The sequence below is a fragment of the Kogia breviceps genome, chromosome 10 (assembly GCF_026419965.1).
Source record: "Kogia breviceps isolate mKogBre1 chromosome 10, mKogBre1 haplotype 1, whole genome shotgun sequence".
Classification (NCBI taxonomy): Eukaryota; Metazoa; Chordata; class Mammalia; order Artiodactyla; family Physeteridae; genus Kogia; species Kogia breviceps.
In genome coordinates this window covers 60,621,593-60,693,681 of record NC_081319.1, presented here as the reverse complement: position 1 = coordinate 60,693,681, position 72,089 = coordinate 60,621,593, and the positions used below count along the sequence as shown (strand labels likewise).

At 46.7% G+C, this 72,089-nt stretch overlaps 1 protein-coding gene across 1 annotated transcript; it reads right to left on the bottom strand.

Moving 5' to 3' along the window:
• Positions 1-13,396: 13,396 nt before the first annotated feature.
• LOC131764153 (death-inducer obliterator 1-like) lies at positions 13,397-43,412 on the bottom strand. The gene is made up of 13 exons (XM_059077149.2): positions 42,903-43,412; positions 32,914-33,189; positions 31,925-32,120; positions 25,375-25,852; positions 24,968-25,127; positions 24,334-24,449; positions 24,071-24,176; positions 23,690-23,825; positions 22,937-23,465; positions 22,346-22,499; positions 21,527-21,616; positions 20,517-20,712; positions 13,397-14,827 (listed from the first exon to the last, which is right to left on the bottom strand). The coding sequence occupies exons 1-13, from the start codon at positions 43,410-43,412 to the stop codon at positions 13,410-13,412; spliced, it is 4,365 nt and encodes a 1,454-aa protein (XP_058933132.1). The 3' UTR covers positions 13,397-13,409.
• Positions 43,413-72,089: the final 28,677 nt, after the last annotated feature.

Here is a 72,089-nt window from a genome sequence, read left to right as displayed (position 1 = left end):
CTAGCAGTCCTCAGCATATATTTCTACTCGCAGCTAACATACTCCACATCACAACACAAAAACAAAACAATTTGAACGTTCAAAGAAATAACCTTCCTATCATTACCAAACATAATACCCAGACCATTACTACACGTAACACCCACTCTATCGGTGCTGGACTAGAAATTTAGGTTAGGTCACAGCAAGAACTTTCAAAACCCTAAACAAGTAAAATTTACTTAATTCCTAAAAATAAGGATTGGAAGACTTTATCCTACATCAATTGAATGTAAAGCAAACATTCTAATTAAGCCAAATCCTTATGAGACTGGTGAGTCTTAACCCCAGGAAACTTTAGTTAACAGACAAATCCTCTAGTCAACTGGCTTCAGTTTAGGTCTCCTTCATTTGAGAAAGAAAACAAGAAATAAAAGCCAGGAAAATCACCGGCAGCATTGAAGCTGCTTCTCTGAACTTACAATTCAATGTGTTGATTTACCACAGGGTTTGCAAGAAAGAGGGCTCAATCTCTGTCTTTAGATTTACAGTCGAATGCTAGCTCGGTCATTTTACCTCTGCTCATACGCTGCTGATTATTTTCAACAAATCACAAAGATATCAGCATTTTATAGTTACTATTTGGTGATTGAGCGGGAGTAGCACGCAGTACCCTAAGTATATTAATCCAGGCTGAGCTATGCTAACCTGGAGCGCTACTTGGAAATGCCCAAATCTGTAACGTGCTCATTAACAGTCCCTGCACTTGTAATCATTTTCTTTATACTTGTACCCATTATATTGCAGGGTTTGAAAACTCACTTGGGCCAATAAGAACTCAGACACCTCAGGTAGCATTTCCCTGAATAAATCATGTCAACTTTTGACTACTTCCCCCATCGTTCTTACTCCTACTCATATCACCAATAGTAGAAGCTGGTTCTGGTACCAGTGGACCGTGTATTCAGATCTAGCCTGCAATCTGACCCACGCAGGAGCCTCTGTCGACCTAACCATTTACTCCTTACATTTAGCAGGTGCCTCTTCTCTACTTGGTGCTATTACTTTTATTAGTACAGTCTTTCATACAAAACCAGCAGTCATATCCCAATACCAAACACCATTATTTGTTTAATCTTCCCCAACTATAGCCATATTACTATAATTACCACTCTGAGTCTGAGCAGCCAGAATTGCCATACTGTTAAGAGATAGAAATCTCAACACTACTTTCTTTGACACTGCAGGAGGAGACTGTATCCTATACCAACAACTACTGTGATTCTTTGGTCACCCAGAAGTCTGTATTCATGGCCTACCGGGGTTTCTTATAAACTCACATATCATCACATACTATTTCGGACAAAAAGTGCCTTTCAGCTATTTGGGAATAGTATGAGTCATGCCCCCTGGCTTTTTAGGATTTCTCTTGTGGGCCCATCAGATTTTTACCATAGGGATAGCTGTCCACTCAGGAGCATACTTTGCAAAAGCTACCGTAACTGCTTCTATCCCTACAGAAGCCTGCTTTCTCTGGTTGCAGGCAGCGGCAGCTACTCTTCATTGCGGGGCACGGCCTTTTCACTGCAAAGGCTGACTTTGTTGCAGAGCACAGCCTCTAGGTGCGTGGGCTTCAGTAGTTGTGGTTTGCAGCCTCTGGAGGGCAGGCTCAGTAGTTGTGGCACACGGGCTTTTTGCTCCACGGCAAGCGGAATCTTCCCAGACGAGGGCTCGAACCCATGTCCCCTGAATCGGCAGGCAAATTCTTAACCACTGCACCAACACGGAAGTCCCTGGTTAGCAACTCTTCACAGAGGTAGTATTATATGACGTCCAATATATTATGAGTTTTAGGCTTCAGTTTTTCTTTTTACAGTAGTAGGTTTGACAGGAATCACCTTAGCCAACTCATCCCCGGACACTGTCCTCCAGGATACATACGGGGTAGTAGCACACTTCCATGACCTAATGTCCGTGGGAGCAGTCTTCACCATTATAGGAGGCTTCCTACACGGATTCCCACTATTCTCAGGTTATACAGTTAACTCAGCATGAGCAAAAATTCACTTCACAAGTATATTTGTAGTAGTAAATATGACTTCCAGCAGCAGCACTTTCTGGCCTCTCAGGGATGTCATGACATTCGTCTCAGTACTCTGAGGCAGCACACACAACATGAAATATTTTGTCTTTCGGCTCACTCATCTCAGTAGCAGCAGGAATGATAATAATAATCTTCATACTTTGAAAAGCATTTGCCTCCGAACAAGAAGTCTTAGCACTGGAAACGGCTACTCCTAACCTAGAATGGTGACACGAATGCCCTCCGCCATATCCTATGTTTCAAGATCCTACCTATGTAAATGTAAAATAAGGAAGGTCTCAAGTCCTTTTCAACCACTTCCAAGCCAACACCATAACAATTATGTCTTTCTCAAGAAAAGAGATAAAAGTCAAAGTGAAGTAGCTTTGTCAACGTTAAATCATAGGCTAAAATCCTGTATGTCACTAACGCATATCAATTTCATCTAGGCTCTCAAGATACAACATCACCGATGATGGAGGAACATTTACATTTTCATCATGTCACATTAATAGTGATTTTTAAAATAAGTTCTCTGGTCCTCTATATTATTTCACTAATATTCACAACTAAACTAACTCATATACATACAATAGATGCACGGGTAGAGAAAATGTGAACAATTTACCATCCATCATTGTCATCTTAATTGCCCTATCATCATGGTGAATCCTTTACATGATACAGGAAATCAATAACTCTTCCCAAACCATGAAAACGATGGGTCACTAATGATACTGAAGCTACAAATACACAGATGATGAAGATTTAAATGTTGACTCCTCTGTAATCCCCACATCAGAGCTCACACCAGGAGAATAATGACTAATAGAAGTCAACAACTGCGGAGTTAGAGATAGTCAATGAATATTAGTTTCATCTGAAATTGTTGTACACTCCTGAGCTGTTGTAAAGCACAAACTAATACAGTGTGAGAAAGCAATTATACTCCAATAAGCATGTATTAAAAGAACCCACAACATTGTAAATTGACGACAGTAGAGCACGTGACGACACAGAGCTGGAGGCATCACGCACCTTGACTTCAGATTAGACTGCAACGTGAAAGGAATCAAAGAGAATCGTACCGGAGCAAAAACAGACACAAAGATCACTGAAATAGAAGAGATATCCCAGAAATAAGCCCACACACTTATACTTAATTCATTTATGACAAAGCAGGCAATATGGAGAAAAAACTGTCTCTTCAATAAGTGATACTGGGAAAACTGGTCAGCTACATGGAAAAGAATAAAATTAGATTATTGTAGCACACCATATATAAAATAAATGCAAAACTGAATAAAGACCTAAATGTAGGACCAGAAACCATAAAACCCCTAGAGGAAACTGTACAACATTCTTGAACATAAAGGACAGCAACAGTTTTACGTTCAGTCAACTAAGGCAAGTGAAACTAAAGCAAAAAGAAACAAATGGGACTTCACTAAACTTAAAAGATTTTGCACAGCAAAGGAAACCAAAGACAAAATGAAAAGACAACCTGCTGAACTAGTGACAGTATTTGCACATGATAAAACGTTAACATCAAAAAGATGACCGAGCAAGGGTTCATGTTTAATCTACAGAAACAGCACATACAACTCAATAGCAAAAAAAATCCCAAAATCTTTTTTTTAATGAGAAGACCTAAATAGACATTTTCCAAGGACAAAACACAGAGAGACAGCCAGAACTCACAAAGATGCTAAACATAGCTAATCGGCAGTGAAATGCAAATCCAAACTATGAGATATATCACCTCAGTCTTGTCAGAATGGCTGTCATCAAAAAGATCACAAATAACAAAGGTTAGTGAGGATGTGGACAAAGGGAAACACTTGTACACTCTTGATGTGAAGGGGAAGTAGTGCAGCTACTCTGGAAAGCAGAATGGAGGTTCCACAGAAAATGAAAAATAGAACTACCATCATATCCAGCAATTTCACTCTTGCCTATATCAGAAGAAAACAAAAACACTATTCCAAAAAATAACTGCACACTGATATTCATAACTGTGTTGTTTGCCATAGCCAAGATATAGAGTCAAACTAAGTGTTCATCAATAGGTTAGGGGATAAAAAAGATTTTTTATGATGGCTTCAGGAAAAAATGAAATTTTGCCATTTGCAAGTACATGGATGGACTGGGAGGGTATTATGCTCAGTAAAATAAGCCGTAGAGAAAAGAAGCATGGTAGGTTATCACTTACACGTGGCATCTAAAAAATTGAATACAACGACACAACAACAAAAAAAACAGACTCACAGATTAAAGAACAGACTAGTGGTTACCAGCAGGGAGAGATAGGGTGGAGGAGAAAAATAGTGGTAGGAGATTTTGAGGTATAAATCACTATGTATAAAACCAATAATCTACAGTGATGTACTGTATAGCATGGGGAATATAGCCCCTCTTTTATAATAAGTATAAATGGAGAAGAACCTAAACATTTATGAATCACTATGTTGTACCTCTGAAACTACTATAATAATATAAATTAACTATAGATCAATAAAATCTAAACTAAGAAACAATAAAGGGGAGACACAGCTTATTAGATAGAAATCAATTAAATAAACACAAGTTTTGAAAATCAAGGAATTAAAAAACAACATGTAAGACACAACATTGGCATTTGAAGTGTACAATCTATTTATTTAAAAGAAATCATTTAAGTGGTGAAAAATGGTACCCATTCTCACACTTTTCTATAGCTAGGGTAAATTATTATCTACAAAAATATGTTACAAATATTCACTCAAAAAGAAAGAGAAAATTTGGATTAATCCATTTTAGTATACAAATTTAATATCAAAGTCTCCATGTCAAATTGATCTGAATAAGTTCTCTTAGCCACTTCTAGTTTCTTTGTGATGTAAAATCTTTTAAAGCAGAAAAATCAGCCTTTCTGCATTATTCCATTAGACATACATAGAAGTTAAAAGAAAGCAGAAGACAGAACAATCAACCAGGAAGGTGAATTCACTGACAAACAGCCATTCGTTCTCCCTCCTCCTTTTCTTTTCCTCCTTTTCCAGTTCTCTTTGGGTTCCAATCAAGAGAAGTCTTGAGAGTTCTGAGAAAATTTCTTTGAGGGCTTCAAATCACCATACCTACATCCTCTGCCACAACTACACACACAGACACAAAAATAAACCTCTGCTACCTACTCATGGAGGAGGGATTCATGCAAAATAAACTCCTACATGGAGACCAACAGGTGAGTTTTCTACCTGTTCTTTATAATGTCCTCCCATTACAGTAAATCCTGCACAGTTTGAGGCAGAAGCAGTTATGTGAGCTTTTCCTTTAAGTCAAAAGAACTTGCATTCATTTCAAGTGCCTGGTGATCATAGGGCACGGCCAGGGAAAGTGCCAGCACCCCCTGTGGGTGGGGGGTAGGGGGCTGGGTGGCGGTGAATGGGCTCCCACAACCATGCACCTCCTGATGTACACATTCTGGAGAAACAAAGGGCGGTCACACCGCAGTCAGCTTGTCAGGCTGTCGGGCCGCTGGGCGATCCGACCAGCCTGGAAGTGGCCCATCAGTTGCTGAAAGCAAAACTCTGTCCCCCCTGTGAAGCCAGGCAAGTTTGGCCACAGACTCAGAGCACACTGGTAATCAACTCCTCCTCTCTGCTCACCTCCTTGGGGTTACAGCAACCCCATCTCCAAACCCAAATCTGACCCTGGAGTGCCAAACTGGAAGTGGCAGGTGTGCTCGGAAGATCTTTTAGTCAATACACCTTAACAGTGAGAAGTTGCTTTCAAGAATGAACCTGATACACTATATTGTTCTCCTGATGATTGCAAGGAGAGGCAGCTCAAGTTTTCGAAATCATAAGAGAAACCAAGGTAAATATGATATTCTGAGCCAGAGATGAAAAAGCAGTTTTTCGCACCCTCTCCTCATGTCATAGGACTGGGATTTAAATCAATCAACTGCCACTGGTTTTTAAATCACATGACCCAACTTTAAATCAATCAGCTGCTTCCCTGTAACTCAGGTGCCTTGGCTTTGAATAGTAAGAAATGTAGAGGTAAGAAATGACGTTCTGAACAATAAATGGAGAAACAATATTCAGAAAGTTTTTTTTTCTTTTCGAATGGTCCATTCATTAAGTACAGAATAAAGGATTCTCTGGTGGATTTCTTGAACTCTAGCATATACAATGTCTCCCTTGGCTTGACTGACTTAGTTTTTTTGGGTTTTGTTGTTGTTGTTGTTAACATCCATATTGGAGTACAACTGCTTTACCATGTTGTGTTAGCTTCTGCTGTATAACAAAGTGAATCAGCTATTCCTATACATATGTCCCCATAGCCCCGCCCTCTTGTGTCTCCCTCCCACCCTCCCTATCCCACCTCTCTAGGTGGTCACAGAGCACCCAGCTGATCTCCCTGTGCTCTATGCAGCTGCTTCCCACTAGCTATCTACTTCACCTTTGCTAGTGTATATATGTCCATGCCACTCTCTCACCTCATCCCAGCTTACCCTTCCCCCTCCCTGTGTCCTCAAGTCCGTTCTCTACATCTTTATTCCCCTGCAGCGACTCCTGCTAGGGATGGATACTTCCCTTTATGCTCCAGAGTATCCGCTAGTTGCAATATGATTTGAGTTTGATCCTGTGAAACCATCAGAACTTCCCACCAGAGATAAACGGGGAGGTTCTGGCCTTTATTAGTATGCACGGTGAACACGGGTGTCCTGGCTGTACTTGCCAACCCTCCTATTCTACCCACCTAGTTTTATCCACCTTCCTCCCTGTGAGTACCTTTGACCAACCCTGAGCTCAGACTCCTGACCTAGTACAGTGACTTTGTCAGTCTTTCCTTAAAAATGGACAGGAAAGAAAATGAATTAACCTAGAAGCAGCAGCTCAGGAAGGGAAATCAAATCACCACAAGTTATCTAATCACAGCTACAGCCATCCAGGGCTCTGTCTTACCTGCTGGGTCATAAGAATGGGACCTTCCTAAACTTGAAGGGCATCCAATCTAATAAGTAAAGGTGTTGCTCACCTCTGCCTCTTGGAGGGATTGCTAGGCAGTCTACCGAGTGTATACTAACTGCAAAACACTTTGATGGTTTGAAACACCTATGTTCCAGGAAAGCTTTTGGCGGTGCATGGGGAAGGTTTCTTTCTGACATCAAGCAAAACATAAATCACCAAGCTCTTTAAGCACAGGGGTTTTTAAGAGGGCAGTAGAAGGAAGGAATGGGCAGAAAAGACAATCTCCTCTGAAGTGAAGGTTCGTTTTCCAAAAGAGTAGGAGTTAGTCTTAGTTTAAGGAAAACACTTTCAAAGAGCTGGGGCAGCTCCAAACTGCAGTTTAGGGAACGAGTGCTTCAGAACAACAGTGCTTCAAAAGTCCTGGCAAGGCAGCAAGAGGATGAAGAGTTGGTTTTGCATAGTTTTGAACACAGGAGTAAAGAAACAGAGGCATCTCTGACTAAAGGGCCCTGAGATCCTATGGCCTCAGTGGGTCAGTTGCAGGGGGCAGGGGGTGTGGGGGGCGGCAATCCTCTCTCAATGTCTCCCAGGGCAGCCATCCCTCCCTACCCCACCCCCCTACTCCCTCCACCCTTCCTGCCTCCACTGTTCGGTCCCCAGGGACAGCACTTCTTAAGCTGGAGCACTCAGCCACCATCTCTGCAGTCTGGATTCTTCCTGGAGACTGGCACGTTCTGGGACCGGAAGGCAGGTCTGCAAGGCCCCTGGGGTGCAGTCGGCCCTGGAGGCTTGGAGGGGAACTGGAGCCCTGAAGCCCACCCACGTCCTTGAAGCCGGGAGAGGAACACATCCTCCTAACAGTACTTCTCAGGGCTCAGCGGGATCCCCACCCGACGGTGATCCATTCTCATTTGAGGCAGCAAGGACTGCCTCTAACTGGCCTCCTCGATTCCGCCTTAAGGGTCCTCGCACATGTGTGATAGCACAGGCCCCCAGATCTATGTACTCGGCTGAGGCCAGTGCTTCCGGGGTCCCTCCAGTCCCATCCCCAGGCCCCTCCCTCTGGGTCTGTATCTAATAGAATAGAAGAAAGATCACAGAGGAACTGGCTGAATCAAGGGGCCTGGCAGCCTGGGTGTGAGTGAGTTTGAAGACCGAGAACTTAATGTGAAATTACATACTATTGGAGACTCTTGTGGGCTGTATGTGTGTGGGGGGCAGGTTAGGAGGCTGAGAGGCTGAGTCGACCTGGTGAGTCCAGCCCCAGGACACCACACAGCCCCTCCCCCCTTTCCCTGCCATCAGAAAACGGGTGCCCCAACTCCAGCCCCAGGACTCTGCACTTCCCCCTCCCTGATTCTCCTCCAGAAGAGCAGGTGGACTCCCTCTGAGGGTACTGGCAAAACAAGGGACCAATTCCCCCCACACGAGGGCGCTACTGGAAGCTGTTCCTGAACAGCAGTGCTGGCTTGGAGCAAACCGGTGCACCTCCAAAGTCGGTCTCGTCCTGCAGCGGAGGGATGCAGGCAGGCTTTAAGTCAGCTGCCCTGGCTTTAAATCAGTCAGCTCCCCCCCCCCCGCTTTAAGTCAGGTGGCCCGACTTTAAATCACTGTGTGCCCCTCAAGCCTGCAACTTCAAAAGTTGGGAACTTCACTTTGATCCCAGCACCTAACATAGCTGAATGCACACTGTAGTCACCCCCAAGCCTGGCTTAGAGGCAGGATATAAGGTAAGGGGATGGGTGTGCACACACGGTATGAGGGTGTACTTCATGTACACGAAGGGTCTAGGTACTCTGGTGTACAGCAAGCAGTGCAGGACGCAGCAGCTCCCTGGCAAAGCTGGTGATGAACAGGGAGAGCAGACACACCCAGGCATGCAGAGGTTCCAGGATGGGAGCTGGGGCACAGCCAGCCGGGAGGCTGTGAAAGCACAGGATCTGAGGCTTGAAGACTCAGTTACTGTGCCCGCTAGGTGGCAACCCCGTGCGGGGCAGGGCGGGGGCGATGTCTACCGGGACACGGTCTGGGCTCCGCAACCAGTGGTGCTCTCGCTCCAGGTTTGCTGGATCTGGAATCAAGGGGTGCGAATGGGGTGGCCCCTCTCCCTATTACCTCTCCTGATGCCCCACAGAATCTGTTCTGCTTCCTGTTCTGTGACTCTCAGTTCTAGAGGGCTCAGTCCCAAGGGGAAGAGAGCTTCCTCATGGGGACGCAGTGAGGCTTCCGGGGGGCCTTCGGTGGAGGCTGTGGCCTGGCCACTTGGGACTCTTCAGGCCCAGAGCAGGAGTGGCAGGGCCCGACTCTCACGGGTGAGGAGCTGGAGAACGCAGGTCCTCTTCGTCCTCCAAGCCGGTGGACAGCCACAGCGATGTCCTCGGGCCCGACAGCTGCGGCTCAGACCCGGCAGGAGCAAAGGTCTGGATCACCCACCAGGCCACGAAGCCCCAGCAGCTGCTCGAGGGTCCAGGGAGCATTGACAGTGTCATGGAGGGGGTCGTTGTCAGTACCAGCGCCACGGCTGCCACCAGGAGTGACGGCTGTGACAGCCGTGCCCCGTCCTGCTTTTGAGGGAAACGTGCCTGCGTGTTTATCCACCGCACGCTTTTCTTTTCTCCTCCTTGCTCGTCCCTGCTCGCGGAGGATGTGACGAGAATGGCCGGCCTTACTCCCATAGTCTGCAGGACCGGGAAGCCGGCCCAGAAGTGACCGGAGGTCCGGTACCCTCTCCTGGGGCAGGGGACAGTGGCGATGGGGCCGTCGTGTTGGGTGGGAGGTGAGTTTGTGCCTGTCTTGCTTTGGGAATTTGGCTCAAAGGGCGGCTGTAAGCAAGGCTTGGAGGTGCGCGGGGGGCCGAGATGATGGGCGGGGGGCGGCTAGCCGGGCCCCTTTTCTTGGAAGCCTCTATGCTGTATGTTCGCGGTTGAGGGGATCAGCTGAGACAGTTCTGCACGAGATCTGAGACCAGAAGAGGCGCAACAGCCGCACCGATTTTTCAACTCGGAGGGTCGATCTGGGGTCACACGCGTGGCGGTCGCCTTGTTGGGGGCAGTGTCCCCACTGGCCACGCCTCCTCCTGGGGATCCGCTCAGCCTCCCTCCGGCCAGGTGTGCCTCTAACATTTATGACAAAGTGCGCCAGCTTCTCTGGCCGGATGTCCGCACCGCCCATGCTTGAGGTAGAGAGAAACACATGGGAGAGGCTAGTCCATCCTCATGGGGCCCGGCCTGGCCTCACCTCGCCCTCCACACCCTCCGCTCTGCCCGTCCTTCCCGTCCAGCTCTGGCCGCAGCAGCTCCCACGGCCGGGACTCAGCCTGCAGACCAAGCCCCACCCCTGTCTCCCTCTGACCCAGATAACGAAGAGACAGTGAAACCCATGGCACCGGCGTCTGTAAACCATTTCCTGCGCATCTTGTTATTGCTGTGATTTGTGAGTTTTGTTCACTCCTCAAGGAGTAAAAGAATCAGAGAAACCTTTGTTAGAGATGTGAATTCAATCAGCGGCTTAGGAGAATTCGATTAAATACCTTTGTGACCGATTTGTACATATTTGGAAAAGTTGTTAAGTATTTAATTTGGTGTTTAAGTGTTTGATATTGTTTAAATCTCTCTAAAACTATTGTTTAATGGATTTATAGGACTGAGAAATAGGACATTGAACAAAATACGAGTTTCCTTCTGCTTGCTCAAAAGGAAACCCCTGGCAGAAGGACCGAGGTTGCTCCACGGGCTCCTCTCCCTCCTCGGACCCTTCTCCTCCCTCCCCACTCCTTGTTTTCTAAACAAAAGGAAAGTGTTCCTTTACTACTTGAGTACACGGGTGGGGATCTTCTCTGAAAACCAAGAGCGTGCCACCACATATGAAAGGATGCACATCGTTCAAGGAGAGATGCGTGACCACGGCCGGTGCGCCTTCCAGACTGGAGCTGCTTTCTTTTCGTTCCTGACACATGTGTGCGTATCCGTGTGCATATGTGCACGCGGGAGCTGGGGCTTATCCCTGGGAGCTGCCAGCTCAGCACTTGGTCTCCCTGTGTGTCTGGGTGTGACTCACGGTCAAAGTCACAGGTGCAAACAGCGGTGCCTGCAGCGCTGCCATCGGACAGGACGCCCCCGCCCCCCAGATGCCTCCCTCGTGCTGCCCCTTAGAGGCCCCCCACCCCACCATGTCTGCACCCTGCCCCCTCCAGCATGCCTCTCAGGGGGTCCTGTGGCCAGTGGCCTTGGTCTGGGGCCTCTCTCACTGGATGCACTTCCCTCCTCCCCGTGGCTGGGCCACGATCCACCTCCCTGTTGACTGAAGGGCACCTGGGTGGTTTCCTGCTTTAGGCAAATGTGAACAAATCACTATATGTACCTGAGTTCTCATCCCCTTGGGGTGACATTGCCCTCACTGGTGCTGTGTGCTTTGGGGTGAATGTCTAGCGGTGGGTGGCCGGCTTGTGTGGAATTTAATGACAAGTCACTGATTGGAAACCCGCAGCTCTTCTCCAGGACGGTGCCACCCTGGAGAAAGGGACACCCTGGGGTGGCATCCACAGTGGCTGATTTCTTCTTCTTTTTCTCTGGCAGACCATGATACCCCGATTTGCTGCCTTGCAGCCAGAGGTGGCCGCGTGCCAACCTGGCCAATGAGGTCCAACCATTTAACAGGGGAATAGAGGCTCTGTCGCTCCTGCTGGCTTCCTCCTAGAACAGTGAGGTGATGACGTGATGGCTGCAGGGGCAGCCTTCTTGCAAACACGAGCACAAGAGTCATGAGCTGAGGACGGCAGAGCACGGGGGACCCTCAGTGACTTGGCAAGCCACTCCAGCCACCAGGGCTGCCTGCCCCACCCTCGTGTGAAGCTCGAAGATGGAAAAAGTCTCTGTGCTTCCTTGGTGACCCCCCCACCTGAACACCAGCAACATGGGTGCAGGAAAAGTGGGCCAGAAACACCAGTAAGAACACTTGTCTCCAGATGGCGGCATTTGGGAGGTCTTGATTTTCTTGGTACACCTCTTTCATTTCCCACATTCTGGGAACACACACGACCCCACAAATCTCCAGGGAGCCCACATTCTCTGGAAAGCAGAAGTTAGAAACTTTTAAACAATGTGAAAAATGTAAATGATGCTTTTTTCTAAAATAAATATATTTATATTTTTTAATTTTTGGCTGCGTTGGGGCTTCATTGATGCGCGCAGGCTTTCTCTAGTTGTGGTGAGTGGGGGCTGCTCTTCGTTGCGGTGCACGGGCTTCTCATTGCGGTGGCTTCTCTTGTTGCAGAGCACGGGCTCCAGGGCTCTAGAGCGCAGGCTCAGTATTTGTGGCACGCGGACTTTGTTGCTCCACGGCATGTGGGTTCTTCCCGGACCAGGGCTCGAACCCGTATTCCCTGCATTGGCAGGCAGATTCTCAACCACTGAACCACCAGGGAAATTCTACATGATGCTTTTGATGAGTACTTGATACCTTAGGGAATTGCCCAGGTTATAAGTAGTGAAGAAAAGATACAAGAATGTACAGAATCCCAACTTTGTAAAAGAAAAAGAGAGGGAAAGAAAGATTAAGACGGCTGCCCATGGTGACCGCTGGGTAGATAGTGTGGGTGGTGTTGGAGGGCCTCCGCTTTCCTAAATGTCTGATGGGAAGCAGGCGTCAGAGCCATCCCAAGCCAGCAGCTCCCATCCCCGCCCTGAGGGGCCTGGGTCAGAGGCTGGGGCTCGTACCCTGGGGCACCTGCCTCCCCAACCCTTGCTCAGGCCCCTTCAAGGGCACAGCCAGTTGGTCCCCGTCGCCGTGCCCTCGCCCTGCTGTCTCCCTGGCCCTGGACCTGCTGGTGCGGGGGCGGGGAGGGTCCGGAAAAACCAAGAAACGTGTTTTTGTTTCCTGGTTGAAATTTGTAATTCAAATTTCTTCATGACAAGAGTAAGATGCACCTGTAAATTTGGTGTTTCTCAACATTCCACAGACGAGCTGACACAGCCATGCACAGAAACACGTGGCCGCCTGCCCCGAACAAACCCTGTGAAGTCAGCTTCTGGAAACAGATATCACAGATGAGATGTCAGGAAAGGTATGGCCCCAAGGTCCACTAAACTCCCTTAAAATGTACAATAATAGTCAAGTTACTAGAAAAGATAACTTCATAATCTGAAAAAGCAGTATGCTTTTGTAGGTACTTTCCCATTTCAGTACATTTAAATGGAAATGTTCAAGAGTTCTTAGTGTTTTGTTTTTATTGAAAAAGCCTCAGAATTGTAACGGTGTGAAATTTTGCAGGAAACCATCCTACATAAAATTACAGTAATTTCTCCAGTCCAGAAGGTTCTGTCCTGTGCATGAGCTCCCAGCTCTTTCCAGGAGCACCTGCTTAGCATGTGAGGGTGGCTTCACGAGCGGCCCTAGTTCTGCACAGCGGGGGCGGCGGCCCGCGGGGCCTCGGCCTTCGGATCCTGGGGTCGCTCCTGGCTCCGACTGCGGTCCCTGCGGCGCTCCCGCTCACGGGCCTTGTCGCGGTGTCGATCCCACTCGTGGCCTCGGTCCCAGTCCCGCTCGCGGCTCCTGGTCCGGCCGCATTCCCACTCCCAGGGCTTCCCACGCTCCCGCTCACGCCACGAGTCCTCGAGGGCCCGGGCCGGGCGGCTGTCAGCCAGCGGGGCCTCGGGCTCCTCCGGGGCCTTGTCCCGGGCCTGCCCCTCGAAGCTTGGACCTCTGTCCTCGTGGCCCCTGCCCTCGCGGAATTCGGCCTCGGTGCTGGGGCCCGGGGCAGGCGGCTCCTGCGGCAACGGTGCGGCCTTGTGAGGCGGCGGCGACGTGAGCGCATCCAACACGGGGAAGTGGGCCGTGGAGGCCCCGACGGCGGCCCTCTGCTGCCTGAGCGCCTCCTCTTGCACCTCCACCTGCCTCTTCTGCTCTTCGATCTCTTTGTTGAGCTCCTCTATCATCTGCTGCTGCTCGGCCAAGGAGGGGGCCGGCAGGCCAGGCGCCCCGTGCGCCGCCGCACACATTCTGCCGGGCAGGTCCTCGACCCTCACTTTGGCTTCTTCTAGGATTGTCGCGTCCTCTGGGTCATAGGCCATCTCCTCCCTCTCAGCTGCCGCCGCAGCCTTCTCCGTGTCCTGGTGTCTCCCGTGATCTCCGAGCTGAGTGTCGAAGGCTCTCTCAGGACAATACTCTTCCTCGGGGTCATATGGCCTGTCGTATTCCTCCTCCTCCAGAGCTTTGTCTTCTGAGAACTGACCAAACTGCTGGACAATTGGGTCCAGCAGAAGCGCCGCCGGCACCCTGCCGCCGGCTTTGGCTCTCGAGTCCTGGTGGGGGGCTGGGGACGACTCGGCAGGCTCTTTGGTGGGGGGGTCAAACGCCTTCCTCTTCCCAAAGAGAGTCTGCAGGATATATTCTAGGGGCGAAGCTGTTTTTGAAGAGGCAGTGACAGAGGAAGTGGCCACTGCAACCGTCACTGACGCGGGTGATGCTGTGACAGTGTTCGAGGCTCCTGGTTTGAGAGAGGACAGTATCTGTAACACGGAAGATGAGGCCGGTGCACCCGGTGCTTCTGGAGGAGGGGGTGGGTGTGGGGGCGACCCCGGGGCTGTGGTGCTAACAGCCGCGTCCCCTGGGCACAGCGGGTACTTGGGGGGCTTCTTCTCAGGAAGCAGGGCTGCTGGCACTCTGGGGTGGATGGGATCCATTTCTTCTTGGGTTTGAGGCCGGGGCCGCTTCTCCTCTGTCTTGTCTAATTTGTCCGCATTTGAAGGACGCTTTAGTTTTTGACAGATTACTAACCCCAGGATTATGTTCGGACGCAGGGACTCAAGACCTAAAAAACAAAACAGTTGTGCAAATTTTAGAATCGAATTGTAGCTTTTGTCCTTCAGGGGTAAGCTCTGGGTGTGAAGGGCAGCAGGGGGGATGGTTTCCAGAGGGAGGAGGAGGAAATTCTGTGGCAGAACAGAAGCAAGTGTTTGAAGACCTGCTGCAAAAGATGCAGACTGCACTGCGCACCTGCCCAGCCTGACGGGCCCACAAACCACAAAACCAAGGGCCCAATGCACACGCGCGTTCGCCCAGTGCTAAAATTATTACAGATTTTCAATTATACACGACGCTAGGGTAGAGGCGTGCCGGAGGAGGTGGGGAAGGGCAGCACGCACACACTCCAGGCCGTTCAACTACTGGGAATGAAGCCTGTATGTACCAGGATGGTTTCTAAACAAACTCTTAGCTGTGCTCCTTTATTTTGCCTCTTGCTACAAATCAGGAAGGCAACGCCCCCTTTCGACTTTAACTTATGAGCTGCAATGTGTCAATTAAGCTAGTCATACGAAAATTAAAGGTTCAATTAAGGACCAATTCTACAACTCAATTATAATGATCAACAAAATTATACTGATCGATATAGCACACGCCATTCGATAAGTTCATTAGTCACTGGTGTCAAAATTACAATTGATGGGAAAAGGGAGCTGACCAAAATGCCTAAAACAAATGTTCTTGCAGTTTAGAAAGACACTCAATGACCAGTAATTTATCAAAAGCTACCGAACGCTCAGGTCTCTGTCAACACAGGACGTGCGGCTTAAAGCCCAAAGGTGTTCAGGAGAGGGGCGACAAAGGACACACCACCTGGAGAACATGCTGGGAATTTCAGAACATCGCACAGTTCTTCAAAAATAATTATTTCTTAAAAAATTATTCGTCCCAACATTCTGGACTGTGGTGCACTGTACCAGGGATGCTACTGTTTCTGTACAGCTCCTCCACCCTCACACTAATAACAAACCCGGAATACCAACAGGGGAACAGAAAAGCCCAAGTCACAGATCAGTCAGTTAGGGAGAAATGATAAACATGGGACCAAAATTTTGTTTCAACAGCATATTTAAAATGAATCAAATTGTATAAACTCGATTTACACATAAATCACTACTGTGTAAAAGATACTCATGCTATATATTTTTTGTTTACTCACTAAAAAAGAAAAGCAGCACTGTTTTTCCTGTTCTTTCTGTGACCGTAAGTTGATCACAGATCAAATAGTTGTCTCTGGACACCCCCTGTGTAGTTCTGAGCGCCTGTCACCCTTTCTAAATTCCAACAGAGATGGGTTGACATGCCGAGCACAAGGGTGGCGGATGTCCCATCCCACCCGCAAGGAGGAGGAAGACCACGCCTGGCACAGTGAGCTGGGCTGGCCCAGCATCCGCATGGATCGGCGACGTACTGCCGGCCCCCCTCGCCACTGTGCTCAGCGCCTCGTTTCACAGGCTGACATTCAAGGGCTGAGGTGCCCATGAAGACACCCACTCGTGATCAGAGGAATGGCTGCCAGAATGTCCTCTGCCTGCCCTTTGGACGACAGTGGTGACTCAGGGGAAGGAGGAGCCGGCAAAGGAGGGTGTGGAGGCAGGAAGGCCAGGCCGCTGCACTGGGCATGGCACCCAGATGGTTCTGCTCAGATGTGAAAAGATACTCTAGCAGGTTCGCTTTCTAATCAAAATGAATTCTTTTAACTTAAAATAGTAAATCTCTCACTCACTATTACCAGCCACTTACTGGATAATTTACAGCTAACTGATATCCACTGTGGGGAACAGTCAATAGCTCAACGGGCTCTCATGGCCCTTCCTGGACCGACTGTCACTGACCCGGCCCCAGAGCTGGCAGAACAGGTCCCCAGGCCGAGCCACAAGCTGGAGCCTTGGCCAGCTTGGCAGGCATCAGCAGCAGAGGAGGAATGTGCTCGGCCACGTGCGTGGGGGTGGGGAGGGCTGGGGAGTCCTGGCCAGGGGCATCCTTGCAGCAGCTCAGGGCCCTCGACTGTCCTCAGTGCAGATGGGCTATGCTGCCTCTGAAGAGCTAAACTTCTAAGGTGCCAACACTAGGGCCTGCGGCGTGAATCACGCTTCAGGTCAAAGACGCTCTCTGTGGAGGGTCAGCCACTGCGCTAAATCCAGGGAGACGGATGGGGTCCTGTCCTCGGGAGGTGTGCCAGCCCTACAACTTGCAACGGCTTTACATGCTTCCTAACAAAAGTGATATATACCAGACTCGGCGCAATTCTCTAGACTCTACACTCTGTGGTCACAGGCATCACAGGGGAGGTTATGATTAAGTTACTTAACATTTACATTTGTTTTGAAAACAGTAAAACTCCCTGGAGACCAGCCTCTAACTAAGCAGCTAGTCATATTTTTAAATGCTTTCAGCTCTCAACTACTTCATCTACACACAACCGTAAGCGATCTAACAAAGCTCCAGAGTCGGAGGAGTGTTAGTTTTGAATTTCCCCACTAATCTTCCGGAGGATTTTACATTTAAATTGGGCTGTTTTTGAAGCAGTCAAATATTATCTGCTTCGCCTGTGCACGTTATGGCTGCATGGAGACTTGAAATGTAACTGGTACTGTGGAGATGACTTACTCGTGGAAGAACAAGAATCACTGTGCTACCGGAGCCTCGGCAGTGACTGTTAGGGAGACGAGGGCAACGTCTGGCTCCACCCCGCTCCGCTCCCTCACGACAGGCGCCTGGCAAGGGCACGCTGGACACAGTCGAAGGGCTACTACCACAGGGGCGGTGGCAGGGGCAGCTTTCCCCCGAAGGCCCCATTTTCTGCCTGGGGCCCCTGCGGACGTGCCCAATGTTGAGTGTGATGCCTAGAGAGGAAAGGGCGCCACCCCCCGAGAAGGCGCAGCAGCAGTGAGCACGCCGGCTTCATGCAGGGACAGGGCTCCCGCCAGGGCCCGGGATGCCTCCCCGGCTCCGCACAGGGTCTCTGTCCCACGGTTACAAGCGGGGTGCTTACTTACTGACCTCCCTTTGAGGGTAGTGGTGAGGCTTATGACTCATCAAGTAGATGAGAACTAGGTGGGGAGCCACTGAACTATCATTTCCAGACAAGGGGTACTGATCAGACTGAGCACCCGGGTGTCGGCACCCCTGCCCGACCCCCTCCAAATTGTGGAAGCAAACGTGTCCACAATGCCCTGTGTGGATGAAACAAGACTTCTTAGCTGCATGTAGGTCCCCGAGTCTTCACTGTGAAAGGGGCAGCCCCAGACCACCCGTGCAGAGAGAGAAGTGGACAAACCCAGGGACGAGGGACAGCTTAAGAAAGGTGTGTGTGGATTTCCTGAGCCAAGACCCAAACCAGGATCTGTGTCCAGGTGTGTCAGCAACAGGGCTGCGGGGGACCACAGCCTGACCACGAGCAGGCCGTGCAGGCCTCCCCGGCTCCGCACATGGGTTCAACATCTTGCGTCCTCGCCTGCTTCTCGAGTGTGAGCCATACTGTCAAAATCTACGGGGCTCCCAAGTCCAGAGACTGACGAGCCGAGTCAGGCACTCTCCACCCCCACAGACCTGCCCTCCTCTTCCCAGAGGCCCGCCCGCTGGCGGGCTGCCCAAAGTGGGAGGCCTGTGCCCCACCGAGGCCTTGGGATGGAGATGCGGCCGGGGCGGACCCTGTCTCCACGCTTACGGGCCCTGCAACCTCAGGCAGCGACAACCCTGGGCAGTGCGGGCGCTCCCCGCTGAGGGGCTGACGTGGGGGGTCAAGGGCGCTCCCATCAGGTTGCGGGGCCAGCGCTGCCGGGCAGCATGTGCTCAAGCCCGCTGGCTGCTCCATCGAGGGACACAGCAGCCCCTCGGACTGGACCTGTGCCGTCAAAGGATGCTGTGCAGAGACAGGAGGAACACCCCCAGCCCACCTTCCCGACACTCACACACACACACAACACGCACGTGACACACACACCACGAGCCTAGGACACACGGACGTCTGTACCCAGGGAGCGCCGAGTCACGAGACAAACGTGCGAAGCAGCTCAGGCAGGTAACGTGGCCTGGGGCCAAGGGAGTCTGTCTGATGTGCAAGTGTAAAATATATATACTAAATTAAACAAGCTGAGATTTAGAAGCCCTCTGATTAAAAAATTAAGTCTTAAAAGTTTATGGTAAAATTTCCCACACAATTACGTTTGCAAAAACCCCCTTACTACTTTATTTTAATGAAACATTCATTCTCTATCGTGGGTGAAAACCTGCAGGCTTTGAGCAACCCCTTCAGGAAGTGACAGCCTTGGGAATGCAGGCGGAGGAGTGACGTCCACTCCGCTGCTCATCAAGTGTGGTCACTCAGCAGACGAGGTGAGTGCCTGCCCAGCCTTCCTTGTCCCCGTGTCACCCCGGAACACCCAGCGTGGGCCCCTCCCTCCGCCAGCCGGGCCCCAACCCAGCACTGCACCGGCTCCCGCCGTGGCTCCAACTGGGGGTCTCCTCAGTGGCCCCCACCCCCCTGCCTCCTCAGCACGCCGGAACTCGTCCACCTCTGCCCCCTCAGGGTCTGTCTGTGGCCCCGAACCTGGCAGCCCCCTGCTCGTGTGACAAGGTGCACCGGGGTGGAGTGAGGCAAGACCCAACCGCGGGCTCTGCAGGTGGAGCCGTGAGAGGGCCTCCAAAACGGGGGAAACAGGGCTTTGTCCCCTCCCAGGTCCCACTGCCACAGACGCACAGAGGGTGCGTGTCACAGGATCTACGCTCACACTAGGCCCCGCACAGGCTTCCGCCCTTGTGACTGACTGGAGGCTGCACACAGCTCCGTGTGTTGTGTCAGGGAACATGAGTCCCGCGGTCATGGGGACCGAGCAGGATGCCGGGCCCAGCCGCAGGGCCGCCGGGCCGAGTAAGGGCCTGGCTGCCGCATGGGCGCTGCCCGTGGACACGGAGGCGCTGGGCGTGGGCGTAGCCACCGCCTGTAGAAGCAAGCGCTTCAAGAGTGCTGACTGCGGGTTACCCTCAGCATCTTTTAGGCTTAGCCGTTTTGGGGGGCGCCACGGCCAAGGAGACACTCCCATTTAGGCATCTTTCTGCGAGAATTAAGTCCCGTCACCTTCTCAGGGTTAAGACGAGTTGGGTCCCCAGAGACCACGTCCCCCTTGGAATCACCCTTACTTAGCTCCCTTGACAAGCCTGAACTTTCTTTCTGGTCAGCCTGTATGTAAGTCATTCTTTAGAAGCAGCACTTTCTAAGGAATGAGTGAACAGAAAGTGGTCTGCCAAAGAGAAGAATTGGAGCAGCAGATTTCAAAGTGACTATTTCTAGAACTCGTTCCTGTCTCAACACTATTACTCGTTTCTCCTCAAACTGAATGCCTGTAGCACAGAGGCTCGGCCTGACGCCTGCAAGAGGCAAGCCCGCAGGCCAGGCCCGGGCCCCGGCCTCCCGGCACTGCCCAGCTCCTGCCACCAACACCCTGCTCACACGAGGCGGGTGGGCTCCGGACGGGTTCGTCCCTCTTCACAGGACTTTTCTAAGACAATTCGCACCTTCCTCAGGGGACACCGGTGCGACCCTCCACCATCCGGGAAGCCCCACAGCTTGACGATGCTTCACCCCTGCTCCCAAGTTCTGCTGCCAAAGGCTGGGTCTGAGTGAGGCATGCAGCTCGCTGTGACGGACTCCGCAGGGCATGGGGGGGACGTGTGGGCCAAAGGCTAGGGCCTACCTGGTCCCTCAAAGGGCAGGAGCTTGGAGGGGACGGGGTCTGTGGCGCTCAGCGGGATCAGGTAGAGGTTCTTGACGTGTCTGCTGTTGTTTACCACGACGCCGAAGCGGCCGCGGCTGCTGAAATAGGAGTAGAGAGAGATATAGGCCACATCCTCCTTCTCTGTCGCAGGGTGGAAGCGGATCAGACACAGCTCCTGCAACAAACAGAGGGCGGGGAGCATTGACCCGCGGCCACTCGGGAAGGCAGCCGCCTCACCTGGCACCTAAGCCCCCAAAGCAGGAGGGAAGCGAGGAGAGAAGCGACCAGCTCTGATTCTGACTGTCACAGCCCCAATGCCCAACACATCATAACAATGAGCTGGTGAGGAGGACACAGGCCCGAGTCTCAAGACTGCTGGGTTGGGTCTTGCTTTCAGAGGAACTGCTTTAAAACTACTTCGCCCCACTGTCCTCCACACAGAGCCCACCTCCTGGGGCTCTCGTACTAATGGGGTACTCTGTGTGCAGGGGCAGCCTGGGGCAGTGTCTGACACAGAGCTAAGTGACCACAAAGCGTGCGATGAGCTGCCCGCGGCTCCGAAATGGGAGGGCTGAACTAGACCAGGGTCGTAACCCTTCTGTGAGCCCAGTGAAAACAAGAGCCCCTCCCCCAAAGAGCACTGCACACGCAGACACACAGCTGCATCCGCATCTCAGGGGTTCACAGACTCCAGCCCAGCCGCCTTCTCCGACCTCTACTCCATCAGCTCAGACAAGAAGGGACAGAGCATCCGTATTTCTAACTCCGAACTACACATGCGCTTTCACAAAGCTTCCACCGTCGTGCTGCTCAGACACCCCTTCTTCACAGGTTAGCCAGCTATCAACTTAAACGTTCAGCTGCAAATATCTCATGAACTAGAGACGTTTCAGGTATTAACATGCCAGACGAGACATCCCAGAGTGAGCCGTGTGTAAACAATCCCTTCTTCCTTGGGTGCAGAGGTCAGACTGTGGGCAGGTAGGTACCTTAGACACTGAAGATCTGAGTTTGCCGACGTAATCCCAGACTGTCTTTGGGGCAATCCTTCCGCCGATGTGAATCGTGTTGGGCAGGACCTAAGTGAAATGAACTCTGATTAAATGGCCGGTGGAACCGTGGCGGTCACAGAGAGACCCCAAACTACCCGAGATTCACAACTAAGAAAACTGCAACTATCCCAAACAAAGCGGCAATAACTGTGTTGAATGTTGCTTAGTTGACTAACATCCCGGATCATGAGTGACCAAACCCAAGGGTGGTAGGAGGATAAGCTTCTGCTAAATAGGATGACATTTAGCACAATGTTTTACTGTTGTCTTTTATGAACATACACACATGGTAAAGATCCAGGTATGTCTCAGAAGTGACTGAGCACTCGTTGTCAAGTCTGACATGCTAGTGCTGTTTTTGTTCATTTTGAAAAATAAGAGACCTTTCATGTGTGCCCCTCCACACCAAGGCAGGTCACGTGTTTCTGGCCACACCTGCAGCGGGCACATGAACACCCAGGTTTGGTTTTGCACAAGCTCTAGCGGGACAGAGGGAGAAGGAAGGCAAGCTTCAGCTTTTTCAGAAAAGATGGAGGGTCTGATTTCTCACTTGAATTTTCCCCACTGTCCAAACTGCATAACCTGCTGACTTGGCCCAGCAACCCCTATTTTGCCTGCAGAGGTGCTTGTGTGTCCAGACACTCAGCAGGAAGGTGGTCACACGCCTGACTCCAGTGCGGGCTCAGAGCACCTGTGGAAAACGCGCGCACGCACACGCACACGCACACACACAATTCTCTCCCTCCTGCTCCTAACCTCACTGAGATAATCAAAACATCCAGAGACAGGATACGCCTTAGTGACAAACTTCGCTACACCCTGCATGTTCATAAATCCTTTCCAAATGGTGCTGAGTCTAGACAAAAAGAGGGTGGTATCTCCTTCTGGACGGGACCGGGTCTCTGAGATGCTGCAAAACAAAACCACAGAAAATACATGAATCTTTCTCTGTGCCCAAAGAATCCCCAACATTTATTTATTTATTTAACATGTTTATAAAAGCAAAGTGAATTCCTGCAAGTTCGGATAGCTTACTTTTTCAAATTAATTACCTTAATCATAATGATATAAACACATTCTGGTCAAAGAAATATACACTATTTAGGCAATAAACTGGATGGCTGTACATTCAAATTCCAGTTTTCAAGAACTATATTTCTAAGGTGATAATTAGTCATCCTAAAACTGAAGCTTTAAAAGAACGCCTTTTTAAAATAGAAAACTGAGGAGAGTTGTATTTCTGGGTGGATTTCAGAGCCGAATGACTGAATCGCTCATTACTGCTCCTCTGTCCATCTGAAAGAAAGGCCACAGCTCTGCTGCTCAGACCACACACGGGGGCCGCACCTGATGCTCGGTGACGGCGGGACCGACAGGAGGTATCTGGGCTCGGGCGACGTGGACGGCTTGACCAGGATAGACTTAGGCACCGTCACGGAAGTCGGCACAGGCTTCGGGACGCCCTGTCGGGGTTCCACTGGGTGGGCGCTGCCTGGGCGGGCTGCCGAGGGAGCCGTACCCGTGCTCGGCCCGCCTGGTGCAGTCCTGGGGTCTCGGCCAGACACCGTGACTGTGGTGAGCACTCCGCCGCCACCTGGGGCTGGGCAGGGGGCACCTTCCAGGGCAGAGGGCTCGGGGTGGCCATCCTCTGGAGGCACCGGGAGGGACTTTCCCTCGAAATGGGCATGAGCAGCGCTTTCCAGGTCTGGCTCCGAGGCGTTTTCAGGCAGGGTTTCTGCTGCCACATCATCGGCTGAGCTGAGAGCGGGCTCAGAGGCAGAGTTGTCATGCTCGGACTTTGAGTCCTCCTTCTTGGCAGAAGTTGACCACTTTCGTGTTTGCGGCACTGGCTCATCTTCCGACGATGGAACCTGACCTGGAGAACAGAAGGAAGGCCTTCGTGAGAAATCCCACACGTTCGAGAGCAAAGCCTGCCCACGGGTGGACGGACGATCACCGCTTTAAAATGACAACACTATAAAGGTAGGGGCTCACTTCCTAAGCTTGAAGAAACGATTCTAGCCTTTCCACTGTGTCACTTGCTTTGAATGCAGCTGTCCTGACAAGGGTCTCCACAGTCTCCCCCCCAGATCTGCTCACCTGTGCAGATCTTACAATTCAGGTCAAAGAGGTGCGCCCGGTGCTGCCGGGTCGTGTCCTGCAGCACGCTGCCGACAAGGTCAAGCAGGGGTGCTGCATTCCTCTCGGGGGCCGCCCGCACCGATTCTTGCTGTTCCTAAAGCACAAGGAGGAGATCATTTCTTTTCCACCCCCTCTCCAAATTAGCAGTACCCATGGAAAAAACTTCTTACGTGACTGAGAAGCACTGAAAAAAGAGAAAAAGGACTACTGAATACAAGTACTTGAGAAGCAATACAACTACACGCACTTGTGTCAGCTCAGTGTCTTGCCCAGTAATTCAGGCACCTAACAACGTCTGGAATGGGATCATCTTAGTCACTGGAAATCCTAAAGGCTTACATCACAATCTGATACTGGCGTAGAATCTTCCATATTGGAAATACTTTCCTGTTTAACGGTAGGCTTCTTAGTCTCCTTATGCAATTTAGTTCTGGACTCCATCACGTAAGATGAAAAAGACATACAAACGTGAAGCCTTAGCCCTTCTTTCGCAAGGGGACTCTCTCATGCCAACAGGCTATTCATTCACTCCGGGGTCGGGAGGGGGGGCGCTGGTGTCAGGCTTCTGGCACCCGCAGCCGCCTCTCCTGTCGGCACTCACAGGCTTTGATGATCTCTCTTTCCACATGGGAAGCTCTTTGGAGACAAGTTCTTCTGGCTTCATTCTCACAAGTTTTGCCAAAGAGATTTCTTCATGCAGAACACGACGGAAGAGCCCCTGTAAATAAACATCTCTCGTTCACTTGTTCAAAACCCTCTAAGATACTAGAGAGGATGTAGAGAAGGGCAGCAAGGCAAGCCCCTGCCCCGCGGCGTGACGAGGGCCCGGAGCGTCCCATCGATGCTCGGAGAACAAGGGCCCCGATGTCGGGCAGCTCATCTCGAGAATCCCACCGAACTGACCCTGCTACAAAGACCACCTCACGGAAAACACAATCGACTGAAGAACGTACAGTGTTAGGACAAATGTAGAAGAAAGCCCTTCTGCCAGGGGGTTAACAAAGTGAAATGGAAAGTCAGAGTACATGCCCTGCTTCTAAACACAGGTAAGAGGTCAAGAGGCCTACCCAGACAGCGTGGGCCCCGGCAGGCATGCAGGCGCGCAGGAGGCAAGAACCTCAGCAGGCGAGCACCTGGCCCCACGGGAACAGCGTGCCACTCCCCCACGGCCGCAGGGGGACCCGGTGCCCTAACACAGGCCGGGACAGCCCCCACTCCTGACGGTGGGACACACACCTGGTTCCTGCGGTCCCTGAGGTTGAACATGAGGCTGCGGTACTTGCTCTTGTACCGACTGTCTGTGGCTCGGAACAAGTTAAACATCTCCTCCTCGATGTGCAGTGCAATTTTTCCAACTTCTTTTTGTGTCATGAATAAGTCATCGCTGTCAGTGACTCTAGATGGAATGAAAAAAGAGACACGGTAACTGCTGCACTGACATGCCATGTGGGATCTCAGCTCCCCAACCAGGCATGGAACCCCAGTGCCCCCTTCAGCGGAAGCACGGAGTCTTAACCACTGGGCCGCCAGAGAAGTCCCACATGTGACATTTTTCTTAAACAGTGAGGCCACTGTGAAACAACTACCCTTTACGTGGAAAACTTTCTACTTTAACAGGTAAGACACAAAGTGGAACAGCCCACCTTTTCCACAAGATCTCCTTCAAGGAGCGTCTTATGTTTTGCCGCATTTGACAACCTGGCTGTGACGAGGCGGGGCTCGTGGGGCCCAGGAGTCCCGGGGCCGGAGAGGCCAGGGGAAGCGAGGTGGTCCCAGGCTTCCTGACGGCGCCCACTGAAGCAGCAGAGCCGGGGAACTTTCTGGAAGCAGACGTGGCAGCAACAGGTGCCAGCCTTGCCTGCTTGGCTGAGGGAGTGCTGCCCGAGGGGGAGGGGGCGGCCGAGAGCCACAGCCTCTTGGGGATTGTGCCCTTGAAACCCGGTGGCGACTTTCTGATGGCCGGTTTGGCTGCTGCCGTGTTTGCCAAAGGAGGGGACTTCTTCGGAAGGAGGATCCTGGGCGAGGGCTGCTTGCCGCCCCCAGAAGAGCCTGGAGGAGCCACCTTCTTCGCCACCACCACCACCGCCGCCTTGGCCTCTGTGCGTCTGTCCTCCTTCACGGCTGCAAAGGAGAGGGGCCCGCTTAGTGAGGCAGGGGTGCAGGGCACCCCACACAGCATGTGCACCCGAAACCAGCAAAGCTAATAACCAGGCATCACTGTGAGACAGATTTAAAGAGCATTTTTAAAGTAACTGTTAAATTCAGAAAAGGGGTGTCAAAAGGGCTACCAGCAACATTTATGATAGTGAATATACTTTGTTTTAGAAAGGAATGCTTCATTATTAAAACTTTTACTTCAACCGATAAACCAGTAAGCTATCAAAGGCTTGATTTAAACAGTTAGCTTAGATTGGAATTCGAAGGGCAAATTTCGCTGTTATCAAGAAAGGTATAGATTTCAAAGACCACTCTCGTGGAGAGGCCCAGGGCAGTTTCTGGTCAACAGGAGCTGAGAAAATCCTTCCAGGGTGGATCAGACACTTCTCTTCGAAGGCACACCCAAACCCCACCCCGGGGGCCCTTGGGGCACTGAAGGTCCAGCAGGAGCCCACCCTGGGGCGGGGCTCACAGGTGCTCATCCTCCTCTTGGACAAATGTCAACCAGACACGGTGACGTTAATAAAAGACAGAATGTTGGCAGAAAACTGCAACACGGGGGGGAGACCAGTTATTTTTACACTAGGAGCCGGGTGGCAGGAATGCCACCTGCTGTCATTCACGTTCCCATTCGCGCCCCTCTAGCTGCAGCTCGCTATTGGGGAAGACAGTAGGTTGGCACTTTTTTTTTTTTTTTTTTTTTTTTTTTTGCGGTATGCGGGCCTCTCACTGTTGTGGCCTCTCCCATTGCGGAGCACAGGCTCCGGACGCGCAGGCCCAGCGGCCATGGCTCACGGGCTTAGTTGCTCCGCGGCATGTGGGATCTTCCCGGACCAGGGCACGAACCCGTGTCTCCTGCATCGGCAGGCGGATTCTCAACCACTGCGCCACCAGGGAAGCCCAGGTTGGCACTTTTAACCCAAACAAGGATTACAGCCAAAAGCTAAAATGAGAGTCTCTATGCCAGTACTTCGCATGGACTGATGACATTTAAGCCTGTATCAGACCATCAGAATTACAGTCAGAGGCAAGCAAGCAGGTTCATCCTAAGGCCAGTCCCTCGGTCTTAGGGGCGTGTGGCCCAGCAGAGGTACATGGGCAGCCGTGACTGAGAGCAGGGGCGTGTTCCCAGATGGCCCTGCTCAGGCCCACCGCCCAGAACATCTGGGACCCAGGGCAGAACGGGTTGGGGGGTGGGGGGCAGGCAGGTCCAGGGAGCAAGCCAGGAGAGCACAGGGACACCACCTAGGGCCACGTCACACAGGACCGACGGAGAAGCCACCTCCCCAGGCACAGGCTTTTCTCAAACTACCCACAGTGCAGTGAGCCCCCAGATTCTAAACGGGACACTTCGAGATGCTCTAGCAGCCTTCCGATTTGACGCAGGGCTTGAAGACCCACCAATTCCCGTCAGCTGCCGGAGCTTCTTGCAACTGTCCTAGTGAAGCAGGGAGAAAATGTGAAGTCCTGGGAGAGAGGTGAGACCCTGTCTACAAATAAGGCCTGACCCCACAAGAGCCCCCCAAGGCATTCACAGCCTACACCCTGCGTGACCATCCTGGCGAAGGGCCAGAACGCTGCTCCCAGGACTGCCTTCCTCCAGCACTCGTCAGGCCAGTTCAGCCACAGGTGTTAAAAGCCCGGGGACAGGGACCGCAAGATTTTTCCATTTCACAGTACAGGTGAAATTACTTAATTTTACAAAGTTTGCAACAGCGCTACACACATCCAAAACTTAGAACCGTGTTAGAAGTGCTTCACTGTCATCAAGCAACAGCCCTGACTGCAAATCTCCTATTTTCAACTCACAGAGCCCCCCCAACCTCATGTCCCCTTGTCCACGGTGTCCCAATCACTGGCCCCATGTGTGCCGGCACCCCCGGGCTAGGCTGTCCAGGCTTTCCCAAGACAACCTGCTCCCCGCTGGGCAGCCCGCTTGTGCTCTACATCCATCCTGCTGTCACCCATGTCCCGTCAGCAAGTCACAGCTAACTGTCTAACAATGTAGGTACTGGGAACATCATAGGAACTAAAGCTAAGAACTACGTTTCTACGTATATTATTTCATCAGCTCAAATCCATATTCCTAAGGCGCTACCAGACCTCAGTACATGGAAAGTTATCTTTACCAGCTCAGCCTTGGCTAACAGGGTCCACAGCACCTAATCTGGGGGTAGGGGGCTGCTAGAGCTTAGGTTAAATGAAATGGACAGAGGCCCCTCTTCTTGGGGGAAGGAACGAGAGCGGAGTGGGGCAGGACCCGGTGCCAGCTGTGACTGCCAGCAGGGGATGAAGGAACAAACCTGTCAGGATTAAAATCGAGTCCTAAAACCAGCTCACTCACTGACTTTTTACAAACTTTGCTGAGATTATTTTAGTAGCACACTTTTAAGCAACTCTAAAAAGCTGGCCTAAGGTGCTTCCAGAATTCTCAATGAGGCGCCCATGATGGGGCCTCAATCAAATCTTATCATGTGACATTTACATTGTTTCAAGTGACAATTCCTGTTGACTTTGAAAACATTCACTCCCTAAAATCAACGCTTCTACAGGTCTAACCGGGGTTTTCTCTCTCTCTCGTTCAGGGAAAACAGAAGCCAGGAGCTTATTTTTAGGGCACTCACAGTACAGGTGATTAAAGTGACCTGCTATCCAAGAGTGGTAACGGTAAATGAACGTCATCTATTTAAAAAGCAGGGGATGGCTTTCCTTAACCATTATGCTGCTCTTCTATACAATTAGCTGCTTCTGGCTTTTAAAAGTCAACTTTCATTATCCCTCACCCGCATCTCAGAGCATATGTAAGTATAATTATGTAAATAAAAAGTTGGTAAGATGTGGAAACTGGTGGCCCTCAACAGCAAGTCAGCTCTATCCCTCCACTTCTTTGAGGAAAAATGCTCAAAACAGAAAACAGTTGCGTCTGGCCCCACCATCAGCTGGATGTGGGTTAGCTGCTGCTGGAATGGCAGTGACACTGTGTAGTGCTCAAGTGTCTGACAGTGACAGAAGCATTACTTCTGAGTAGAGCTAAACTCAGATTTGCAAAATTCTTCATCCAAATTCCCTTTTACCTGTATTCTGTGTATACATTCACAGAAGAGCAAGGCGTAACCAACCAACCACGAAGCACCAGTTCTAGATCAGGAAAGCAGCACACCCCCACGGTAGAGTGGCTCCAGCAGTGGCAGGCCCCCAGTGCTGCCAGCTCGAGGCAGGGTGACCACCTGCCCATGTGCTGGACACAGACGGCCTCGTGGGGGTGTACACCCAGTCTGGGCCATCCCGGGGGCTGCCTATGGGGAAAAGAGTGGCCCATGTTCCAGGCCAGGTGCTGTCTTGGGGAGCAGATACAGGAGGAAAGGCTGGCCGGTAGCCAAGCCACCGCCCCAGATGACGTCCTTTCTGCTGGCTCTGCCCATTGGTTTATACTGGAAAGGAGTTGTTTGTGGTGAAGTCCAGTAGGAACCAGGCAGGCTGGTGTGCTCAGGGACCGGCAACACTCTAATTGGCTAACTTCCCAATAAGCATGAAAGTGGGGGCCTTGTCACATGGCAAGGTGGGCCGTGGTGTTATGGCATCGCAGGCCACTGGGTGGCACTGGTGGGCCTTGGTGGGGACAGGAGGAAAGGGGAGTGGAAGCTGGGTTACTGGGAGCAGACAGTGCTGTGCAGCAGGAAGAGGAACCAGCGCCGGGCCAGAAGCCCAGTCGCAGGGCATTGCGCGGCCCCAGCCCAGTGACAGCTGAGTGACAGCCATTACCGGGGCGGCCCCTCACAGAGACCAGTGAGAAACCCTGAGGGACGGTCACTGCTTTATACCTTTTGTCCTGTGCCAAAGAGGTGCCAATTTACCCTGAAAATCCCCAGATATGGGGCTTTGTCACACTGACACGGTAGGGGCTATGGGGGGAGACACTACTCAGAATGATTGGCTGTAAATGCCAATGGAATCAAAGAGCTTCCCATGTGACCAGGCGCCAAGCAAGGCGACGTGGTGCAGGTCGGAGCGTCCCCCCCCCATTCCCACAGGGCCCCAGATCCACCCAGGCTCAGGGGTGAGGCCGAGGCAGCTACCGCCACAAGGACCGGGTCACATTAAGGGGACCATCCAGGGCTCAGAGGACACAGTGGAGCAGCAGCAGGGGTTGGGGGGAGTGGGCTCTGCTCATTGTGACATCAGCTCTATTTTCAGCTCAGCCTGACACGTGTATGGGGACGTTTCTCATTTCAACTTTGTTTCTTGGCTGTCAAGACTTGTCCTAGTGTGAAAATTCAAGTAGCAAGAGAGAACCATTTTGCTTTTGTGCCTTTGCTTCAATATTCTGCACTGAATTATTCCTATACATGTAAAGTTATGCTTACACAGAAACAGAGAGAATCCCCACCAAAGACTCGGGAGGCCTGATCTCCATCTCTGGGGCCCTCGCGCCAGCTGCTCTCCATCGCTAGGGGTCTGTATGTGGGTCCAAAGCCAAACTGCCATGATCTGGGGCTACACAAAGCTTGTCCAGACTGACATTTTTCTTACTGATGTGCAGTATTTGAGCGACTTACACCTCAAGAGAGAGGTGCAGAGAACTGGCCATAACAAGCTTGCAAAAAACCAAGTACACCTCTGGAGGCAAATGGACCCTTCCTTGTTTTGAGTTTCAGCTTTTGAAAACCAAAACCCAATTCATGTTGGACTGGTAATATATGAAAAAAATGGTCACATCATCCCTCAGCATGAACCACGAGAAGGAAACGGGGCCGAGGCTGTGTGTGAGGCAGGCGTTCCAATCTCCTGTCTACGCCAACTGGACTGGCGGGGACTGGCCACCAGACCTGAGACTCAGCTGGAAGTAGAGCTGCTGCTTTCCCTCACCTCCAAAACCCGCCAACAGGCACTTTCACCACTTTGACTAGGTTCAACTTTAACAGTTGTCTGTGCCTGCATCATCTGCTACTTCAAGCAACATGAGGGGGCCGGGGGTGTGTTAAGACTCTGGGGCTCATAGCCTGCGGCACCTGCTGACCCCGGCGGGTTAAGCGGCCGTTACCTTTGTGCTGTCTTGTGGACGCCTCCAGGTGCACGGCAACGCCCCGACCTTCTTTGACAGAAATCAAAGTGGAAACCCTTCTTACCGATCTTCCAGGTTTACTTCGTTAGCTTTCAGAAGGTGAGACTGACTACGTGCACGGTCATGTGCAACGCGCACAAAATCAAAAACATTACTTTACAGCTTCAAATACACCTGAGACTCCTCCACCGTGTGGGAGGCTTACAGCTGCACCTTCAGAAAGAACCCTTGGGACTCGATGTCACCTAAGGGACTCTGCCGCGGGACCGTCTGTGAACAGTGCCATAGGAGATGCAGAGCCCCAGAGGCCACACGAAGGCCAAAGGGCAGGTGAGGTGAGCAGGACCAATCCTGCTAGAAACTTCTACCCACCCCCAGCCCCGCTAAAGCGCAAGAACTAAGGGCGGCAGCCAGGGTACATCTGAGGGTCTCTGTCAGAAAAAGTACATGTACATGCAAAACCGCCCTTGCACTAATTTTCTGAACAGTTGCCTATTTTTTAAAAACCTGTAAAAAGTAAAACACTTAAAAATACGAGAGAATGTCAAATGACCAAGAAAATTCCAGCTATGTGGATAACTTTAAAAACAGCTGTCTGATGCAAGAGGGAGGAGATGTGGGAGCAAGTGTGTATGTATAACTGATTTAGTTTGTTGTAGAGGGAAAACTAACACACTATTGTAAAACAATTATACTCCAATAAAGATGTTAAAATGAAAAAAAAAAAAAAACAACAGCTGTCAAGGTAAATCCTTATCAGGACAAGTTTGGGTTCTCTCTCCAAATGGGGGGAGGAGAATGGTGAGATGTACAAGGCTGCTTTGTCCCACCCACATTGTTTTGCCACTAAAGACCTGGAAGAGACAGATAAAAACAGCTCATGGAACTGATAAAAGATGTCTCTCCGACCTCACGATTTCTTTCCTTCCGGAAAGACCGGGAAGCATCCAGAGCTCCCCCCGGGTGATACATACATTTATACAACAGTGGCGGCCAGGGGGCAGCAGTCTTTTCTGGCTTTACTGCATTGTAATTGGGGTCGCTGGCCCAGGATGGCGTGCTGCTCTCACAGGTCGGCTCCTTAGCAAGGACCACGGCCATCTTCTTCACTGTGTTCTTCTTCTTCTCTGGAGCCAGTCTCTTGTGCACAGAAGAGATTTTAATGCCTGCCTGGATAATCAGTAAAGCCCCAATCATTAACAAGGTCAGAAATTAACGTTTGCTCATTTCACTCTGCAGTGAGGGTCACAACGCAATCAGCCCCTGGCCCATCCGAAGCCCAATACACTGCATCTGCTCGGCAGAGGCCTTGGCTACTCCCCCACACCCAGCAGGCACGCATCAACATCCAAGCGATGAGAAGGTCCCTGACAGAATCATCCGCCATCCTAGCATCCTGATGAGGTGCTAGGCCGCCAGCATAACCGAGGGGCCATGGAGTGAGGCAGTGAAGCAAGGCGGAGAGCACAGTGCGCTGGGGCCCCGTGTGAGAACACGTCCAAGCAACACGGACAGGCAGGAACTGCAGACACAACAGCACGTGGAGAAAGGACAGGCGTACAAACGACATCCCTGTACCTCACCAGGCCCTCAGTGCGGCACCCCCAGAACCCACTTGCCACCCGCTCGCTGCCTGTGCGTCAACTCCCCACATAGACTCCAACAGGAACCGCTCTCCTCCCAGCGGGGCTGGTGGGTGGGTGGAGAGATATTCCATGCAGCAGCTGGTTCCCATGTTTCTAGCAATTAATCCCTCGGCTAGAGGCAGAGAAGAAAAACATGAGAACACGTGCCTGCTTGTAATTCTGACGAGAACACTGGTGGGCAAGGCGGAGGGCAGTGTGAAGGTGCCTGCATCCTGTCTGGGCCTGTGTGCCCTACACTCCACATCAACCCACCGAGGCTGTAACCTCCAGGCACTTTTGGTTTCAACTACACAAATGGTTGGTCTCAGTCAACTTACCTGAACGCTACATTTCTGAAGAACGATGTTTTCCGGATTTGTCTTGGGTTTCTCTTTAGGCGGTTTCTTCTCTTTCCCTGCGCTCTGGAAGCGCTTGGTGGCCGCGGCGTGTTTCAGGATACGGTCGCTGCGGCAGTAGACAGAGGCGGGCTGCGCCACGCTCGAGCCCCCGGGGCCGATGCATCTGGCCGCACCAGGCGCCTCTACGACCTGCAGGATCACACGCGGCTTCAATGTACTCACCCACTTTGGTGGGTATGGCACTTTGTAACCTAACTATTTAGAGTTCCGAGATTACTGCTTTTAATCATGTATGAAAAATTATGAATAAAAATGTACCTTTCTTTATCCAAAACACACAAATCTACCTCCCCTGAGTAAGGCACTCAAGTTCTTAACTGCCCTTCAAGCCACGCATGATAGGCAGAACTCTAAGGGGACCCCGGGACGCACGCTGCACACTTCTGAACACAATGGGATTTCACACCACAAGCAGGTTCCCTTATGGGGCAAATGGGCAGGGACTTTACCAACGAAATTAACATCCCAAGTGAGAGGACTCTGGTTTAGTCCAAGGGGTCCAACTTCATCAACTGAAAACCCTGAAAATGGAACTGAGCCTCCAGGAGAGAGAGGATTCCACTGCTGCCTCTGCTGAGAGGGCACCCATGCCTAGGCTCCGCGGGCAAGGTTGTGAAACGACACCTAGGACACCCGATTAAACGTGGGTCTCGACTCAGTTTGGAAGATGGCAGAAGTGTAAGACGCGGAGATCACCTCGCTCCCCACAGATACATCAGAAATATATCTACACGTGGAACTTCTCCTATAGAACACCCACCGAACGCTGGCAGAACACCTCAGACCTCCCAAAAGGCAAGAAACACCCCATGTACCTGGGTAGGGCAAAAGAAAAAAGAATAAACAGAGACAAAAGAATAGGGACGGGACCTGCACCAGTGGGAGGGAGCTGTGAAGGAGGAAAGGTTTCCACACACCAGGAGCCCCTTCGCTGGTGTAGATTGCGGGTGGCAAATGGGGGAAGCTTTGGAGCCATGGAGGAGAGCGCAGCCACAGGGGTGCGGAGGGAAAAGCAGAGATTCCCGCAGAGGATCGGTGCCCACCTGCACTCACCAGCCTGAGAGGCTCGCCTGCTCACCCGCAGGGGCGGGCAGGGGCTGGGAGCTGAGCCTAGGGCTTCAATGGGATCCCAGGGAGAGGACTGGGGTTGGCAGAGTGAACACAGCCTGAAGGGGTGAGTGCACCACCGCTAGCCGGGAGGGTGTCCGGGAGAAGTCTGCAGCTGCCGAAGAGGCAACAGACCATTGCTTTGGGGTGCGTGAGGAGAGGGGTTTAAGCACACCGATTAAAGGAGCTCCAGAAATGGGCACGGAGCTGCCGAAGAGACAGGAGAATTTTTCTTGCCTCTTTGGTTCCTGGTGCAAGAGGAGAGGGGATTAAGCGTGCCGCTTAAAGGAGCTCCAGAGAAGGGCGCGAGCCAGGTTGTCGACGCCGACACCAGAGATGGGCGTGGGAAGCTAGGGTTGCTGCTGCCGCCACCAAGAAGCCTGTGTGCGAGCACAGATTCACTCTCCACACTGCCCCTCCTGGGAGCCTGTGCAGCCCGCCACTGCCGGGGTCCCGGGATCCAGGGACAGCTTTCCCGGGAGAACGTGCGGCGTGCCTCGGGCCGGGGCAGCATGAAGCCAGCCTCTGCCGCCGCAGGCTCGCCATGCGTCCGTGCCCCTCCCTCCCCCCGGCCTGTGCCAGAGCCCCCGAATCAGATGCTCCTTTAACCCCGTCCTGTCTGAGTGAAGAGCAGAGACCCTCGGGCGACCTACGTGCAGAAGCGGGGCCAACTCCAAAGCTGAACCCCAGGAGCTGTGTGGACAAAGAGGAAAGGGGGAGGTCTCTCCCAGCAGCCTCAGAAGCAGCAGATTAAAGCTCCACAATCAACCTGATGTTCCCTGCATTGGTGGAATACCTGAATAGACAGCGAAATATCCCAAGCTGAGGAGGTGGACTTTGGGAGCAAGATATACTATTATTTTCCCCCTTTTTTTTCTTTTTGGGAGTGTGTATGTGTGTGCTGCTGTGTGAGATTTTGTCTGTATAGCTTTGATTTCACCATTTGTCCTAGGGTTAGACTGACCCATTTTTTTGTTTTTTTAAATAACATTTTTCTTCTTAATAATTATTTTTTATTTTAATAACTATATTTTATCCTACTTTATTTTGTCTTCCTCCTTCCTTTCTTCCCTCCTTCTTCCTTTCTTCCTCTCTTCCTTCCGCCCTTCCTTTCTCCCTCCCTTCCTTCCTTCCTCCCTTCTTCCCTCCCTTTCCTCCATTCCTTCCTCCCTTCCTTCCTTCCTTCCTCCCTCCCTCCCTTCCTTCCTTCCTCCCTTGCTTCCTCTCTTCCTTCCTTCCTTGCCTTCTTCTGTCCTTCATTTCTTCCTTCCTTCCCTCCTTCCTTTCTTTCCTTTCCTTTCTATTTTTTCTCCCTTTTATTCTGAGCTGTGTGGATTAAAGGCTCTTGCCCCTCCAGCCAGGCATCAGGGCTGTGTCTCTGAGGTGGGAGAACCAACCTCGGGACACTGGTCCACAAGAGACCTCCCAGCTCCATGCAATATCATCAAATGGTGAAAATCTCCCAGAGATCTCCATCTCAACACCAAGACCCAGCTTCACTCAACAGCCAGCAAGCTACAGTGCTGGACACCCTATGCCCAACAACTAGCAAGACAGGACTACAGAGCCATCCATTAGTAGAGAGCCTGCCAAAAATCATAATAAGGCTACTAACATCCCCAAACACACCACCAGACATGGACCTGCCCACTACAAAGACAAGATACAACCTCATCCACCAGAACATAGGCACAAGTCCTCCCAACCAGAAAGCCTACACAACCCACTGAACCAACCTTAGCCACTGGGGACATCTGCCAAAAACAACGGCAACTACGAACCTGCAACCTGCAGAAAGGAGATCCCAAACACAGTAAGATAAGCAAAACGAGAAGACAGAAAAGCACACAGCAGATGAAGGAGCAAGATAAAAACCCACCAGACCTAACAAATGAAGAGGAAATAGACAGGCTACCTGAAAATGAATTCAGAGTAATCATAGTAAAGATGATCCAAAATTTTGGAAATAGAATAGACAAATTGCAAGAAACATTTAACAAGGATGTAGAAGAAATAAAGAGGAAGCAAGCAACAATAACCAACACAATAAATGAAATGAAAAATACTCTATATGGGATCAATAGCAGAATAACTGAGGCAGAAGGACGGATACGTGACCTGGAAGATAAAATAGTGGCAAGGGCTTCCCTGGTGGCGCAGTGGTTGAGAGTCCGCCTGCCGATGCAGAGGACACAGGTTCGTGCCCCAGTCCGGGAAGATCCCACGTGCTGCGGAGCGGCTGGGCCCGTGAGCCGTGGCCGCTGGGCCTGCGCGTCCGGAGCCTGTGCCCCGCAACGGGAGAGGCCACAGCGGTGAGAGGTCCGCGTACTGCAAAAAAAAAAAAAAAAAAAAAGAAAATAGTGGCAATAACTACTGCAGAGCAGAAGAAAGAAAAAAGAATGAAAAGAACTGAGGACAGTCTCAGAGACCTCCGGGACAACATTAAACGCACCAACATTTGAATTAAAGGGGTCCCAGAAGAAGAAGAGAAAAAGAAAGGGACTGAGAAAATATTTGAAGAGATTATAGTTGAATACTTCCCTAATATAGGAAAGGAAATAGTCAATCAATTCCAGGAAGCACAGAGAGTCCCATACAGGATAAATCCAAGGATAAACACGCCAAGACACATAATAATCACACTGTCAAAAATTAATACAAAGAAAACATATTAAAAGCAGCAAGGGAAAAACAACAAATAACACACAAGGGAATCCCCATAAGGTTAACATCTGATCTTTCAGCAGAAACTCTACAAGCCAGAAGGGAGTGGCAGGACAAATTTAAAGGGATGAAGGAAAAAAACCTACAACCAAGATGACTCTACCCAGCAAGGATCTCATTCAGATTTGATGGAGAAATTAAAACCTTTACAGACAAGCAAAAGCTGAGACAGTTCAGAACCACCAAACCAGCTTTACAACAAATGCTGAAGGAACTTCTCTAGGCAAGAAACACAAGAGAAGGAAAAGACCTACGAGAACAAACCCCAAACAATTAACTAAATGGTAACAGGAACGTACATGTCGATAATTACCTTAAATGTAAATGGATTAAATGCTCCCACCAAAAGACACAGACTGGCTGAATGGATACAAAAACAAGACCCATATATATGCTGTCTACAAGAGACCCACTTCAGACCTAGGGACACTTACAGGCTGAAAGTGAGGGGATGGAAAAAGATATTCCATGCAAATGGAAATCAGAAGAAAGCTGGACTAGCAATTCTCATATCAGACAAAATAGACTTTAAAAACTATTACAAGAGACAAAGAAGGACACTACATAATGATCAAGGGATCGATCTATGAAGAAGATATAACAACTGTAAATACTTATGCACCCAACATAGGAGCACCTCAATACATAAGGCAAATACTAACAGTCATAAAAGGGGAAAGCGACAGTAACACAATCATAGTAGGGGACTTTAACACCCCACTGTGACCAATGGACAGATCATCCAAAATGAAAATAAATAAGGAAACACAAGCTTTAAATGATACATTATACAAGATGGATTTACTTGATATTTATAGGACATTCCATCCAAAAACAACAGAATACACATTTTTCTCAAGTGCTCATGGAATATTCTCCAGGAGAGATCATATCTTGGGTCACAAATCTAGCCTTGGCAAAATTAAGAAAACTGAAATCGTATCAAGTATCTTTTCTGACCACAACGCTATGAGACTAGATATCAATTACAGGAAAAGATCTGTAAAAAATAGAAACACATGGAGGCTAAACAATACACTACTTAATAACGAAGAGATCACTGAAGAAATCCAAGAGGATATCAAAAAGTACTTAGAAACAAATGACAATGGAACCACGACAACCCAAAACCTATGGGATACAGCAAAAACAGTTCTAAGAGGGAAGTTTATAGCAATACAATCCCACCTTAAGAAACAGGAAACATCTCGAATAAACAACCTAACTTTGCACCTAAACCAGTTAGAGAAAGAAGAAAAAAAAAAAACCCAAAGTTAGCAGAAGGAAAGAAATCATAAAGATCAGATCAGAAACAAAAGAAAAAGAAGTGAAGGAAACAATAGCAAAGATCAATCAAACTAAAAGCTGGTTCTTTGAGAAGATAAATAAAATTGATAAACCATTAGCCAGACTCATCAAGAAAAAAAGGGACAAGACTCAAATCAATAGAATCAGAAATGAAGAAGGAGACATAACAACTGACACTGCAGAAATACAAAAGATTATTAGAGATTACTACAAGCAACTCTATGCCAATAAAAAGGACAACCTGGAAGAAATGGACAAATTCTTAGAAATGCACAACCTGCCGAGACTGAACCAGGAAGAAATAGAAAATATGAACAGACCAATCACAAGCACTGAAATGGAAACTGTGATTAAAAATCTTCCAGCAAACAAAAGCCCAGGACCAGATGGCTTCACAGGCGAATTCTAACAAACATTTAGAAAAGAGCTAACACCTATCCTTCTCAAACTCTTCCAAAAGATAGCAGAGGGAGGAACACTCCCAAACTCATTCTATGAGGCCAACATCACGCTGATACCAAAACCAGACAAAAACTTCACAAAGAAAGAAAACTACAGGCCAGTATCACTGATGAACATAGATGCAAAAATCCTCAACGAAATACTAGCAAACAGAATCCAACAGCACATTAAAAGCATCATACACCATGATCAAGTGGGGTTTATTCCAGGAATGCAAGGATTCTTCAATATACGCAAAATCAATCAACGTGATACACCATATCAACAAACTGAAGGAGAAAAACCATATGATCATCTCAATAGATACAGAGAAAGTTTTTGACAAAATTCAACACCCATTTATGATAAAAACCCTGCAGAAAGTAGGCATAGAGGGAACTTTCCTCAACATAATAAAGGCCATATATGACAAACCCACAGCCAGCATTGTTCTCAATGGTGAAAAACTGAAACCATTTCCACTAAGATCAGGAACAAGACAAGGTTGCCCCCTCTCACCACTCTTATTCAACCTAGTTTTGGAAGTTTTAGCCACAGCAATCAGAGAAAATAAAGAAATAAAAGGAATCCAAATAGGAAAAGAAGAAGTAAAGCTGTCACTGTCTGCAGATGACATGATACTATACATAGAGAATCCTAAGGATGCTACCAGAAAATTACTAGAGCTCATCAATGAATTTGGTAAAGTAGCAGGACACAAAATTAATGCACAGAAATCTCTGGCATTCTTATACACTAATGATGAAAAATCTGAGAGTGAAATTAAAAAAACACTCCCATTTACCATTGCAACAAAAAGAATAAAATATCTAGGAATAAACCTACCTAAGGAGACAGGAGACTTGTATGCAGAAAACTGTAAGACACTGATGAAAGACATTAAAGATGATACAAATAGGTGGAGAAATATACCATGTTCTTGGATTGGAAGAATCAACATTGTGAAAATGACTCTACTACCCAAAGCAATCTACAGATTCAATGCAATCCCTAAGAAACTACCACTGGCATTTTTTACAGGACTAGAACAAAAAATTTCACAATTTGTATGGAAATACAAAAGTCCCCGAATAGCCAAAGCAATATTGAGAACGAAAAATGGAGCTGGAGGAATCAGGCTCCCTGACTTCAGACTATACTACAAGGCTACAGTAATCAAGACAGTATGGTACTGGCACAAAAACAGAAATATAGTTCAATGGAACAGGATAGAAAGCCCAGAGATAAACCCACACACATATGGTCACCTTATCTTTGATAAAGGAGGGGAAGGATATACAGTGGAGAAAAGACAGCCTCTTCAATAAGTGGTGCTGGGAAACCTGGACAGGTACATGTAAAAGTATGAAATTAGAACACTCCCTAACATCACACACAAAAATAAACTCAAAATGGGTTAAAGACGTAAAAGTAAGGCCACACACTATCAAACTCTTAGAGGAAAACATAGGCAGAACACTCTAAGACATAAATCACAGTAAGATCCTTTTTGACCCACCTCCTAGAGAAATGGAAATAAAAACAAAAATAAACAAATGGGACCTAATGAAACTTAAAAGCTTTTGCACAGCAACGGATACCATAAACATGACCAAAAGACAACCCTCAGAATGGGAGAAAATATTTGCTAATGAAGCAACTGACAAAGGATTAATCTCCAAAATTTGTAAGCAACTCAGGCAGATCAATAATAAAAAAACCCAAACAACCCAATCCAAAAATGGGCAGACGAACTAAATAGACATTTCTCCAAAGAAGATATACAGATTGCTAACAAACACATGAAAGAATGCTCAACATCATTAATCATTAGAGAGATGCAAATCAAAACTACAATGAGATATCATCTCACACCGGTCAGAATGGTCATCATCAAAAACTCTAGAGACAATAAATGCTGGAGAGGGTGTGGAGAAAGGGGAACACTCTTGCACTGTTGGTGGGAATGTAAATTGATACAGCCACTATGGAGAACAGTATGGAGGTTCCTTAAAAAACTACAGCTAGAACTACCATATGACCCCGCAGTCCCACTACTGGGCATACACCCTGAAAAAACCATAATTCAAAAAGAGTCATGTACCAAAATGTTCATTGCAGCTCTATTTACGATAGCCAGGACATGGAAGCAACCTAAATATCCATCAACAGATGAATGGATAAAGAAGATGTGGCACATATATACAATGGAATATTACTCAGCCATAAAAAGAAATGAAACTGAGTTATTTGTAATGAGGTGGATAGACCTGCAGTCTGTCATACAAAGTGAAGTAAGTCAGAAGGAGAAAAACAAATACCGTATGCTAACACATATATATGGAATCTGAGAAAAAAATGTCATGAAGAGATTAGTGGTAGGATGTGAATAAAACACAGATCTACTAGAGCTTGGACTTGAGGATATGGGGAGGGGGAAGGGTAAGCTGTGATGAAGTAAGGGAGTGGCATGGACATATATACACTACCACATGTAAAATAGATGGCTAGTGGGAAGCAGTTGCATAGCACAGGGAGTTCACTTCTGTGCTTTGTGACCACCTAGAGGGGTGGGATAGGGAGGGTGGGAGGGAGGGTGATGCAAGAGGGAAGAGATATGGGAACATATGTATATGTATGACTAATTCACTTTGTTGTAAAGCAGAAACTAACACACCATTGTAAAACAGTTTTACTCCAGTAAAGATGTTAAAAACAAAACAAAACACAACAAAAAGAAAACAAAAAAAACGTGGGTCTCAGAAACAACAGGTAACTTTTTGGTATTACCATGCCACAAAAATTGCCCGGGACATATTTTACATGCTAAATCAAATTAGAGCTTTTGGAAGTGGATCTTTCCCCAGCTGAGCCTCTGATGGGACCTCAGCCCCCACCGACACCTAGAGGGCAGTCTTGTAAGACCCAGAGCAGAGAGGGCCCAGCTAAGCCAGGCCTGGATTTCTGAGCTAATAAGTGTGTGTTGTTTAAGCTGCTAAACAAGTCTGTGGTTGCCTGCCATGCAGTAAGAACCTGGTTCACTACAAGGGCTACACACAGCTGTCCATGATCTCTAGAGAATGTTTTGATGGTCGAGACTAATAACATACGTGAACATACCCCTCGAATGTACTTAAGCAAAATCTTATATCTCAAATTATGCACTTAAGGGCTTCCCTGGTGGCGCACTGGTTGAGAGTCCGCCTGCCAATGCAGGGGACACGGGTTCGTGCCCTGGCCCGGGAAGATCCCACATGACGCGGAGCGTCTAGGCCCATGAGCCATGGCCGCTGAGCCTGCGCTCCACAACGGGAGAGACCACAGCAGTGAGAGCCCCGTGTACCGCAAAAAAAAAAAAAAAAATATATGTATATATATATATATACATATATATTATTATGCACTTAATTGTATTTCCTCCGCAGAATCCAAGGTTTACTCAGAGAAATACTTAAGTTTATGTGTAGTCTCAAATCCATCAGCAATAACATGACGTTTCCTACTGACTTACATTTCTATTAATTCTTCTTCCTTACCAGTTATCATACTTCCACTCAGTGCCTCCTCATACCCCCATGACAGGTAAAATTTAAACGGTCCAGCCCACGAGGCTACCTCAGTGCAAGGGAGAGATGGTGGGGAGCTATGACACGGCCACGGCAAAGCCATCTGCATGCCCAACACTGGCTAGAGAATGGGCTGTGGGGGCGGCATGGGCCCCAATTCAAGGAAGGCCTGGGGTGAAAACGTGCTCTGAGTAGGACAATCATGAGAGCCTGAGACAGCTCTCAAGATTCACGGAAACCATGACAAAGAATCATGGCCCTTGGGCAGGGGACACGAGTGACCAGAGCTGGGAAAGGAGAAAATCGAGCTGCACGAGCACTGGTGAGCGGGAGAACACCATCACAGAGGGCACGCCAGCCGCAGCTGTCTTGTCACCCTGGGGAGCCGTGCGGTCACCACCGCTGGCCTTGGCACCTTGCTGCGAGGCAGGGACAAGACCACGGGTTCTCTCAAGGCAGTGACGGGTAATATAGGTGCACACGTGCCCCCGTGACTCAAAAATAATTTTGTTTGCTCACATTTGTACTTCAAACTCAGGATCCATTCATGAGAAAACTTACGGGAAGACTTTAAAAAGTGAGCCCACTGATGGAAAATGTTAAGTCAATAATAGCAGCATAAGAGATAGATATGATTAACAAACACAGAGAAAGAAGAGATAGGCCTGCCAGCCTCGAGCAGGTGCATGGACCTGGGAGCTGGCAGAGCCCAGCCCCGCGCACAATGCCACTCCTGGGAAAAGCTCACTTATCTCAGAAGACAAACGCTTCTGTCTTGAGGTTTCTGCCAACGGCCGATGACGGCTCCACACTCACCTCTACCGCTGACCCGTCACTGTCACTATCGGAGGTGTCATCCTCGTCACCACGCCCTCTGGCCTTTGCCCAGGAGGCCGTTCGTTCCTTAGCACCCGTGGAACCAGACCCAGGACCGCTCGTCCCGTCCGAGGTGCTTTCCATGCTCCCCTCATCTGTCACCGGACAGGATGCCCGCTCCGCCCAGTCCTCTAGGGACACGGGGGTACCCCTCCGGCCCCGGCACCGTACCGTGGTCAGGGACTCCTCCACCCACTCAGTCCGCTTCGGCTGCCTTCGCGACAGGCTCTGCTGCTGCCGGGGCAGCGGCTCCATGGCATCCACCTCCACATCCCCGGCGCCCTTGCGCTTGGTGATGGTGGTCCTCTGCAACACCTGCGTCTTCCTGAACTCTTTACTGGTGGGCTTGATGGCCTTGGGTGCGTCCTCACCACTCGGGTCACCCTCCTCGTCCATACCTAACAAGGAAATGCAACCAAACCACGCCAGGCATCAGCCAGGGCCGCGGTCCAGGCCCACGACCGGCACCCACCAGCCACGAGAGCGCACGAGAAGGGCCACCACCCGCATGGAGGAAAACCCAGACACGGTGAATCGCAACAATTCTCCACCTAAAAACTGAAGGTGTTTCCTAAAGTGCGCTGAGAGGATTCAAAGGGATTCTTGAAGAAAACTGTAACAGTTTTGTATCTAACGTTCAGTAGAAAAACACAGCTAGCAAACCAAATCCGTGAATTTGTCAACTGCTGAGGACGAGGATTTGTACAAGAGGTAGCGTGGAAAGAGGAAGTGAGCGGCAGCGTGGACAGGACAGGACAGGGTGGCGGGGGCCTTGGGCTCTCCCCACAGAGCTCGGTGGACAGAGCGCCGTGCTGGCTCTGGGCCTAGCGCTTGGAAGCCCCGAGCTGCGTGTGAGACGTCTGACCACGCTCCTGCAGGGATCACGTGGAGATGGGGGGTTCGGAACCTGAACACCCACACCCAGACCCCGCTGAACCCTGCCCAGATTCCCGAGCCACGATTGTGTTGACACAAGATGGGCCCATCCAGCTCTGCGTGCAGGGTCTGCAGCAGCAGACGATTGGGACACTGAGAAAATACTGACCACACAGCACCTTTGGTGTATATTTCGTCTCTCCTCTTTCTAACAGACTTTTTAAAGGGTCGTGTTTTTGAAAACTTCACTCCTGTTTAAAATGAAAAAGCCTGAAAAAGGTAGTATATATGTTGAGAATTTGTTTCCAAGCTGTGCAGGCTTCAATTACATTTAAATGCTAACGATGACTCAGGTTTTATGCCATGTTCCATCCCAGGGGAAGGACTAGTACAGAATGAGAACCTTCAAACAGAAAATACACAAAATTCAAAATCACACACAACTGAATTCTCTTTTTGGTTCCCACTAAGTTTGGTTCCCACCTCCCATTTCCATGTCCAGCTCTGCAACTCCCCGACCCTGGGCCTAGGCCCCCACTCTCCCAGGCCACTTGGAAGCTTGCAGGAGTAGCTGTGACATCAGCACCTGTGCCACAAAGGACCACACCACTGTCCTGGCCACCCAAGGCTTTCTGCAGGAAGGACTCTCCTCTACAAAATACAGTTCTCACCAGAGAGAATATACAACGTCATCGTAAATGCACTAAAAAACCCACCCATGTAACAATAAACGAGTGTTCTGAATCAAATTCTTAACACACAATTAGACACTCTTCAAGAAATCTTGGGCTAAAGCTTAAACCATTTCAAACAAATACTAACATTACATCAGTTTCTTTACATACAATGCCGCTTTTGAAATAGAAAACATGACATCAAAACTTAAACTTGTGTTGCTGGCCTTTAACACTGTTGCCATGTTACCTGCCCCACACAGAATCTTGGGCGCTTCTTCCGACTTCCTAAAAACTACCAAAACCTGGCCGATGCAACTGCGGGTCCAAGGGAAGCGCCAAGCCCCAAACCACTCTGCTGCTGCTGGTCACTATTCACAGATGACAATGCAGATTATCTCGAGACTGTCACCACGGAGTAAGCTCCTAAAAGAAAACAACAAAACAGTTTAAAGATTTAAAGCAACTATAACTAAAATCATGTTTAAGAGAAAAAAGGCACGAAGCTTTCCAAACAACCTCTTATTTGAATGTACATTACGTGACCTACAAAGACTATTCGGTGAGTCGACAAACAAAATCCACAAAACAAAGTGCCCCGCTTCCTTAAGGACTGTGAAAGAAGGGAAGATACTTCCACTACACTCTGAAAGCACGGGGCTGCACAGGCCACAACTGGCGCACTGGTGGGGAGGAAGCTGGTGGGCGGGGGGCAGAGGCCTCAGTGGGAAGGAGGGTTTCTAAACTGATCACTGGTACCAGCTGCTTTCCAATTACAATCCTACTCTTGAGATGGACCCAGGTCAATAAAACACCAGAGACAGAGAGAAAGGAACAAACCATAAAAAGATGAACAAAAAAATTACACATGAAAGTCATTATTTAGAAACTCTTTTTTTAAAATCTATTTAATTTTTGGCTGCGTTGGTCTTTGTTGCTGTGCATGGCTTTGCTCTAGTTGCAGCGAGCAGGGGGCTTCCCATTGTGGTGGCTTCTCTTGTTGTGGAGCACGGGCTCTAGGCACATGGCTTCAGTAGTTGTGGCACGCGGGCTCAGTAGCTGTGGCTCATGGGCTCTAGAGCACAGGCTCAGTAGTTGTCGCACATGGGTTTAGTTGCTCCGCTGCATGTGGGATCTTACGTTCCCTGACCAGGGATCGAACCCGTGTCCCCTGCCTTGGCAGGCGGATTGGATTCTTCACCTCTGTGCCACCAGGGAAGCCCTAGAACACTATACCTATGTCATCCTTTTAGTTAAAAATCTAGGAAATAGAATCTAGGAAGATGGCGGAAGAGTAAGACGCAGGGATCACCTTCCTCCTCACAGATACATCAGAAATACATCTACACGTGGAACTTCTCCTATAGAACACCCACCGAACGCTGGCAGAACACCTCAGACCTCCGCAAAGGCAAGAAACTGCCCACGTACCTGGGTAGGGCAAAAGAAAAAAGAATAAACAGAGACAAAAGAATAGGGACGGGACCTGCACCAGTGGGAGGGAGTCGTGAAGGAGGAAAGGTTTCCACACACTAGGAGCCCCTTCGCGGGCGGAGACTGCCAGTGGCAGAAGGGGAAGCTTCGGAGCCGCGGAGGAGAGCGCAGCAACAGGGTGCAGAGGGCAAAGAGGAGAGATTCTGCAGAGGATCGGTGCCGACCAGCACTCACCAGCCCGAGAGGCTTGTCTGCTCACCCGCCGGGGTGGGCGGGGCTGGGAACTGAGCCTCCAGTGGATCCCAGGGAAAGGTCTGGAGTTGGCAGAGTGAAAACAGCCTGAAGGGGTTAGTGCACCACGGCTGGCCAGGAGGGAATCCAGTTGAAGTCTGGAGCTGCCAAAGAGTCAAGAGACCTTTTCTTCACTCTTTGCCTCCTGGTGCGCGAGGAGAGGGGTTTAAGAGCGCCACTTAAAGGAGCTCCAGAAACGGGGGCGGAGCTACCGAAGAGACAAGAGACTTTTTCTTGCCTCTTCGCTTCCTGGGGTGCGAGGCGACGGGATTAAGGGCACCGCGTAAAGGAGCTCCAGAAAGGGGCACGAGCCGCGGCTGTCGGCATGGACAACAGAGACGGGTGTGGGATGCTAGGGTTGCTACTGCCGCCACCAAGAGGCCTGTGTGAGAGCACAGGTCACTCTCCACACTGCCCCTCCTGGAAGCCTGTGCAGCCCAACACTGCCGGGGTCCCGGGGTCCCGGGAATCAGGGACAGCTTCCCTGGGAAAACGCACGGTGTGCCTCGGGCCGGTGCAGCGTCACGCCGGCCTCTGACGGCGCAGGCTCGCCAGGCGTCCGGGCCCCTCCCTCCCCCTGGCCTGAGTGAGCTAGAGCCCCCGAATCAGCTGCTCCTTTAACCCCGTCCTGTCTGAGCAAAGGGCAGACATCCTCTGACGACCTACACGCAGAGGCGGGGCCAAGTCTAAAGCTGAACCCAAGGAGCTGTGCAAACAAAGAGAGGGGGAGGTCTCTCCCAGCAGCCTCAGAAGCAGCAGATTAAAGCTCCACAGTCAACTTGAAGTGCCCTGTATCTGTGGAAAACCTGAATAGACAGCGAAATATCCCAAGTTGAGGAGGTGGACTTTGGGAGCAAGATATACTATTATTTTCCCCTTTTTTCTTTTTGTGAGTGTGTATGTGGGTGCTGCTGTGTGAGATTTTGTCTGTATAGCTTTGCTTTCACCATTTGTCCTAGGGTTAGACTGACCCATTTTTTTTGGGGGGGTTCTTTAATAGAAATTTTTCTTCTTAATAATTATTTTTATTTTAATAACTATATTTTATCCTACTTTATTTTGTCTTCTCCCTTTTCTTCTTCCTTTCTTCCCTACTTCCCTCCTTCCTTCCTTCCTCCCTTCCTCCTTCCTTCCTTCCTTTCTCTCCTTTCTGTTTTTTTCTCCCTTTTGTTTTGAGCCGTGTGGATTAAAGGCTCTTGGCACTCCAGCCAGGTGTCAAGGCTGTGTCTCTGAGGTGGGAGAACCAACCTCAGGACACTGGTCCACAAGAGACCTCCCAGCTCCACGTAATATCAAATGGCAAAAATCTCCCAGAGACCTCCATCTCAACACCAAGACCCAGCTTCACTCAAGGACAGCAACGAACAGTGCTGGACACCCTATGCCCAACAAAGAGCAAGACAGGTCTACAGCCCCATCCATTAGCAGAGAGGCTGCCTAAAATCATAATAAGGCTACCAACATCCCGATACACACCACTAGACGTGGACCTGCCCACCAGAAAGACAAGATCCAGCCTCATCCACCAGAACAGAGGCACAAGTCCTCCCAACCAGGAAACCTGTTCAAACCACTGAACCAACCTCAGCCACTGGGGACAGCCACCAGAAACAGAGGGAACTATGAACCTGCAGCCTGCAAAAAGGAGATCCCAAACACAGTAATATAAGAAAAATGAGAAGACAGAAAAACACACAGCAGATGAAGGAGCAAGATAAAAACCCACCAGACCTAACAAATGAAGAGGTAATAGCCAGTCTACCTGAAAAAGAATACAGAATAATGATAGTAAAGATGGTTCAAAATCTTGGAAATAGAATAGACAAATTGCAAGAAACAGTTAACAAGGACCTAGAAGAAATAAAGAGGAAGCAAGTAATGATGAGCAACACAATAAATGAAATGAAAAATACTCTAGATGGGATCAATAGCAGAATAACTTAGGCAGAAAGACAGGTAAGTGACCTGGAAGATAAAATAGTGGCAATAACTACTGCAGAGCAGAAGAAAGAAAAAAGAATGAAAAGAACTGAGGACAGTCTCAGAGACCTCCGGGACAACATTAAATGCACCAACATTTGAATTAAAGGGGTCCCAGAAGAAGAAGAGAAAAAGAAAGGGACTGAGAAAATATTTGAAGAGATTATAGTTGAAAACTTCCTTAATATAGGAAAGGAAATAGTCAATCAGGTCCAGGAAGCAAAGAGAGTCCCATACAGGATAAATCCAAGGATAGATATGCCAAGACACATAATAATCAAAATGTCAAAAATTAAATACAAAGGAAACATATTAAAAGCAGCAAGGGGAAAACAACAAATAATACACAAGGGAATCCCCATAAGGTTAACATCTGATCTTTCAGCAGAAACTCTACAAGCCAGAAGGGAGTGGCAGGGCATATTTAAAGGGATGAAGGAAAAAAAAACCTGCAACCCAAGATGACTCTACCCAGCAAGGATCTCATTCAGATTTGATGGAGAAATTAAAACCTTTACAAACGAGCAAAAGCTGAGACAGTTCAGCACCACCAAACCAGCTTTACAACAAATGCTAAAGGAACTTCTCTAGGCAAGAAACACAAGAGAAGGAAAAGAACTACAAGAACAACCCAAAACAATTAAGTAAATGGTAATAGGAACATACATATCAAATCATTTCCTTAAATGTAAATGGATTAAATGCTCCCACCAAAAGACACAGACTGGCTGAATGGATACAAAAACAAGACCCATATATATGCTGTCTACAAGAGACCCACTTCAGACCTAGGGACACTTACAGGCTGAAAGTGAGGGGATGGAAAAAGATATTCCATGCAAGGAAATCAGAAGAAAGCTGGAGTAGCAATTCTCATATCAGACAAAATAGACTTTAAAATAAAAACTATTACAAGAGACAAAGAAGGACACTACATAATGATCAAGGGATCAATCCATGAAGAAGATATAACAATTGTAAATATTTATGCACCCAACATAGGCGCACCTCAATGCATAAGGAAAATACTAACAGCCATAAAAGGGGAAATCAACAGTAACACAATCATAGCAGGGGACTTTAACACCCCACTGTCACCAATGGACAGATCATCCAAAATGAAAACAAATAAGGAAACACAAGCTTTAAATGATACATTATACAAGATGGATTTACTTGATATTTATAGGACATTCCATCCAAAAACAACAGAATACACATTTTTCTCAAGTGCCCATGGAACATTCTCCAGGATAGATCATATCTTGGGTCACAAATCTAGCCTTGGCAAAATTAAGAAAATTGAAATCGTATCAAGTATCTTTTCTGACCACAACGCTATGAGACTAGATATCAATTACAGGAAAAGATCTGTAAAAAATACAAACACATGGAGGCTAAACAATACACTACTTAATAACGAAGAGATCACTCAAGAAATCCAAGAGAATATCAAAAAATACTTAGAAACAAATGACAATGGAGCCACGACGACCCAAAACCTATGGGATACAGCAAAAGCAGTTCTAAGAGGGAAGTTTAGAGCAATACAATCCCACCTTAAGAAACAGGAAACATCTCGAATAAACAACCTAACTTTGCACCTAAAGCAATTAGAAAAGGAAGAACAAAAAACCTCCAAATTTAGCAGAAGGAAAGAAATCATAAAGATCAGATCAGAAACAAATGAAAAAGAAATGAAGGAAACAATAGCAAAGATCAATCAAACTAAAAGCTGGTTCTTTGAGAAGATAAATAAAATTGATAAACCATTAGCCAGACTCATCAAGAAAAAAAGGGACAAGACTCAAATCAATAAATCAGAAATGAAAAAGGAGATGTAACAACTGACACTGCAGAAATTCAAAAGATTATTAGAGATCACTGCAAGCAACTCTATGCCAATAAAAAGGGCAACCTGGAAGAAACAGACAAATTCTTAGAAATGCACAAGGCTGCCGAGACTGAATGAGGAAGAAATAGAAAATATGAACAGACCAATCACAAGCACTGAAATGGAAACTGTGATTAAAAATCTTCCAACAAACAAAAGCCCAGGACCAGATGGCTTCACAGGTGAATTCTATCAAACATTTAGAGAAGAGCTAACACCTTTCCTTCTCAAACTCTTCCAAAAGATAGCACAGGGAGGAACACTCCCAAACTCATTATATGAGGCCACCATCACCCTGATACCAAAACCAGAAAAAGATTTCACAAAGGAAGAAAACTACAGGCCAATACCACTGATGAACATAGATGCAAAAATCCTCAACAAAATACTAGCAAACAGAATCCAACAGCACATTAAAAGCATCATACACCATGATCAAGTGGGGTTTATTCCAGGAATGCAAGGATTCTTCAATATACGCAAATAAATCAATGTGATACACCATATCAATAAACTGAAGGAGAAAAACCATATGATCATCTCAATAGATGCAGAGAAAGCTTTTGACAAAACTCAATACCCATTTATGATAAAAACACTGCAGAAAGTAGGCATAGAGGGAACTTTCCTCAACATAATAAAGGCCATATATGACAAACCCACAGCCAGCATTGTTCTCAATCGTGAAAAACTGAATCCATTTCCACTAAGATCAGGAACAAGACAAGGTTGCCCACTCTCACCACTCTTATGCAACATAGTTTTGGAAGTTTTAGCCACAGCAATCAGAGAAAATAAAGAAATAAAAGGAATCCAAATAGGAAAAGAGGAAGTAAAGCTGTCACTGTTTGCAGATGACATGATACTATACATAGAGAATACTAAGGATACTCCCAGAAAACTACTAGAGCTAATCAATGAATTTGGTAAAGTATCAGGATACAAAATGAATGCACAGAAATCTCTGGCATTCTTATACACTAATGATGAAAAATCCGAGAGTGAAATTAAAAAAACACTCCCATTTACCATTGCAACAAAAAGAATAAAATATCTAGGAATAAACCTACCTAAGGAGACAAAAGACTTGTATGCAGAAAACTGTAAGACACTGATGAAAGAAATTAAAGATGATACAAATAGGTGGAGAGATATACCATGTTCTTGGATTGGAAGAATCAACATTTTGAAAATGACTCTACTACCCAAAGCAATCTACAGATTCAATGCAATCCCTATCAAATTACCACTGGAATTTTTTACAGAACTAGAACAAAGAATTTCACAATTTGTATGGAAACACAGAAGATCCTGAATAGCCAAAGCAATCTTGAGAACGAAAAATGGAGCTGGAGGAATCAGGCTCCCTGACTTCAGACTATACTACAAGGCCAGAGTAATCAAGACAGTATGGTACTGGCACAAAAACAGAAATATAGATCAATGGAAGAGGATAGAAAGCCCAGAGATAAACCCACACACATATGGTCAACTTATCTTTGATAAAAGAGGGAAGGAAACACAGTGGAGAAAAGACAGCCTCTTCAATAAGTGGTGCTGGGAAAACTGGACAGCTACCTATAGAAGTATGAAATTAGAACACTTCCTAACACCATACACCACAATAAACTCAAAATGGGTTAAAGACCTAAATGTAAGGCCAGACACTATCAAACTCTTAGAGGAAAACATAGGCAGAACACTCTGACATAAATCACAGCAAGATCCTTTTTGACCCATCTCGTAGAGAAATGGAAATAAAAACAAAAATAAATAAATGGGATCTAATGAAACTTAAAAGCTTTTGCACAGCAAAGGATACCATAAACAAGACCAAAAGATAACCCTCAGAATGGGAGAAAATATTTGCAAATGAAGCAACTGACAAAGGATTAATATCCAAAATTTATAAGCAACTCAGGCAGCTCAATAACAAAAAAACAAACCAGCCAGTCCAAAGACGGGCAAAAGAACTAAATAGACATTTCTCCAAAGAAGATATACAGATTGCCAACAAACACATGAAAGAACGCTCAACATCATTAATCATTAGAGAAATGCAAATCAAAAATACAATGAGGTATCACCTCACACCGGTTAGAATGGGCATCATCAGAAAATCTACAAACAACAAATGTTGGAGAGGGTGTGAGGAAAGGGAACCCTCTTGCACTGCTGGTGGGAATGTAAACTGATACAGCCACTATGGAGAAAAGTATGGAGGTTACTTAAAAACTAAAAATAGAATTACCATATGACCCCACAATCCCACTACTAGGCATATACCCTGAGAAAACCATAATTCAAAAAGAGTCATGTACCAAAATGTTTATTGCAGCTCTATTTACGATAGCCAGGACATGGAAGCAATCTAAATGTCCATCAACAGATGAATGGATAAAGAAGATGTGGCACATATATACAATGGAATATTACTCAGCCATTAAAAGAAATGAAACTGAGTTATTTGTGATGAGGTGGATAGACCTGGAGTCTGTCATACAGAGTGAAGTAAGTCAGAAGGAGAAAAACCAATACTGTATGCTAACACATATATATGGAATATAAGGAAAAAAAGTCATGAACAGATTAGTGGTAGGACGGGAATAAAACACAGACCTATTAGAGCATGCACTTGAGGTGAGGATATGGGGAGGGCGAAAGGTAAGCGGTGACGATGTGAGAGAGTGGCAGGGACATATACACACTACCAAAAGTAAATTAGATAGCTAGTGGGAAGCTGCCCCATAGTACAGGGAGTTCACCTCTGTGCTTTGTGACCACCTAGAGGGGTGGGATAGGGAGGGTGGGAGGGAGGGTGATGCAAGAGGGAAGAGATATGGGAACATATGTATATGTATAACTGATTCACTTTGTTGTAAAGGAGAAACTAACACATTATTGTAAAACAGTTACACTCAAATAAAGATGTTAAAAAAAATCTAGGAAATATTTCAGAGGACTAACATTATGATTGACCATCACCGTGGTACAGCTCATCTAAGTGTATTTACACATTTATACAACATTTCTCTTCCTGTGCCCTCATTCAATCACGATACCTAGTTTGTTCCACAAAGTGTCTCTGTTTCTAGGTAAGTCCTCGGTGTTAACAGTTTAACACATTTCACTTTCTAGACCCAAGACTCCCTACCGGCACCTTACCTCTTCCTCACCTCACACCAACTGCCTCCCCTGTAATTGTGGTCTCCTTGGTGACCTCAGAGCAAACATTCTGTCCCACCTCCTTTTAAAGAGACAGCCACCATCTCACTCTGGTCACCCCCGCCCCCCAACCCATGGCCTCCACCTCTCTCACATGTGGTCAACCCATTTCAAAACGAGAAACATCTAAGGAGAACCTGTTCACAACAGTGAATATTTTCGTTGTGATATGCGGGCCTCTCACCACTGTGGCCTCTCCATTTGCGGAGCGCAGGCTCCGGAAGCACAGGCACGGTGGCCATGGCTCATGGGCCCAGCCGCTCCAGGGCATGTGGGATCCTCCCAGACCGGGGCAGGAACCGGCGTCCCCTGCAATGGCAGGCGGACTATCAACCACTGTGCCACCAGGAAAGCGCAGTGAACATTCATAAAAGCAAAGAAATTATGATGTTCTCAGGAATTAAAATGATTTAAAATTTATGTTAATCTGAACCCCGCCCCCTGCAAAACCCCATGCCTCTGGATGTGAGTTCTGAATAATCAGAAAGGGAAAATTCAGTTATTTCTGTTAAGTGGAATGAAGTACTTTATTCAGAATAGATCGTATCATTTTAGATAATCTGGTTCATTTGGGTTCTTTTTTTTTGATTTTACATTTCCAAAATCGCTTTCATAATTTCTTTCCAGAAATTCTAACGTAAAATTTCAGGTCATGAAACAAAAACAAACCCCTATGATCAAGGCAAAAGTTAAAAAAGAAAAATTGTGTTATGTTCCTAACACAACTTAAAATGTGGGTCCACACACAACAGCAGGTCACCAAACGGTTGTCACACCGTACTGGTAACAACTTTTCCCCAGAGGGAAAGAACGGTGGGTGGGCAACCGTGAAACTGGGGAAAAGAAAACCTGGAGGCGAACATGATGCACTGACATAGTTTTATATCTTTACATTTCTAAGTGCAAATGCCCTCTCAGCTGAAAACGGCTCCAGTTCCTAAGCAGACCTCTGAATACCTTGAAACCTTAGGTTCCCCCAGGCCACCCAATGACAGGAAGCAGCCCACCACCTCCCAGGCAGCTCTCCAACTTTTTGCTGTCGAGGTCCCTTTATACCCTTAAAAATTGAGGACCCCAAAGAACACTTGCTCATGTGGGATATGTATTTCCAAAATTAATTTGCTCATTTCACTCTGCAGTGAGGGTCACGACGCAATCAGCTCCTGGCCCATCCTAAGCCCAATACACTGCATCTGCTCAGGAGAGGCCTGGGCTACTCCCCCACATCCAGCAGGCACGCATCAACATCCGAGCGATGAGAAGGTCCCTGACAGAATCACCCGTCATCCTAGCATCCTGATGAGGTGCTAGGCCTCCAGAATAACCGAGGGGCCATGGAGTGAGGCAGTGAAGCAAGGTGGAGAGCACGGTGCGCTGGGGCCCCGTGTGAGAACACGCCCAAGCAACACTGACAGGCACGAACTGCAGACACAGCAGCGCGTGGAGAAACGACAGGCATACAAATGACATCCCTGAACCCCACCAAGTCCTCAGTGTGGCACCCCCAGAACCCACTAGCCACCCGCTGCCTGTGCGTCAACTCCCCACACAGACTCCAACGGGGACCGCTCTCCTCCCAGCGGGGCTGGTGGGTGGGTGGAGAGATATTCCATGCAGCAGCCGGTTCCCACGTTTCTAGCAATTAATCCCTCAGCTAGAGGCAGAGAAGGAAAACATGAGAACACGTGCCTGCTTGTAATTCTGACGAGAACACTGGTGGGCAAGGCGGAGGGCAGTGTGAAGGTGCCTACATCCCGGCTGGGCCTGTGTGCCCTACACTCCACATCAACCCACCGAGGCTGTAACCTCCAGGCACTTTTGGTTTCAACTACACAAATGGTTGGTCTCAGTCAACTTACCTGAAGGCTACATTTCTGAAGAATGATTTTTTTCCGGATTTGTCTTGGGTTTCTCTTTAGGTTTTGCTTTCTGCCCTTTCCCTGCGCTCTGGAAGCGCTTGGTGGCCGCGGCGTGTTTCAGGATACGGTCGCTGCGGCAGTAGACAGAGGCGGGCTGCGCCACGCTCGAGCCCCCGGGGCCGATGCATCTGGCCGCACCAGGCGCCTCTACGACCTGCAGGATCACACGCGGCTTCAATGTACTCACCCACTTTGGTGCGTATGACACTTTGTAACCTAACTATTTAGAGTACCGAGATTACTGCTTTTAATCATGTATGAAAAATTATGAATAAAAATGTACCTTTCTTTATCCAAAACACACAAATCTACCTCCCCTGAGTAAGGCACTCAAGTTCTTAACTGCCCTTCAAGCCACGCATGATAGGCAGAACTCTAAGGGGACCCCGGGACGCACGCTGCACACTTCTGAACACAATGGGATTTCACACCACAAGCAGGTCCCCTTATGGGGCAAATGGGCAGGGACTTTACCAACGAAATTAACATCCCAAGTGAGAGGACTCTGGTTTAGTCCAAGGGGTCCAACTTCATCAACTGAAAACCCTGAAAATGGAACTGAGCCTCCAGGAGAGAGAGGATTCCACTGCTGCCTCTGCTGAGAGGGCACCCATGCCTAGGCTCCGCGGGCAAGGTTGTGAAACGACACCTAGGACACCCGATTAAACGTGGGTCTCGACTCAGTTTGGAAGATGGCAGAAGTGTAAGACGCGGAGATCACCTCGCTCCCCACAGATACATCCGAAATATATCTACACGTGGAACTGCTCCTATAGAACACCCACTGAATGCTGGCAGAAGACCTCAGACCTCCCAAAAGGCAAGAAACACCCCACGTACCTGGGTAGTGCAAAAGAAAAAAGAATAAACAGAGACAAAAGAATAAGGACGGGACCTGCACCAGTGGGAGGGAGCTGTGAAGGAGCAAAGGTTTCCACACACTAGGATCCCCTTCGCAGGTGGAGACTGACGGCAGCGGAGAGGGGAAGCTTTGCAGCCGCGGAGGAGAGCGCAGCCAAACGGGTGCAGTGGGCAAAGCGGTGAGACTGCCGCACAGAGTATCGGTGCTGACCTGCAGTCACCAGCCCAGAGGCTTCTCTGCTCACCTACCAGGGCGGGCGGCGGCTGTGAGCTGAGCCTAGGGCTTCAATGGGATCCCAGCGAGAGGACTTGGGTTGGCAGAGTGAACACAGCCTGAAGGGGTGAGTGCACCACAGCTAGCTGGGAGGGAATCTGGGAGAAGTCTGTAGCCCGGGAAGAGGCAAGAGACCATTGTTTGGGGGTGCGCCAGGAGAGGGGATTAAGTGCGCTGCTTAAAGGAGCTCCAGAGTTGGGCACAGAGCTGCCCAAGAGATAGTTTTATATCTTCACACTTCTAAGTGCAAATGCCCTGTCAGCTGAAAACGGCTCCATTTCCTAAGCAGACCTAAGAATACCACGAAACCTTAGGTTAAGGTCTAGTGCTAGTGTCAAGTAATGACCTAGGATTAGTGTCAAAACCTTAGTTACTTAGAGAATCAGGGCCTAATTTAGGACCCGTGTCAGGGCTTCAGGTAGGGGCAGCGTCAGAGCCTTCACTTCACATACCTGCAGCATTCTAAATGATAACTATCGTCCAAAAATATATTGATGTTACGCAACGAAGAGGATTTGAAAGCAAGGCACAATTGCAGGAAACATCGCTGTAAAAGTCACTACAGATCAACTGAATTACAAAACAGAAGAGAGTCACACATTTAGAAAACACACTGATGCTTGCTTAAGGGGAAAGGTGAGGTGGGATGATGCATAAAACAAGAGTTTGAAATTAGCACAGATGCCGTTCCATAAACCAAATATGGAATCGTCAAGACCTACTCATTGGTCAATGATCTGGACTCAACGCACCCTATTCACTGCAGAAGAATATATCTGAGTAGTACGAATAGTAAAAAGCATTTATTGATATCCCTGTGTAAGTGAATCACGTTAGTGTAAAGCGACATAACCACAGCAGTTAAAATCAGCTAAACCCCATTATAAAAATAAATATATTGAGGAAAAACACATAGGCCCTTTGGCGAACCAAACAACCGCGAAATGCAAATCAGTGCTACAAAGAATTCTGACTTCGCATTCGTCCAAAGGGCCATCTTGAAAAAGTGTAAAACCAGAAATGCGGCTCAGGCCATGGAGAAAAGGAAGCCTTGTTACCCTGATGGGGGGGGGACGTAAATAGCCAACGGCCACTCTGGAGAAGTGTGTGGTGTTTCCTAAAAGTTCTAAAAACTAGAGCTACAGACCATACGGCACTTCCAATCTTGGGCGTATATCTTGGTAAAACCAAAAATCTACAGGACACAGGCACCCCTACGTTTAGTGCTGCTCTGCTTAGAAATGCCTCGACTTGGGTACAACATACATGTCCTTGGAAGGAAGAAATGGATAAAGAAGATGTGGTACTTATGTACACTGGAATATTCCTGAGCAATTAAATCAGTGAAATAAGGCCAGTTGCAGAAACTCGTGGAGACCGAGGTACGATCATTCTAAGTGACCTAAGTCAGACATTCTAGAGACTTATCATAAGGTATCACTTATAGGTGGTATGTAAAAATGACTACACATGAACTCAATTACAAAACAGGAACACAGTCACACATTTAGAAAACACACTTATGACTGCTAAAAGAGAAAGGTGGGGTGGGGTGATGCATAAACCAGGAGGTTGGAATTAGCATAGATACGGTTCCATAAACAAAATACGTAATCAACAGGATTTGCTGTATAGCTCAAATAGCTGGACTCAGCACACTGCTGTCACCGGAAAAGCGTATATAAGACTGTAAGAATCTATAAAAGAATTTATTGATGTCTCTCCTTAAGTGAATCAAGTGGATAGATGTAGTGCAGGAAGAATCAGAGCATTGAAAATCAGCTATACCCCATTATAAAATTAAATAACAAGAACAAAAAAAAAAGACAGTGAGAGGGAGAGAAATTCTTACCACATGTGTTCAAGGGCTGTGATGCAACCTGGGCTGATCACATCTAGACACACAGCTGGATGGGACCTAAGGCTCTACACTCGTGGGTCTGAGAGGCTTGCTGAGGATGGGACAGCAAATGCAGCACTTTTAGAGTAACACTGCCTGGCCCCCGTTCCATGGGTCCCATACCTCCAGGTGCAGAGGACCCTTCCTACAGCTAAAACATGAATGGGACATCCAGAGGATGGTACACCGTCCGTTCGGGAACAGTTTGGAAGAGGTATCGCTTCGCACCAGTCAGAATGGCCAACCTCACAAAGTGTAAAACCTGAAAGGCAGGACAGGGCGTGGATAAAAGGGAACCCTGACAAGCTGATGGTGGGAATGTAAATTGCTAATAGGCACTCTGGAGAAGTGGGTGGGGATTCCTTACAAATCTAAACAACAGCTTCAGAGCATATTGTGCTTCCACTCCTGGGCCTGTATCTTGGAAAAAAAAAAGGTAAATTGACAGTACCCGGGCACTCCGAAATTTATGCAGCCCTGTTTACAAGAGCCTCTACTTGGAAGGTACCTAAACATCCTTGGAAAGAAGACTGGATAAAGAAATTATGGTAGATATGTACAATGGAATATTACTCAGCCATACAATGAATGAAATAAGGCCATTTGCAGCCACTCGGAAAGACCTAGATACATTCATACTAAGTGGCATAAATCAGACAATGATAACTATCATATGATATTACTTATCGGTGGAATCTAAAAATTGATACAAAGGTACTATGTTACAACACAGAAACAGAGTCCCAGACTTAGAACACAAACTTATGGTTACCAAGCTGGAAAGGTGTGTTGGAGGCATAAATCATGAGGTTGGAGTTAGTATATACATATTTACAGACAGGAAACTTGTAATCAAACTGGACCTGCTGTAGAGCACTTGGAACTCTTCTCAACACCCTTTAGTAACCTCAAAGGGAAAATAATTCCAAAAAGAATATATAGTCATCTCTGTATAAATGAATCATGTTGGTGTATATCAAAAACGAACACAACATGGTAAATCCACTATACTCCATTCTAAATTTAAAATTAAATTATAGAAAAGAAAAATGATCATTAAATTCGTTTAGTCACGGTGAAAGTGCTAGTGTCACATCCCTGGACACAGACCCAATTTGGTCCCAAGGCTGGACTGCTGTGGGCCTGAGGACCTCGGGAGGATATGCCAGCTAATTCACCCTCCTTGAACATGTACTACCTCGTCCCCGCTGCATGGGATCACAATCTCCAGATCTAAGTGTGCCCTCATACTACTAAACCAACCCTCTGACACCCAAAGGATGGTGGAACTCTCTGGGCTAGATGACATTTGGAAATGCACCTGGTCTCAACATATCCTGGTGTTTGGGTTCCGACCTCCCAACTCCTTTGTTAGGGTCATCGCACTCCACAAGACAGCTCCCTCAACAGGTGACTTTGCAGGGGTTTATGCTTGTCTGGGGGATGAAGGGTAAGGGGGAAGGAGGAATGGGAAGGAAGCTCTTACGTGTTCGGTCAGGTACATCCCACTCTAAGTTAAAACCCAGGAACAGGACTTTCCCTACAGCTAAGGTTGTGTCAGTAACCAGAGAGGGACAGGAGAAATCCTGCCACCTTCTCTTTCCCATAACAGAAACTCTAAAACTGGACCCTATAGGCACTTCATATTCACAATGCCTGGGGAGCTGTGACAACAGCCCTCAAAAAATGTCTTGGGGGGCTTCCCTGGTGGCGCAGTGGTTGAGAGTACGCCTGCCAATGCAGGGGACACGGGTTCGTGCCCCGGTCCGGGAGGACCCCACATGCCGTGGAGCGGCTGGGCCTGTGGGCCATGGCCGCTGAGCCTGCGCGTCCGGAGCCTGTGCTCTGCAATGGGAGAGGCCACGGCAGTGAGAGGCACGTGTACCGCAAAAAAAAAAAAGTCTTGGGGTAGGTCATCGAAATAGACTTCAAAACAAGGCAACCTTACAATAACCCTTTTTCAAGGGGTAAATTTTACTCACACTGTTCAAACAAAAAGCACATATGAAGATGCTCACCATTGCTTTATGTTAGACAAATGCAAATCAGATGTACAAAGAAGTATCACCTAGAACCACTCTGAATACCCATCCTCACAATATCTAGAAACAAGAAATTCTTCAGAAGGTGTGGAAAAAAGAGAAATCTACTACTTATTATTCTTATTTTTTAATCTGCTTTGGGTCCCCGTTGCTGCATGCAGCTTTTCTATAGTTGCAGCAAGTGGGCGCTACTCATCGTTGTGGTACGCAGCTTTCTCTTTGCAGTGGCTTCTCTTGTGGTGGAGCACAGGCTCTAGGCACACAGGCTTCAGTAGTTGTGGCACGTGAGCTCAGTAGTTGTGGCTCGTGGGCTCTAGAGTGCAGATTCAGTAGTAGTGGCGCACAGGCTTAGTTGTTCTGAGGAGTGTGGGATCCTCCTGGGCCAGGGCTCGAACCTGTGTCCCCTGCACTGGCAGGCAGATTCTTAACCGCTGCGCAACCAATACTACACACTATTGGTGGCAATGCCAATTGGTAACAGCCACTATGGAGCACAGAATGGAGGTTACCAGAGTAAGGGGAGGTGGGAAGGATAAATCAGGATTTACATATACACACCACTATATATAAAAAAAAGACAACAAATAAGGACCTACTGTATAGCACTTTAGGAACTCTACTCAATACTCTGTAATGACTTGTATGGGAAAGGAATCCAAAAAGGATTGGATATTTGTATAACTGCTTCACTCTGCTGTGCAGCAGAAAGTAACACAACATTGTAAAATCAACTATACTCCAAGAAAATTGAAATTGAAATGAAATAAAATAAAATAAAATAGAGCTACCAGATGATCCAGCAAGTTCACTCCTGTGCGCATATCTGGAGGGAAGCATAAATCGAAAAGACACATCTTCCCCAATGTTCACTGCAACACTCTTTACAAAAGCGAAGACATGGAAGCAACAAAAATGTCCATCAACATACGAATATAGGTAAACAATACGTGATACATATATATATAATGGCATATGACTCAGCCATAAAATAGAAGAAAATAGGGGCTTCCCTGGTGGCGCAGTGGTTGAGAATCTGCCTGCCGATGCAGGGGATACGGGTTCGTGCCCGGGTCCCAGAAGATCCCACATGCCATGGAGCGACTAGGCCCGTGAGCCATGGCCGCTGAACCTGCGTGTCCGGAGCCCGTGCATCCTGAGCCTGTGCTCCACAATGGGAGAGGCCACGACAGTGAGAGGCCTGCATACTGCAAAAGAAAAAATAAACAGAAGAAAATAATGCCAATTACAGTAACATGGATGGACCTAGATATGACTGTACTAAGTGAAGTCAGTCAGAGTAAGACAAATATTGTATGATATCACTTCTAGGTGGAAACTAAAAATTGATGCAAGTGAACTAACTTACAAAACAGAGGCAGACTCACAGACTTGGAAAACAAACTTATGGTTACCAAAGGGGAAAGGTGGGGGGTAGGGATAAATCAGGAACTTGGGGTAAACATATGAATACTACTATATATAATATAGATAAGCAACAAGGACCTACTGTATAGCACAGGGAACTCTATTCAATATTCTGGGAATATCTTTATCAGAAAAGACTGAAAAAGAATGAATATATGCATATGTGTAACTAAATCACTTGCTGTGCAGCTGAAATGAACACAACATTGTAAATCAACTATACTCCAATAAAATTTAAATTACAAAATAAAGGAAATCACCTATATTTCAAAAGAAAAAAAGAATTCCCACATATTTTTATGGCTTGATAGCTTACTTTCTTCGTGCTCAATATTATCCCACTCCCAGAATATATTAATACTATATCATTTCACTCACCTATTGGAGGACACCTCAGTTTCATTCACATTTTGGCAATATTGAATTAGGTGCTATAAATATCCATATGCAGGTTTTCATCTGGAAGTATGTTTCAAACGACTTTCAGTTCATATCCATGAGAACACTTGCTGGAGTGTACAGTAAGGGAATGTTCAATATTAGAGCAAGTGTCAATCAGACTATCAAACTAGCTGTATTATTTTTCATTTCCACCAATAACAAATGACATTTCCTAATGATCCACATCCCCTATGGAATTTGTTCTTCTCATTGTTCACATTTTAGCCATTCTAAGTGTTACATAGTGGTATGTAATTGTATTTTTAATTTGCTTTTTTATAGCAGCATGTAACCTGGATTATTCTTCTGTATACTTATATGCATAGTGTCTATTTTCCTTGGTGAGGTGCCCATAAAGTATATTGGTCTACATTTTATTTAGGCTGCCTTCATTTTTTTCTAACCAATCTGTATTGTTTTATTTATTTTCATACCTTATTGCATTAGTAAGGACTTGGAGTAAAATATGGAAAAGGAGTCATGAAAGAGGACATCCTTGCTTTTACCTGAACTTAGTGAAAAAGCTTCATGTTTTTCACCATTAATCATGATGTAAGATAAAAGTTTCCTGTAGATCTTTATTATCAACTTGAGAAACCTCCAGTCTATTTCTTTAACTGAGAGTTTTTATGAAAAATGGGTTTTAGGTTTTTTCAAAGGTCTTCTGAATCTAGTGATATGCTAATGGTTGTCTTAGGGTGTTGATAAGATGGATATAATTATTTGATTTTAGAATGTTGAACCAGCCTTGCATAACTGGGATTATTCCCTCTCATTCATGATATAAAATTCTCTCAAAATATTGTTGGATTTGACTTGTTATTATTTTGTTGACGATTTTTGCATTGATGTTCCTGAGAGTTATTGGTCAGCTTTCTTTACTATTCATATGTTACTCTAAGTTTCGATGTTGTGGATTTAGTGTGAGACATTCATTTGGGGAGGTTCTCAGTCATTTAAAAAAATACTTTCTGTTCTGTTATCTTTATTTTCCTCCTGCTATACCCATTATGTAGAGTTCACAGCATTTTCATTGTTCCACAATTATGGACTACTCTGTTCTGTTGATTTCTTTCCTGCCCATTGTCTCTTTTCTTTTGAGATTTAAAGGTTTCTCTTGATATGTCTTCAAGCTCACAGATATTTCTCCTCAGCCGGCTCTTTGACTGCTAAAACAAAATACGAGAGACTTGGTATTTTATAAACAACAGAATATTTCTGTTTTCTCATAATTGCTGAGGCTGAAAAGCTCAAGAACAAGTTACCAGGGGCTTCCCTGGTGGCACAGTGGTTAAGAGTCTGCCTACCAATAAAGGGGACACAGGTTTGAGCCCTGGTCTGGGAAGATCCCACATGCCATGGAACAACTAAGCCCGTGCACCACAAATACTGAGCCTGTGCTCTAGAGCCCACAGGCCAGAACTACTGAGCCCGTATGCCACAACAACTGAAACCCGCACGGCTAGAGACCATGCTCCACAACAAGAGAAGCCACCCAGTGAGAAGCCGGCGCACCGCAACAAAGAGCCAACACAGCCAAAAAATTAATTAATTTTTTTTAAAAAAAGAACAAGTTGACAGCTGACTTACTGTCTGGTGAGGGACAAATATCTGGTTCATAATTTGGGTCTTCTCGCTCGGCAATGAAATCATGTAATGGGCATGAGATCTTCTGTGTGCTACATTTATTAGGTCATTACTCCCATGTTTGGGGTCTCTGGCCTCATGACCTAAGCACCTCCCAAAAGCCTCACCCCCTAATACCATCAACATGGGAGCTGGGTTTCAAAATTTTTAAATTAGAGGTTCAAAATGTTTGCACCATACCAGGCACCAGAGTTAACTGATTTTTCCTTTCATATTAAAGGTTTGCACATTTGTATTTATTATATAATCCCCAAACCCTTGGTTTTTTTAAAGATTCTTTTCCCATATACGCCAGTACACATCATTGAGTAGAGTTCCCTGTGCTATAAAGCAGGTCCTTATTAATACTTACGTATTTTGTATATACTGGTGTGTATATGTCAGTCCCAATCTCCCAGTGTATCCCTTCCCCACTTATCCCCTGGTAACTGTAAGTTTTCTATATCCATGACTCTATTTCTGTTCTGTGAATAAGTTCATTTGTATCGTTTTTCTTTTTTAGATTCCTCATATAAGCAATATCATATATCTGTCTTTCTGTGTCTGAATTTCTTCACTCAGTATAACAATCTCTAGGTTTATCCATGTTGCTACAAAACCCTTAATTGTTAAGGATAACTCTCAATTTTTTCCAGTACCATCAGCAATTCTTTCTGGCAGACATGTGATAACACTTTTTAAACAGGGATGTTGAGACCAAGGATCCTGACCTGCAAACAAACAAAACATCATTCATATCGTGAAAACTTTGCACATCAAAGGATCAAAGTACTTGGTCTAAATACCTTTGCACCCACTGCTGACAGAGGGCAGAGGAGATTGACTCACTAATCTGTTTACGTGCACTTCCTCCTAATGGGGTATTCCATCTAAAACTTATAAGAAGCGGGAATGCATCACGGAACACACCAATCTCTATCACAGATTCTGAAGCAGCACACACACACACACACACACACGATGAATCCATCCAAAGGGTTCTGTCCACATTGTTACAGTAGTTTTCCTCGCACTGTGAACCCTTTGCAAACGCTATCACTTGACCCAACTTTTATTTTTTTCAACAAAAATCATGTCAATCTGCAGTCACATGCTCCAGGAATATTACACTATCCCTTGTGCAAGTATGTAGGGATTCAAGGAGCTATATGGGAGGCTATCATGAGAGGTTGCCTAGAGTAATTAGGACATTTCATTTAATGTTGGCTCTTCTCCCTAAGCTGTCTGCTGTCCTCTTCTTTTTGTGGTTACTAGCATTGAGAACGTGACCAAGATAAGGCCCTTCTCTTTTACTGCCCATGAATGCAGCTGTGATTAACCACACAGACCTTGGTGCTTCCAGAATCCCCTGAACCTACTGACCCTCCATGCATGGCATGACACAGGTAAGGATAGTGACATGTATATTTGTATAGAGCATGCTATAAAATTTTCGACTCTTCCCTTCCTCATAATTCCAAAGAATACATTTCTTTGGATTTCTGCTTAATGCTTCTGGAGTTGGTACATAAGTTGTGGGAGGTATCAGGGCACACCATAAGAGAGGGTAACTGTACAGAAAATACAAGCAGGTACATTTCTGTATAGTTTCAAGCAGATTGTTTGCTATATCAACCATGGTGACATGTTGACCCTTCCTCTTTCTACTAGCAGTACAACAAACAGAAAGGATATTTAGGCTGCTTGTTTTATCCCCACCTCTCACAACTGATCTGCATGCACATATAGCACAATGAAGGGCAATTTCTACCATCTTAACCAATACTTGAGAACTAGAAAGTGTCCAGACTTTTCCGGGGATTATTTTCATATTCCCCAATCAGGCCTATGAAGGAATCTTACCTCTTGTGTTTAATGAAGTCACATCTCTGATGGGATCCCATCATCAACAAAACTGGAAAGAAATTTGAAGGGTCTTAGATTTTACCATATTTGAAATTCCAATATTTTAGCCTGACACGTTTTTGGATTTTAGAAAAAAAATTTTTAATGAGACAAAAAATCATTTTTATGACACAAAAAGACAGCAATAATTTTATATTTTTATCTGTTCCACTTGTGCACAAAAGTCTCATGGGGTTATATAAAGCAGTCCTGTTCGGTGCTGTGCATGGTGCAAGTATGCATTAAAGCTTAGGAATCTTAAGCTTCAGTCACCTGAAACTTTTAAATTGAGATGCAAGCAATCCTGTCCAATATTTGAACAGAGCAAGACACTGTCTTTATTTTATTGGTCAGGTAATTAATCTGTCTTTTGCCCCAAGGAGACAAACAACCGGCATCTTCCATCAGTTGTACAAAAATCTTTGAACACAGAGTGCAAGCAGAGGCTGATACAAGATGTGAAAAAAAAGAGAGACCCTTGTGGCATTTACTCTTAAGTTATTGCAATCTCCCATTTAACATGTGGGATAATCAATCTTCTGAGGAAAAAGGCCCAAGGAAGGTTTTTGCTTCTGTGGAATAATGGGATTGCTAAACATTTCAGGAGGCAAGACAAATTCGTGAGAATGGCCATGAGAAATCAGAGAAAAGTCAGATCCATGGATGAAGAGTTGTTTACATCTGTGAATCAATAAGAAGTAGGAGCAAATGAAAAGAAAGCTGAATACAACATTTTCTGAATAAATGTAACCTTTCAGCTGTCATAGAAAAATTAATACTCACTATGATACAACATATTTAGCTTAGAAAGTTAATGTAAGTTTAAAGCTTAATAATTAGATTTACTGAAGAAATGAAAACATCTTTGTGGTTTAGAATGAATAATGTCTTCTGTTACAGATAAGAAGACTACATAAAAAATAGAAATAAGACTAAATAAATAAAGAGGAAAATAACAAATTACATGTTATTAACATTAAAAACTGACACTCATCTAAAGAAAGAGAAGGAGAGACAGAAAGAGAGAACTCATAGCAAGCATATATTAAAAATTCCTAAATAAGAAATCTTCAGATGTTAAAAAAAGAAGTCTTCAATAAGAAGACAGTGCAATAGCAAAAATGCAGAAAATATACCAAAAGGTATTTCAAATAAGAGAGTACAGAATGTTAAGTAAACATATCAAAAGATGCTTGGCTTTTTAGTAGTCAATTAAATGCAAAAAACTGATACCTGATATTATCACTCACCAACCAGAAAGTACAAATGAAAACGACAGGTATTATCAAGTTTGACAAGAATGTGTATAATCCTTGAATCTCATTCACTGTTGCTGAGGATGAAAAATCATACAAGTGTTTTGAAAATATTTAGAAATACGTAAAAAGATAAACACATGAAAGCTATGACTCGAAAATTTTACTACTACATGTATACTGAACAATAATTTATACACACACCAGCAAAGCTCAAGTTCTAGAATTTATATACCAGTGCTATTCTCAATAGACACAACCTGAAAATCACTCATATTGTAATACACATTGGAATAAATTCATTAATAGTTAAATATTTACTCTATGGAATCCTTTGCAACAGTGGCAATGCATGATCACTACAACAGGCAACCATATAGGCATATTCACAAGCAACGTAAAAGAAAAAAGCCCAATCCAAAAGCGATTTCACTGTGCCATGACATTTATATAAAATACAAACTACAGGTAACGTGATCTTTTTGTTAGATACAAGAACAATATTAAACCTTAAGGGGAGTCACTAGAATGGGACCGGGGGCCTCTGAGTATCTGGCAATTTTCTGTGTCTTTATCTAGAAGCTAGGTATAGAGTGTATTCAGATTCTGAATTTTCTGAAATTTGTCATTTCCTTACACACCGTGCATGTTTTAGTTGTTTTTCATACATAACAAAAAGTAAAAAAGATAGACTAGGGAAGCTAATTATATTAGCACATTAATATCCATGCTTTTCAAGGCGGAAGTGAAAGGTATTAAATACTTGACATTGTGATTACTTCTTAAAAGTAAGCTGAAAATTTGAGATTAATAAATAAGACATACTTCTTCAAAAATAATCCTCAAAGAGGAGGGGTAGAAAGGACTATTATATTTTCTATTTACTACAGAATCATTAAGATAGAAAAATGATGAAAACAGACTAGGTTTAAAAAAGAGCACACTGGAATTCCCTGGTGGCACAGTGGGTAAGAATTTGCCTGCCAATGCAGGGGACACGGGTTCAATCCCTGGTCTGGGAAGATCCCACATGCCGCAGAGCAACTAAGCCCATGTGCCACAACTACTGAGCCTGCACTCTAGAGCCTGCAAGCAATAACTATGGAGCCTGCAAGGCGCAACTACTGAAGCCCATGCACCTACAGCCCATACTCCACAACAAGAGAAACCACCGCAAGGAGAAGCCCGTGCACCGCAATGATGAATAATCCCTGCTTGACACAACTAGAGAAATCCTGTGCAGCAACGAAGACCCAACGCAAAGAAAAATACATAAAATTAAATCTTTTGAATTCTGAGATGACTCACTCACATGGCTGTAGGTAAGAGGCCTCAGTCCCTTGACACATGGATCTCTCCTTAGGGCTGCTTGAGTGTCCTCATGACATGGAAGCTGGCTTACCCCAGGATGAGCGATCTAGCAGAAACCAAAGCAGAAGCTGCAATAACTTTGATAACCTTGGAAGCTGCACTTTGTCATTTCTGCAATTTCTTATTAGTTAAACAGTGAGCCCTTTTCAAGTGTGAGAAGCCACACAGGTAGATGAAGACTGGGAGATAATTAGGGGATAATTAGGGCCATCTTGGAGGCTGGCTACCAAAGTGGCTGACTAGCCGAAGGCTGCATTTTGTTTTCTTTACTTCTGGAGAGAAAATGGTCGGTGAATCCCATTGGTGGTCTTTGAGATGTACCAAAGCTAACTCTTGCTCTCACCCCCAGCCGTGTGGCTGACAGCAGCCATCTTGCTGCTCCGGCCAGGTGTCAGGCCTGTGCCTCTGAGGTGAGAGAGCCAAGTTCAGGACATCTGTCTACCAGAGACCTCCAGCACCTTATAATATCAAATGACGAAAACTCTCCCAGAGATATCCGTCTCAATGCTAAGACCCAGCTCCAGTCAGAGACCAGCAAGATACAGTGCTGGACATCCCGTGCCAAACAACTAGCAAGACAGGAATGCAGGCCCACCCATTAGCAGAGGGGCTGCCTAAAATCATAATAAGGCCACAGACACCCCCAAAACACACCACTGGATGCGGACCTGTCCACCAGAAAGACAAGATCCAGACACACCCACCAGAACACAGGGACCAGTCCCCTCCACCAGAAAGCCTACACAACCCACTGAACCAACCTTAGCCACTGGGGGCAAACACCAAAACAATGCAAATTACGAATCTGCAGCCTGCAAAAAGGTGACCCCAAACACAGTCCCCAAAGCCAAATGAGAAGACAGAGAAAACACAGCAGATGAAGGAGCAAGGTAAAAACCCACCGGACCAAACAAGTGTACAGAAAACAGGCAGTCTACCTGAAAAAGAATTCAGGGTAATGATAGTAAAGATGATCCCAAATCTTGGAACTGGAATGGAGAATATACAAGAAATGTTTAACAAGGACCTAGAACTAAAGAGCAAACAAACAATGATGAAAAACACAATAAATGGAATTTAAAATTCTCTAGAAGGAAACAATAGCAGAATAACTGAGGCAGAAGAATGGATAAATGACCTGGAAGATGAAATAGTGGAAATAACTCATGCAGAGCAGAATAAAGGAAAAAGGATGAAAAGAATTGAGGACAATCTGAGACACTTCTGGGACAAGATTAAACACACCAACATTCGAATATCAGGGTCCTGGAAGTAAAAGAGAAATAGAAAGAGCCTGAGAAAATATTTCACGAGATTATAGTTGAAAAGTTCCCGAATATGGGAAAGGAAATCATTAATCAAGTCCAGGAAGTGCCAGAGAGTCCCATACAAGATAAACCCAAGGAGAAACATGCCAAAATAGATATTAATCAAACTATCAAAATTAAATACAAAGAAAATATATTAAAAGCAGCAAGGGAAAAACAACAAATAACATACAAGGGAATCCCTAAAAGGTGAACAGATGATCTTTCAGCAGAAACTCTGCAAGCCAGAAGGGACTGGAAGGACATATTTAAAGTGATGAAAGGGGAAAAGCTACAACCAAGATTACTCGACCCAGCAAAGATCTCATTCAGATTTGACAGAGAAATTAAAATCTTTATAGACAAGCAAAATCTAAGAGAATTTAGCACCACCAAACCACCTTTACAACAAATGCTAAAGGAACTTCTCTAGGCAGGAAAAACAAGAGAAGGAAAAGACCTACAATAACAAACCCAAAACAATTGAGAAAATGGTAAAAAGAACATACATATCAATAATTACCTTAAATGTAAGTGGATTAAATGCTCCAACCAAAAGACATAGACTGGCTGAGTGGAACCGAAAACATGACTGGTATATATGTGGTGTACAAGAGACCCACTTTAGACCTAGGGACACATGCAGACTGAGAGTTAGGGGATGGAATAAGATAATCCATGCAAATGGAAATCAAAAGAAAGCTAGGGTAGCAATTCTCATATCAGACAAAATAGACTTTAAAATAAAGACTATTCCAGAAAACAAAGAAGGACACTACATAATGATCAATGGATCAATCCAAGAAAAAGATATAACAATTCTATATACTTATGCACCCAACACAGGAGCAACTCAATACATAAGGCGAATGCTAACATCCATAAAAGGGGAAATTGACAGTAACACAATCATAGTAGGGGACTTTAGCACCCCTCTGTCACCAATGAACAGATCACCCAAAATGAAAATAAATAAGGAAACACAAGTTTTAAATGATACATTAAACAAGATGGACTTACTTGATATTCACAGGACATTCCATCCAAAAACAGCAGAATACATGTTTTCTCAAGGGCTCGTGGAACATTCTCCAGGATAGATCATATCTTGGGTCACAAATCAAGCCTTGGTAAATTTATGAACATTGAAATCATTATCAAGCATCTTTTCCAACCACAATGCTATCAGACTAGATATCAATTACAGGAAAAAAATCTGTAAAAAATTACAAACACATGCACACTAAACAACACTCTACTTAATAACCAAGACAACACTGATGAAATCAAATAGGAAATTTAAAAATACCTAGAAACAACTGGCAATGAAAACATGAAGACCCAAAACCTATGGGATGCAGCAAAAGCAGTTCTAAGAGGGAAGTTCATAGCAATACAATCCTACCTCAAGAAAAAAGACACATCTCAAATAAACAAGCTAACCTTACACCTAATGCAATTCGGGAAAGAAAGAAAAAAAAAACAAAGTCAGCAGAGCAAAGAAATCATAAAGATCAGATCAGAAATAAATGAAAAAGAAATGAAGGAAACAACAGCAAAGATCAAACAAACTAAAAGCTGGTTCTCTGCGAAGATAGACAAAATTGATAAACCATTAGCCAGACTCATCAAGAAAAGAAGGGAGAAGACTCAAATCAATAGAATTGCAAATGAAAAAGGAGAAGTAACAACTGACACTGCAGAAATACAAAGGATCATGAGAGATTACTGCAAGCAACTCTATGCCAATAAAATGGACAACCTGGAAGAAATGGACAAATTCTTAGAAAAGCACAGCCTTCCAAGACTGAACCAGGAAGAAATAGAAACTATAAACAAACCAATCCCAAGCACTGAAGTTGAGACTGTGATTATAAATATTCCAACAAACAAAAGCCCAGTACCAGATGGCTTCACAGGCAAATTCTATCAAACATTTAGAGAGGAGTTAACATCTATCCTTCTCAAACTCTTCCAAAACAGAGAAGAGGGAGGAACTCTCCCAAACTTATTCTATGAGACCACCATCTCCCTGATACCAAAACCAGACAAAGACGTCACAAAGAAAGAAAACTACAGGCCAATATCACTGATTAACATAGACGGGAAAATCCACACCAAAATACTAGCAAACAGAATCCAACAGCGCATTCAAAGGATCATACACCAAGATCAAGTGGGGTCTATCCCAGGGATGCAAGGATTCTTCAATACATGCAAATCAATGTGATACACCATACTAAAAAACTGAAGGATAAAAACCATATGATCATCTCCATAGAGGCAGAAAATTCTTCTGACAATATTAAACAACCATTTATGATTTGAAAAAACCCAAGAAAGTAGGCATAGAGGGAACTTTCCTCGACATA

Bases quoted from the DNA above. Each gene is read 5' to 3' on its own strand.
- LOC131764153 (XM_059077149.2), bottom strand. From the start codon at position 43,412: ATGGACGAGGAGGGTGACCCGAGTGGTGAGGACGCACCCAAGGCCATC. The intron at 24,450-24,967 runs GTGTGTGTCCCA...GTTTATTTACAG, and splicing joins TCAGGGACCGCAGGAACCAG to GGGCTCTTCCGTCGTGTTCT. The intron at 22,500-22,936 runs GTGCGGCCCCCG...TTTGTTTTGCAG, and splicing joins CCGCCGTCACCGAGCATCAG to CATCTCAGAGACCCGGTCCC.